The following is a 57916-nucleotide window of genomic DNA, read 5'->3' as shown; positions in this document are numbered from 1 at the left end:
GATGTTCCAAATCAAGATTAAGCCAGTTGTTAACACTCTTTTAACCCTCTAGCAATTGGGATACTCCTTGAACATCAGAAATTGCAGCATCTTGGAGATTGTAGAACCAATTAGAATTATAGATCTAGATCTGGCATTTGACTAAACATGATCATTTCCTGCTCGAGGCATGATCATGTCTCTTTTATCTATATAAAGAACAAGCGTCCAGATGGAAAAGGGGAGTCTCAGGGAGTTTTGAACCCATTGTTTAACTTCTAAACCTTGGTGATTTCCATCCAATTGTAAGCACTTTGAAGGATCCCAACATCAAGAGAAGCATAATCCATCATCTACATCATCTAGCTTGGATTCTTGGTTTGATTATTCTTGAATTTACCATGAATTTTGTTATCTTTTCAAGCTTGTATGTTGTTCTTGAGCTCATGATGAGCTAAACTCTTTGTTATCACTTTGATTTAGATGAAGTTTAGTAATAATTGATGGTATTTATGGATTATTGGCAAGGATTGTGTTAGTGCTATAGCCATTTCATTATTATTCTTCAATGGTTTTGTGTATTTAAAGGTTTGTTATGTCATGATATTCAAGACTTGTGGGTGTTTGGTTATGTAATGTTGGAAAACTCATGATTTAAGCATCCATTCATGGATTTGTATATTTTTATGCTAGTCTATGGCTTTTGAACTAGGAATGGTGAATGAAGTCTTGATTACTGATTATTCATGATAAGCTCTTGAATGTGCAGCCTTATGCTTATGTTTGGAAAGACAAAGTGTTTGTTATGATTTGTCATGTTAAGTGCTATGTCTATCTAGGGTTTTTTGACACGAACATCTAATTTATGTAATCTTAATATGAACATCATAAGTTTAAGAAGTGGATGATTATTGCTTAGTTTAATCAACTTTAGGTGGATTATGTGTTTTTCATGTTATCTTTCCAAAGAGTTGTTGGATTAGTCACCCGTGATAGGAAACTAGTCCATACCATCATGAAACATTGACATAATCGTATCACTCGTCCTACTTGAATGACTTTAGGTGGTTAGTTTGTATCTTTCATTCTAAATTTCGAAAATTCATATGATTAGATATCTTTAGCGAGGTTCTAGTTACTTGAGTTTTGTGGTCTTGCCGTGTATCCATAACTGTTGTCATTTGTGAGCTAAACGGATTCGAGATTAAAGTGATATTCTTCTTTGATCGTTTGCTTTTGTGTTCTTTAGCTTAGTTGTCATATTTTGCATGATAAATTAGTTAAAATCAACAAACTTGTTGTTTTAGTCGGTTAGACATTAACAAAGATTTAGTAACAAGAACTATCGTGTCCATGGATCGATACTTGGTTCTTATCGGTACTATACTACATATACGATAGGTACACTTGCGTAAGTGTGTGTGGTTTAGTTTTGAGGTGAAAATCATTTCTATAAATTTAAAACCCAATTGTGTGAAAAATCATTATTAAAAATATATACTTCACGCACATCATCTGTGCATTAGGATGAACAATTCAGACGAGTTTTACCACTCGAATACGCGATGCACAAAGAGAAGCTTTGAAACATCGGAACATAAAATTCGAGAGATTGCGAGGTCTTGAGTGTGAATTCATAGTAAATTTTGATGGTGCACTATACTTGATTGACCGAGTTTGGGTACCATGATTTGGGAATTTGCGAAACCTAGTAATGGATGAAGCACATAAATCCAATTACTCAATTCACCCAGGATCAACCAAAATGTAAAAAGGATCTCCAAGAATTCTATAGTGGCCAAATATGAAAGGAGATGTAACGGTTTATGTCAGCAAGTGTCTGACATGTTCGAAAGTGAAAGCTGAACATCAGAAGCCATCTAAACTGTTACAGCAGCCTAAGATTCCGCAATGGAAATGGGAAAATATTACCATGGATTTTGTGACCAAACTACCAACTACCCCCCAGTAACCACGATTACATTTGGGTTATTGTAGATCGATTAACAAAATCCGCTCATTTCATTCCCATCCATGAGAAGGATAGCTTAGAGGAACTAACTCAACTTTATCTGAAAGATATTGTAACCAAACATGGTGTACCTGTTTCAATTATCTATGACATAGACGATCGTTTCGTTTCTAGATTTTTGCAATCCCTGCACGAATCCTTAGGCACACGATTAGACATGATCACCGCTTATCACCCCTAAACCGATGGTCAGAGCAAAAGAACCATCCAAACATTTGGGATACCCATTTACCGTTAGCTGAATTTTTCTATAATAACAGCTACCACTCCAGTATTAAGGCTGCACCGTTTGAAGCTTTATACGGGAGGAAATGCCGATCTCCTCTTTCTTGGGCCGAGATTGAAGAAAAACAACTGAGAGCACCCGAAATTGTTCAGGAGACCACCGACAGGGTCTTCCAGATTAAAGAAAGGTTGAAGACTTGTAACATCCTAAATTTAATAATATTAAATAAAGAAAAGTTTTGTTGTGTAACGTGTGCTAATATTTACTTAATGTTAAATATAATAAGGAGTATGGAATTGGGTGGGGAAAGATGGAATAAGGGATGAGATGGGCCATAAGTCCATGGGCTTAAGAGAGTATAAATACTCCCTTAAACCTCCCTAAAACCCTAAATTCCTCATTTCTCTCCATCTTATTCTCTACACACTCAAAACACACACACATACTCCCCCCTATACGGTCGTGAGAAGAAGAATATCCATGATCGAACCTAGCTTAAATCTTGATAAATCTTAACCCTACAAGCAAGATACAAGATTTAAGTTCATCACCTAGCTAAACCATAACCTAAAAACGAGTAAAGGTATGTTCTTGATCTTTAAACTTTATGTTTTTATGAACAGTTAGCTATGAAACTAAACCCTAGAGTTGATCGGGTCTAGACAAGTCATAAAGTTGCAAAGTTGATGAATAAAATGGACTTAATGAACTTATGGTTATGAACGGCTCATTTAAAGAAACCCGAGATCTATCTTGAACGTTTTGGACCATAAAGGTCTAAGCTTTATGGTTTCACGAGGCAAGTCTTGTCCGAGAGCGGTTAAGGAAATGTTTATGGACGATATATGTCCTTAATGGAGGTTTAAAAGATAAGACATGCATGTAAAACGTGAATAAGGGACCAAGGTCGTAGCCCGCAGCCCGTTCATATACAATAAGTTACAGGTCACTCACATACAAGTTTATATTCGATTACATTCGAGAGACTTGAATACAATGACCGGGTTCGCTTACAACGATAAAATCGAATACAAAAATGGTGTTCGATTACCTTGTTAACATTCACATACAATCAAAACTCGGTTACAATTATATAGTCAATTATAAAGACCATAATCTATTACATTAATATATTCGCTTACAAGGGACTCGATTACACTTTAAAATCGATTACAACAAGGATTCGAATACATAAGGGCCTTTCGCTTACATTGAACACACTCGTTTACAATGTATAACTCGCTTACATTATGTCATTCGGTTACATGCTTAAACTCGATTACATAGTAGTAATTCGATTACATAGCCTAGTTCGGGTACTCCCTATACTCGATTACATTTGGAAACCCAAATACATCTAAAAGGCTCGCTTACAATACATAACTCTCTTATAATATGAATTTCGATTACATTGGATAGTCGCATACAATGCCCTTAACCGATTACAATGTTTAAGTCAAATAGAAGAATGGCCAATCGAATACACTGAGACGTTGCGAATACATGCCTTAGAGTCGATTACACCATATATTCGATTACATGCCCTAGATCGTTTACAATGTCCTGTTCAAGTGCAATGTATATTTCGCGTACATCATAAGGACCCGTTGGCATTATAAATTGAATGCGAATTAATTTCTAAGTAAGAGGTATTTAATACAAAAGAAAAAAAGAAAGAACCAATAAAGTAATTGAAAACCCCATATTTAAATACTTTAGGGTTTAAGAAATAAAATATTCTAAGTTAAATGTAATCTAAAACAAGGCCATTAGATTATACCTGACTTAGACATTTTGGCTGAAATACAATTAGGGCAAGTATTGATATGTGTAACTTATATACACTTAGCAGAGCTCAATTAAAGAAAGGGATAACGATTAACGGAGAGCGAAACAGGATCCAGGTGAGTTTCTACCCCCACTCCTTGTTATGTTTTCGGGGTTGTGTGGATACTCGATGTGATAAGTGTATGCCTTTTATGATTTATGTATGAATGAATGCTTGTCGGTGCGTGAATGATCTTCGGATATTGCATACTTCCAGGTGGTGGTTTTGTGATATGATTGTTTTATATGATGAATGAATGATGTATGAAACTTATAGTTATATATATAGAAAGGTATGGCATGGTAGTAGGGGCGGAAGGGAGACCGGACCCAAATAATATCCGAGGATGGAGAGTGCTAGATCCTAATAATATCCGAGTAAGAAGGGGGATCAGACCCTAATAATATCCGAGGAAGGTTATATAATATATTATGGTTGAAGTTTTATATTCCGCATAAAGTTTTAATTAATTATGATATTTAGAACTATGTTATGAGTAAATCCAACGTCCAAAGTGAGACACCAGTAACGGGGCCTTACATGTTGGTATCAGAGCAAAGTTTGAGAGATTTAAGTATCCTACATGCTTAGACACGTATAGAGAATGGGATTAAAGTAAGAAAAGAAAGAAGATGCCAGTTCAAGATAGCCATGTGTCACTCAAGCAAGACCAGTAAAGGTAAAGTGTATGATTAAATACTGAATGTTAACGTTTGCTTTATTTCTAAAGAAAGGATATGTGAATGTTAGGGATAGGATTAATCGATTGTTTGATTGATTAACTGTTTAAAAGTAGAACCAGACACAAATAGACTCATAAAGGGAAGTGTATATAACAAGGAAAGTAGCGTGATCAGCTAATCACCGTTGTCCAATGTTATTACCTGTTGTAACATCCCAATATTTCAAGTAATAATATTTTATATATTATTTATTATAATGGAAAAGTTTACTTGGGTTAGTAAATAAAATAATAATAAAGAGGGAAAGATAAGCAAGCTAAATTAGATGGATTGATCATGGACTAAAAAGGAAAGATGGGCCTTAGGTCCATGGGCTTAAGGGAGTATAAATACCCCTTAAACCCTAAATCTTTCCATTTCCATCCATCTTATCCATTTTACACCTTAAAACACACACTTAAGCCAAGTGTATCTCCTTAGCCGCCGGCCACCACCCAAACCCTTAAACCAATCATAGTAACGTTGGATCTTCGATCTTAAAAGCTAGATAGCAAGTCCAAGATCACGTATCAAGCTAGCCGTAGCCTAGAAACATCAAAAGGTATGTTCTTTATGATTAAAGGTTACATTTTTATGAACGTTTTGTGATGAAACTTGACCCTAGAGTGAATCGCGTCTAGATATTTCCTAAATATGCAAAGTTGATGATTAAAATGAACCTAATGGTCTTATGGTAGAATACGACTCACAGGTGAACCTCAGATCTAGCCTATAACGTTTTAACTCTAAAAAGGTTTAAGCTTTATGTCTAAAACGGGATAGATCTTGAAGCCGTTATAGTAATGGGTGTAAAACGGTTATGAACGATAATGAAAAAGGGTTAAAAGTTCATGATTTGAACCATAGAACAGTTAACTGAGCAAGGTAGAAATATAAGATAGAAAGATGAGCTGAACTGGGGTTCTCGGTCAGAACTGAGGGTTCTCGGCCAACCCATGCTTTCGGCCAGGAATGGGATTTCGGTCAACATGAGATTCCGGTCAAAATGAGTTCTCGGTCAACGAGAGTTCTCGGTGACCATGGGTTCTCGGTCAGTTAGAGATCTCGGTAACCACGAGTTTTCGGCCAGAACAGGTTCTCGGTCAACATAGTTCTCTGTTGACTTTGGGCCTGGTCAGTTGGGCCTGAGGCTATGATAAACAGTGGGCCTGATTTACCTGATTGGCCCATGTGTAACAATTAGGCAAACAATCCCAACTTAGAAAAGTGTTGGTTACAAAAATACCAACCAGGTTACGTATACATTTGATTAACTTATATATGTTTAACAGTTAGCCGAGCTCAATTAAAGAAGGGAATTATGATAAGCGGAGATAGAACCAGGATCCAGGTGAGTTTCTAGCCCCATTTCTGTGTTATGTTTTCGGGGCTGTGTGCATACTCGACGTTTTGTTAATACACTTATCCTAAGTGATAAGTGTATGCCTTATGTGATTATGTGAAAGTATGAATGATTGCTTGTCGGTGCGTGAACGATCTTCGGATATTGCTCGTACTGTCAGGTTGTAATGCTACGTATGATGTAAGTATGATATGTATGCTTATATGTATGAATGTTATAAAGTAAATAAAAGAAGGTTAACGTATGGCCACGAAGAGGGAACCAGGCCCTAATAATCTCGAGGTATGATGTATGGTTGTATGGTAACGAAGAGGGAACCGGGCCCTAATAATACTCAAGGCATGTTGTATGGTTGTATGGTTAAGAAGAGGGAATCGAACCCTACTAATATTCGAGAACTAGGGAACCGAACCCTACTAATATTCGAGGAAAGAGGGTACTGAGCCCTAATAATACTAGAGTAAGGAGGGTACCGAGCTCTAATAATACTCGAGGAAGGAGGGTACCGAGCCCCAATAATACTCGAGGAATGTAGGGCGTAATGCTCTTTATAACGTAAGATATGAATGAAAGTAAGTATGAATGAAAGTATGAAAGTATGAATGAAAGTATGTAAGAATGAATGTATTATACGACGTATGTTTAACAAGAACTTACTCAGCGTAGCTGACTTTTAGTATGCACGCAGGTGAGTAGGATGAGGCAGCTCGCTTGAGGGGAACACGTGGCATTGAATAAGAGTCTGGCATCAGAAGACCCAAGACGTTGACCAGTTTATGTTTTAAAGACAATATGTTTATTATGACAAGTTATGGATTATTATGTATGTTTTATTGAAAGTTTTTATATTTTGCGAATGCTTTTATCCACTCTGATTATTAGAACGATGTTAATGAGTAAATTCAACGCCCAAATGTGAGGCACCGGTAACGGGGTCTTACACCTTTTACCCTTACTATCCTTGTACTAAATAGTTCCTTGAGTGATGATGTTTGTGTTTTCCCCTTCCAGAATACGATGGCTGGAGCTAGGGCAGTTGTTGGGGCAGTTGTTGGTATCAGAGAAAAGTTCAAGAGATTTAAGCATCCTATATGCTTAGACTCGAGCAGAGAATGGGATTTAAGTAAGAAAATAAAAAAGATGACAGTCCAAGAATGCCATGTGTCGCTCAAGCAAGCCCAGTAAAGGTAAAGTATATGATTGAATAAAGTATGTTAATATTAGAGATAGGATTAATTGATTTCCTTGATTGATAAACTGTTTAAAGTAGAACCATCACAAATAGACTCATGAAGGGAAGTGTATAAGACACATAAAGTAACGTGATCAGCTAATCACAGCTGGTCACTGTTATTACCTGTTAGCCTTACTATCCTTGTACTAAATAGTTCCTTGAGTGATGACGTTTGTGTTTTACCTTTTAGAATACGATGGCTGAAACGGGAGAAAATGTGGGAGATGGAGGAATTGTGAAAGCTGGAGGTCGCACTGGACGTCGTGGCAGGCCTCGTCATGTTCAACGACCTTCGGTCGAAACAACTTCCAACACCGGAGATGAAGGAAGCATAGCTGCAGGAGATCCGAATAACAACAAAGGGGTTCAAATGGATCCCACAATTCAAGCAGCTATTGTCCAAGCTGTAGCCTTTGCTGTAAAGAATATTACTCTTGGAGGGTCTGCTGGAAGCCGTGAAAGAACTGCTGGAGGAGCAGGTGGTGATGGTAGGAGAGATGAGGAAGAAGAGAGGGAGGCCTCGAGTGGAGTTAGGTATGTGAAAGGCGGTGATAGGAAAAGAGGCTGAGGTGGGTGCAACTATAAGTCCTTCAAAGGATGTGACCCACCGAAGCTGACTGATTTGGTAGACGCAATCGCTACTCTTCAGTGGATAACTGCCATGGATAAGATTGTTCGCATTAGCGAGTGCCGTCCCGACCAAGCTGTGGGTTATGCTACTCAGTCATTCGGTGAAGAAGCAATGTACTAGTGGGAATCGGTTGAGCAGAGAAAGAGTTTGGAGGAAATCAAGGCTATGAAGTGGGAGGATCTAAAAGAACTGGTTATGAAGAAATTTTGTGCTGACGCCGAGGTTAAGAGGGCGGAGATGAAGTTCCTGAACTTGAAAGATGAAACGATGACACATCGTGAGTATACCACCGAGTTCAACCAAATGTATAGGTTAGTGCCCGATATGGTCAACACTGAGGCTAAAAGAATCAAGTGCTATGTGAGGGGATTGCCACAAAAAGTCCGATGCTAGTCAGGACGAGTAAACCTGCTACATTTGACTCTGCGGTCGAACTCGCAGAGATGGTTTATGCAGACCTGGCTGCGGATGACGTTGTGGTGGAAGAAGAAAAGAAGGATAAGAGGTGGGTTGCTCCTGTTAAACGACCCGGTATCAGATGTGGAACTCAAAAGATAAGAAACAGAAGGTATGGGAGAACAGGTCGTGCAAGACTTGTGGCAAAGCACACAATGGTGAGTCCAGGTGGGGTAAGGGTTCTGACGTTTGTTACAAGTGTGGCAAGATGCATGCGGTAGAGTGCAGAGTTGGGTCTAATACTTGCTATAAGTGTGGAAAGATGGGTCATTATGCTCAGGAGTGTAGTGCTAAGCCCGCATGTTACAAGTGCGGTAAGACAGATCATTTTGCTAAGGAATGCACCGATGGTGGATCCAGAGGAAGCGGGAAGAAAGATGCTAAACCAACAAGCACAAAGACCAGATCCTACATGCTGACTCAGGAACAAGCTAATCAGATTCCAGATGTCGTCACATGTACGTTTCTAGTAAACGGTATTTATGCTTCTGTATTGTTTGATTCGGGTGCGAACAAAAGTTTCGTAGCCACACCCTTTATAAAATTAGCAAAACTGAAATGTTGTCAAGTGTCCGAAACTTTTATAGTAGAAACCTCTAGTGACACTTCGGTTAAAATAATGAAAATGGTTAAGGACTGTAAGATAGAGTTAGAGGGACATGAGTTCCCTGTTACCTTGTATGTTATGACCTTAGGAGGGTTCGTTGTGGTTTTGGGAATGGATTGGTTGTATGAGTATGAGGCTCATATAGTGTGTAAGAGTAGGATAATAAGGTTAAAGTCCTTGGATGGTAGTGCGGTGACAGTTTATGGTGATAAGGAAAGTTCTGGGCTTAATGTCATTTCGATGATAAAAGCCGAAGGCTTATTACGATGTGGATGAGGTGCCTACCTGGCGTATGTTGTCAACGCTACGGCCGAGATGAAAGAAATGAAAGATGTTCCTATTATGCGTGACTACCCAGAAGTATTCTAAGAGGATCTTCTAGGGTTGCCACCGGAGCGAGAGATAGAATTCCAGATAGATTTAGTACCAGGAGCCCAACCCGTCGCGAAAGCGCCTTACCGACTAGCACCGTCCGAGATGAAAGAATTAATGTCCCAACTGCAAGAAATGCTCGACAAAGGTTTCATTAGACCAAGTGTTTCCCCGTGGGGCGCACCAGTGTTATTTGTAAAAAGAAAGATGGAAGCATGAGAATGTGCATAGATTATCGAGAGTTGAACAAATTTACGGTGAATAATAGATATCCTTTGCCAAGGATTGATGATCTGTTCGACCTTCTGCAAGGTTCAAGTTGGTTCTCACGAATAGATCTCAGATCAGGCTATCAGCAGTTAAAAGTGAAAGAGGCAGACATCCCTAAAACAACGTTTCGGACGTGGTATGGACACTACGAATTCCTCGTAATGTCATTCGGTCTAACGAATGCTCCTGCAACATTTATGGACTTGATGAATAGGGTGTGTCGGCCTATGTTGGATAAATCAGTAATCGTCTTTATTGATGACATATTGATTTATTCAAAGAACGAGATTGATCATGCTAAGCATTTGAGAGAGGTATTGGAGACTCTGAATGAAGAGAAGTTGTATGCTAAGTTTTCGAAATGCGCGTTTTGGTTGCGAGAAGTGCAATTTTTAGGTCACGTGATTAATCCTGAAGGGATTATGGTGGACCCCGCTAAGATTGAAGCAATAACGTACTGGAAGACTCCACAGAATCCGACTGACATACGAAGCATCTTAGGGTTAGCTGTCTACTATAGGAGATTCATCGAAGTTTCTCCAAGATAGCCGCATCATTGACCGGTATGACCCGAAAGACGGTAGTATTCAGTTGGGGAAAGTTCCAAGAAGAAGCCTTTTTTAGAATTAAAGAAGAGGCTCACGCAAGCTCCAATCCTTGCCCTACCCGATGGTGACGAGGATTTGGTTGTTTGTACTGATGCTTCGTATCGTGGGTTAGGTTGCGTGTTGATGCAACAAGGGAAAGTGATAGCATATGCGTCTAGGCAGTTGAAAGTTCACGAAAGTACTTATCCGACACATGATCTGGAGTTAGCAACATTTGTACATGCTCTCAAGATTTGGAGACACTACTTATATGGTACTAAGTGTACAATCTACACCGACCATAAGAGCTTAAAATATATCTTTGAGCAGAAAGAACTGAATATGAGACAGAGAAGGTGGTTAGAGCTGATAAAAGACTATGAATGTGATATAAAGTACTATCCCGGTAAAGCTAATGTGGTCGCTGATGCGCTAAGTCGTAAGAATGAGGAAGTCATTGCAACAGTGAAGTCATACCAGCTGATTATGAACTCAATCCTTTTTGAAGAAATCGTCAAGGTGCAGACAGAAGTACTAGCTGATGAAGGGTTAGTGAAAAAGTATAGGATTTACGTCCAGCAGAATGGGTTGATGGAAAACACTCATGGCGTTAAGACTAGATTTGAATGTATGTGGATTCCACGCCATGGAGATCTTAGAGGTCAAATCTTAGATGAAGCTCATAAGTCAAGATACTCGATTCATCCAGGATCCAACAAAATGTATCAAGATTTGAAAAGAGACTATTGGTGGCCAGGAATGAAAAATGATGTGGTGGATTCTGTTAGTAAGTGCTTAACTTGTTTACAAGTCAAAGCCGAACATCAGAAGCCTTATGGGAAAATGCAACCGCTTGAGATACCTGAGTGGAAATGGGAACACATTACCATGGATTTCATAACTAAGCTACCTCGTACAGCTAAGCATCATGATACCATCTGGGTGATTGTGGACCGTTTGACCAAGAGTGCTCACTTTCTTCCTATACGAGAGGCTATCTCGTCAGAAACGTTAGCAAGTTTTGTTCATCAGAGAGGTTGTATCTAAGCATGGTATACCGTTATCGATCGTGTCTGATAGAGATACACGGTTTATTTCGAGGTTTTGGAAGAAGTTCCATGAAGCCATGGGAACAAGATTAAACATTAGTACGGCGTATCATCCTCAAACCGATGGGCAGCCTGAAAGGACAATCCAAACCCTTGAGGATATGCAACGTGCTTGTGTTTTAGAATTTGGTGGAAGTTGGGATGATCATCTGCATCTGGCAGAATTCTCCAATAACAACAGTTATCATTCAAGTATTGGAATGCCACCATTCTAAATTCTTTATGGTAGACGATGTAGAACCCCGGTATGTTGGGGAGAGATTGGTTAGAAAGAGATGGGAAGTTTGGAAGTTGTCCAAGAGACGTCTTCAAAGTTCGATCAGATTAAAGCAAGAATGAAGGCTGCTCAAGACAGACAGAAGTCGTATGGTGATAAACGACGACGACCGATCGAGTTTAACGTTGGTGACAATGTGATGCTCAAGGTCTCGCCTTGGAAGGGGATCATTCGCTTTATAAAGAGGGGGAAGTTGAGTCCGAGGTACATTGGACCGTTTAAAATTTTAGATCGTGTGGGTGAAGTAGCTTATAAGCTGGAATTGCCCGATGAGCTAGAAGGAATTCACTTAACCTTCCATGTTTCTCATATGAGAAAGTGTCTGGCTGATGACACGTCGCACGTGCCATTGATAGACATTGAGGTTGATGAACAGTTGAACTACATTGAGCAACCGATAAAGATAGTTGACCGCAAGGAGAAGCAACTTCGTCATGAGATTATACCCTTAGTGAAAGTGATATGGAATCACCGTAAGGGATCGGATGCCACTTGGGTCGAGGAAGAGGCGCAAGATTGACCCTAATCTGTTCATGTAATAGTTAGGTTTCGGGGACGAAACCTCTTTAAGGGGGGAAGACTTGTAACATCCCAAAATTTCAAGTAATAATATTTTATATATTATTTATTATAATGGAAAAGTTTACTTGGGTTAGTAAATAAAATAATAATTAAGAGGGAAATATAAGTAAGCTAAATTAGATGGATTAATCATGGACTAAAAAGGAAAGATGAGCCTTAGGTCCATGGGCTTAAGGGAGTATAAATACACCTTAAACCCTAAATCTTTCCATTTCCATCCATCTTATCCATTTTACACCTTAAAACACACACTTAAGCCAAGTGTATCCCCTTAGCCGCCGGCCACCACCCAAACCCTTAAACCAATCATACGTTGGATCTTCGATCTTAAAAGCTAGATAGCAAGTCCAAGATCACGTATCAAGCTATCCGTAGCCTAGAAACATCAAAAGGTATGTTCTTTATGATTAAAGGTTACATTTTTATGAACGTTTTGTGATGAAACTTGACCCTAGAGTGAATCGCGTCTAGATATTTCCTAACTATGCAAAGTTGATGATTAAAATGAACCTAATGGTCTTATGGTAGAATACGGCTCATAGGTGAACCTTAGATCTAGCCTATAACGTTTTAACTCTATAAAGGTTTAAGATTTATGTCTAAAACGGGATAGATCTTGAAGCCATGATAGTAATGGGTGTAAAACAGTTATGAATGATGATGAAAAGGGGTTAAATGTTCATGAATTGAACCATAGAACAGTTAACTGAGCAAGGTAGAAACATAAGATAGAAAGATGAGCTGAACTGGGGGTTCTCGGTCAGGACTGAGGGTTCTCGGCCAACCCATGCTTTCGGCCAGGAATGGGATTTCGGTCAACACAAGATTCTGATCAAAATGAGTTCTCGGTCAACGAGAGTTCTCGGTGACCAAGGGTTCTCGTTCAGTTAGAGATCTTGGTATCCACGAGTTCTCGGCCAGAACAGGCTCTCGGTCAACATAGTTCTCTATTGACTTTGGACCTGGTCAGTTGGGCCTGAGGCTACGATAAACAGTGGGCCTGGTTTACCTGATTGGCCCATGTGTAACAATTAGGCAAACAAGCCCAACTTAGAAAAGTGTTGGTTACTAAAATACCAACCAGGTTACGTATACATTTGATTATCTTAGATATGTTTAACAGTTAGCCAAGCTTAATTAAAGAAGGAAATTACGATAAGCGGAGAGAGAAACATGATCCAGGTGAGTTTCTAGCCCCATTTCTGTGTTATGTTTTCGGGGCTGTGTGCATACTCGACGTGTTGTTAATACACTTATCCTAAGTGATAAGTGTATGCCTTATGTGATTATGTGAAAGTATGAATGATTGCTTGCCGGTGCGTGAACGATCTTCGGATATTGCACGTACTTTCAGGTTGTAATGCTACGTATGATGTAAGTTTGATATGTATGCTTATATGTATGAATGTTATAAAGTAAATAAAAGAAGGTTAACGTAAGGTCACGAAGAGGGAACCGGGCCCTAATAATTCTCGAGGTATGATGTATGGTTGTATGGTAACGAAGAGGGAGCCGGGCCCTAATAATACTTGAGGCTGGTTGTATGGTTGTATGGTTACGAAGTGGGAATCGAACCCTACTAATATTCGAGAACTAGGGACCGAACCCTACTAATATTCGAGGAAATAGGGTACCGAGCCCTAATAATACTAGAGTAAGGAGGGTACCATGCTCTAATAATACTCGAGGAAGGAGGGTACCGAGCCCTAATAATACTCGAGGAATGTAGGGCGTAATGCTCTTTATAACGTAAGATATGAATGAAAGTAAGTATGAATGAAAGTATGAAAGTATGAATGAAAGTATGTAAGAATGAATGTATTATACGACGTATGTTTAACAAGAACTCACTCAGCGTAGCTGACTTTTAGTATGCACGCAGGTGAGTAGGATGAGGTAGCTCGCTTGAGGGGAACACGTGGCATTGAATAAGAGTTTGGCATCAGAAGACCCAAGACGTTGACCAGTTTATGTTTTAAAGACAATATGTTTATTATGACAAGTTATGAATTATTATGTATGTTTTATTGAAAGTTTTTATATTCCGCGAATGCTTTTATTCACTCTGATTATTAGAACGATGTTAATGAGTAAATCCAACGCCCAAATGTGAGGCACCGGTAACCAGGCCTTACACCTTTTAGCCTTACTATCCTTGTACTAAATAGTTCCTTGAGTGATGATGTTTGTGTTTTCCCCTTCCAGAATACGATGGCTGGAGCTAGGGAAGTTGTTGGGGTAGGAAGTCGCACTGGACATCTTGGCAGGCCACGTACTATCCGACCACCTTCTGTAGAATCAACCTCTAACACAGGAGAAGAAGGAAGCCCAGCAGGGTGAAACCTGAGCAACAACGAAGGGTATCAGCTCTACCCTGCAGTCCAAGCAGCCATTGTTCAAGCTGTAGCCGCTACAGTAAAGAACTTGAGCCCTGAAGGGTCTGCTAGAAGTCATGGAAGAACTGAGAAGTCTGGGGAGCAGAATAAGAAAGAGAGAAAGGCGACTCGAGCGAAGTTCGATCCGTGAAGGTTGATGGCAGGAAGAGAGGCGAGGTGGGTGTAACTACAAGTCCTTCAAAGGTTGTGACCCGCCGAAGCTAACTGGTTTGGGAGACGCAATCACTACTCTCCAATGGATAACCGCAATGGACAAGGTTATCCGAATTAGCGAGTGCCGTCCTGACCATGCTGTGGGTTATGTTACTTAATCATTTGGTGATGAAGCTATGTACTGGTGGGAATCTGTTGAACAGAGGAAGACCTAGAAGGAGATTAAGGCCATGAGGTGGGATGATCTGAACGAAAATATTCTCATCTATTTCCAATTTAGTCTGAAGCTTGAAACTGATTTAAATGTGTTATGTGAAACTATGTGAAAAAATACAGAATTAAGGATGAATTATGTGTTATATTGTGCATATTTAGTTCATAGGATTATTGGTGTGAACTTACTTTACTCATTTTACTTATCGGTAACTTTAAAGGTCGAAAAATTGGCTTTTAAATGTGAACCGACACGACAATTAGGGACTATTTTAGAACATCCCCTAAAGTTGTAAAATACTCATATATAAAATAAGTAAGTATATGAGAAGAGGACAAGATAACAAAATTTAGTCCTAAACGATTCATGTCGCGAAAACCGATACGAAAACGTTAAACAGTTGCTATTTTAAGAAAATATTAACAAAAATGAAAATAACATATTTTTGTAAAAATAACTTCTAAATCTTAACTAATATATATGTAACAATTATTTTTCAGTATTTAAAAGTGATATTTTATACGAAAATTCGAAGGGTTCGTTTTTAAAACGCGAAACCGACAAAACTGACGAAACAGACAAGATTCAATAAAAACAATAATTTAATATTTTTTTAAAACTTTCCAGCAGCTGAAACTTTAATATTTTATTATATTTCTATATTTACATTATTTATTAATTAATTTAGTTATTAAGACAATAGTTAACTTAACCCGAACTATACGTACTCATTAGCTTAATAGGAACTTGCTTGATTATGTGCTTGTGTGGACATTAGACTAGGACTAACAATTTAAAGATTTTTATAAATTAAACTTAAACCAAATTTTATTAACAAAACGTGTACTAATATAAGACACCCGATTTTTGGAATGAAAAGCTTCAACAGTGAGTTTCTCTATCGACTCCTCGTTTTTGAAATGATTTTTATTGTGTTTTGGGGGAAGCATATTCTTTCTACTGATTTTATTTAAATTTTTTATAAAGCATTTTATTTTACAAACTGTGTAAAAAGTGGGATGAGTCAACAGTTGGTTAAATAACTGTTAACCGAATTAATAAGGGCACACATATATTGGTAGATCTATCGGGGGTGACGCCCCCCATTTTCAATCGCGTTGGGTTAAAAATGAGAATATTTTGAGTATGGTAGGTATCGAGTTATCAATTTTTATAGTCTATTCGTTGCTAATTTACAACAATACAATTTGTATAAAAGATAAAATGCTTCATTTTTATGACAAGTTTGATTATTAAAGATTTTGAAGATATAATTACCATGTTAAAAGAACAGTAGGAAAAGATTACCACCGTTGCTTATGGTAATAGATGATAAAAGAATGGTCGTTGAACCATTGTATGGAAGGAATTTATAAGTATTCGTTTACTTTATTTCTCGATAAATTGATATAATAATTTTTATGATGACTTGAGTTGGAATTTCGATTGCCTTATTTTAATATATATATATATATATATATATATATATATATATATATATATATATATGGGCTTAAGTTCAAGAAAGAAATCAAATTATTGCAAGAAATGAGAGAAGTGGCTTCAACCAATAAGAAATTTGCTATTCTTTTTTCTTTTTATTTAAATGGAGGGGTATGAATGTAAAATCCCATAACTTTTTTATATGGAAAGTTAACTTCAAATTATTATATATAGTAACTATTAAGTTTTGTGAAGTTTCATTTATATTTCTCCTCAATTAGTTATTTATCTATTAATTAACTGTACATTTATAATTCTTGTTATTCGTATCATTTTTGTCTGAGTTCTTTCACTATTTTTTACCTTTTTAATTCTTTATTTTTATTTTGATTAGAAAACCTTAAATGATTAACAAAATATTGTCTTTCAACACTATGCACCAATAACGTATACTACACTAACAAATATTGTCTTTCATTCCTACACAATGATGTTTGGATCCTACACAAACTATTTTATCATGAACAGCATACATGTATGTAGCCTACTTTCATTTTTGTAACGACGTGTAGCCTACATACATAGTAATAACCCTACACATAAGTATAAAATGTGTAGGCTTTATTCAAACTGTATAAGTTTAAATAGCTAATCCCATTCTTTATATTTCAAAACCTACACCGCGGCATCATATACCTACACTATATTATTTGATTAAAGTTATTCATACACAATGTCAAAATAAGTCCTACACTTGAATCACAACTATATGTACAATAAATTAAACTAAATTAAACTAAATTAATCAGGCTACACATACCCCGCCAATATATCCTTACACAATCAAATGTCTTCCACTACACTTTTAAAGCAACACAAGATAAAAAAAGTCATCTAAGAGAAACAAGCACTACACAAAATCACACAAGAACTTACACAAACCTACACTATTTATAGTTTAACTACACACTTTAGTCTATAAACTTACACAGTCCTACACAAAATATGTACCAACCTACTATAACATCCTAAAATTTTCATATTTAATAAAAGAAAGTCGCGTTTAGTTGATGAACATACATAATTAATTAGTATTAGCAAAGAAAGGATCATGGACTTGGATAAATTAAGATGGATTAAAGGGTAATGGGCCTTAGGTCCATGGGCTTTAAATGATATAAATACCCTCTTAAACCATCCTAAAGCCCTAACTCTCATTTCCATCTTCCATAATCTCTACTCACACTAAAAAACACACACACATATAATCATAAATACGGCCAAGAGAGAAAGGTGGGATCTGAACCAAACGAACGTGATTCTTGTTAGATTCTTCAATACACAAGATAGATACAAGACCTAAGCTCATAACCAAGCTAAATCGTAACCTTAAAACGCGTAAAGGTATGTCTTTTACCTTAAAGTTTACGTTCTTATAAACGTTTAGTCTTGAAACTTAGAACGAGAATAGATTGGGTGTAAATGAAACGTAAAGTTGTAAACTTGATGCTAAAACGAACTTAATGGATCTGCAAGTGCGGCTCGTCTAAAACGAACCCTAGATCTAGTATTAAACGTTTAGCCTTAAAGGTTCATGCTTTATGTTACAAACGGGTCAAGTTTGGGCCACAATCGGTCTAGGGAACGGTTGGGACTAAGGCCGAACCATAATAAGCGAATTAGGGTCGCGAAACGCGTGTTTTGGTTGATAAAACGAACCATGGCAGCAGCAGCTCGCTACAGCAAGCTTGCTGTATAAGTTCGCCGCTGTATAAGTTCGCTACTGGTTAAGTTCGCTGTAGTATAAGTTCGCCACTGGTTAAGTTCGCTGCTATATAAGTTCGCTACTGGTTAAGTTCGCCGCTGTATAAGTTCGCTACTGGTTAAGTTCGCTTAAGTTAAGTTTGCTTAATTTAAGTACGTTTAAGTTAAGTTCGCTTACATGTATGTTAGCTTACATTTATGACAACTTGCAAATACAGGAGAGTTAAAAGAATAATTTAAAATCCTAATGGAAAATACGTTAAGACAGTTAATGAAAATAAAATTTTTCCAAGCTGACCTGCCAGCTTAAACCCAGCCAGAGGCTCCGCCCCTTGGACCCTGCTAGGGGGTGCCGCTCCTAGAACCCCGCTGCCAGGGGCGCTGCCCCCGGACCCCCGTTCGTTGAGGGTATAAACTAAACTAGAAATACAATATAGCTAGGGTTTATATATTGATACGAATAATTAATGTACAGTCAGCCGAGCTCAGTTAAGGAAAGGAATAACAATAAACGGAGAACGAAACAGAATTCAGGTGAGTTTGTAGCCTCATTTCCTTATTATGTTTTCGGGGCTGTGTGCATACTCGATGTGATAGTTAATAAACTTACCTTAAATGGTAAGTTTATGCCATGTATGATGGATATGATACATACGAATGATTGCTTGACGGTACGTGAACGATCCTTGGATATTGCACGTACTGTCAGTATATAAATAAATATATGAATATTGTGTGTAATGTAAGGATGATGTATGAACGTTACGAATGAAAGCTTGACTATACGTGAGCGATCTTCGGATATTGCACGTATTGCCAAGGGAAGTGATCCTTACATAGATATTAAATGATAACTTATATACAGTGTTCCTTATATGGATAACATATAGAGTTCCTTATATGTATAATGTACAATGTTCTTTCTATGGATAGCATAATGTTCCTTCTATGGATAGTGTAGTGTTCCTTCTATGGATAGTATAGCGTTCCTTATATGGATAATATATAGAGTGTTCCTTCTATGGAACGTATATAGGGTGTTCCTTCGATGAAAAGTATATAGAGTGTTTCCTTCTATGGAGAATATATAGAATGGGTATTAGTAATGGTCCTTTTATTAGATATTATGTGACGTTCCTCTTATGAATATTTATAGGTTAAGGTATTAATACGTGTCTTCGGATACGGAAATAAATGTATGCGATTGAATTGTATGACGCCTGATTAACTAGAACTCACTCAGCGTATTTGACTTTTAGTATGCACGTAGGTGAATGTGTTTAATGAGCTAGCATGAGGAGGGCACATGACATGGATTGAAAGGCTGGCATCTGAAGACAGAAGAGAATTGATGTTTTAAATATGATGTTGTATATTATGTTGTAAAGAAAATATGTTATGTTTTTGTATTAAATGATCAAAGTTAACGTTTCCGCGAAAGTTTTAATAAACTCTGATTTGTAGAACTGTGTCTATGAGTAAATCCAACGTCCAATGTAGGGCACCGGTAACGGGGCCTTACACCTACACATGGACTCACATAGTCCCATACATAATCAGACCACATGAACTTATGCAGGCCTACACATAATACATATTACTTAACACATTTTATATTATGAACTTACACTATCATACACAGAATACAGATTACCTACACATTTTACTCTATGAAAATCGTGAAAATTGTGGGCATTATAGTGTAGGACTTGTAATATGCCTTATTCTTTGCAATTATGTTACTTTTCCTTGCAGGCTAAATTACAAAAATATATATAACACTTGTTTCATATAATAAAACCAATTTGTGAAATACAATAACCTTACAGTTTGAATAATAAGAAAACATAATATTTGAAAACATATTTAACTACGATCTAGTATATGTTTTCCTTAAGTTGTGTATGTGTATGCAATTAATAAGAGATCACAACTAAATATATTAAAAATAAAAAGATTAGAAATAGTTGTAAAAGATGTAAAATATTTACAAATACCAAACACCTACACATACAATCTACCGAAATCCAACTTTTTTTTTTGTTATGAAATTAAATTCAAAAAAGTCAACCGTAAATTCATCAAAATTGTGTTGGGTGTTTTAATTAATAGAATATAGGTATATGAGAAGATGAAGGTGTGAACATGAGATTCTTAATGACAAATTATATGTTTCCATGTTTGTTATAAGAAGAAAATTACATGACTACCCTTTTCTACTAAAAGACATTAAATATAGATACCTATATTTACAAAAATACCATACTTAATGTAGGCCATTGATCTAACTTAATCAATGGCTATAAATTACTTAATGTAGACATTAAATATAGATACCTATAGACAAGGAAAAGAAATCGTTGGCTGTGTGTTTGAATAATGTAGGGAATCAGGATTTTAATAAGCCGTGCAGGTATAACTCTAATGATGTAATAGATCTTGTATTAAATAAAAGTTAAAACTTTTATTATTAAATATTCTTGCTCTATTTTAGTTGACTATCGGCAACTGTCACGTCCCGAACGACTTAATTCTCCCGCTTTCTTAATTAAGATTTTCGAGGTGTGACATAAGGCGCCATCTGATGGAAAACTCCTTTGGACTGGGCTTCTTAATTTGATGTCGAGCTTTGTCGGTTGGTGGGTTTTCATGGGTGATTTTAATTAAACAAGTGTGAAGGAAGATAGACTACCGGTCTCAGGTTGTAATTCGGATTTGGAGGCTTATAATAACTTCATACTGGCTGTCGGGCTTTATGAATATAATATGGGAGTTCATGGGTGATTTCAATGAAACGAGGGTGAAGGGAGATAGATTACCGGTCTTGGGTTGTGATTCAGATATGGAGGCTTTTAATAACTTCATACTGGCTGTCGAGCTTTCTGAATATAATATGGGAGGTCGTAGGTTCACATGGATGAGTGATGATGGTTGTCATATAAGCAAGATAGATCGGTTCCTGGTGTGTGGTAATTTTTAAGATAAGTTACGGCTTTGACAAGAGAGCTTCGGATCATTGTTCTTTAGTATTTGAGACAAATATGTGGAGGTTCGGTCCTGTTCTCTTTAAAGTCTTCAATTCTTGATTGTCTTGTGGGGATTTGGCTGAGGTAGTTGTTAAATCTTGGTCGAGAGGTGGCCTTAGTAGTTCCAAAGAATTGAATCTGACATGGAAGCTAAAAACTTAAGATTGACATAAAAGCTTGGAGATCTAGGTGCTATGCGATCGAGGAAGTATAGCGGAAGATTTGGTTGACATATAGAAAGTAAAGCAGAGGTTGTTGGAAATTCTGATGTGGAAAGGGCGATTCGTGCTTATTCAAAAAAGAAGATCCGGGAGATAAATCATAAAAATAACTTAGACCTTCGTTAAAAAACAAAAGTTAGACAGGGAGCGGAAGGTGGTGAGAATAGCAAATTTTTTCACGATATTGTTAATGGCAATCTAAAAAGGTCTAACATAAATGGTATCTATCTTAATGAAATTTTGGAGACTGACGTAGACTTGGTTAAAAACAGTTTCTTTAATTTCTTTGCATCGAAGTTTAATGAGTAGAATTTTGATAGGCCTTGTCTTTTTAAATTCTAACTTTAAGAGGCTATCGGGCTCAGATAGCTCCTGGTTGGAAAGGTCATTTACCATGGCGGAATTGAAAGGTGCGGTGTGCTCGTGCGGTAATGACAAATCTTTTGGTCCATACGGCTTTACGTTCAAATTTACAAAAGTGTTTTTGGGATGTATTGTCTACAGATTTCTTCGACTTCGTGAAAGAATTTGAACAATTTGGTTTCCGTGAGGAAGGTTGTAACGCCGTGTTTATTTCTCTTATTCCAAAAAATAAAGATCCAATGGCGTTCGGCGATTATCGTCCAATTAATTTGATTGGGTGTATGTCCAAGGTTATCTCTAAAATTCTTGCATTAAGTCTAAAGGAAGTAATCTCTTTGCTAGTTAGAGATGAGCAAACTGCTTATATAGAATGCAAAAATATTCTTGATGGTCATTTACTCGTTAATGAAACAATTTCATGGGTTAATAATTGCAAGAAAAAATGTATTTTGTTCAAAGTTGACTTTGATAAAGCCTTTGATTCTGTTAACTGGTGTTATCTAGACTCGGTCTTGGAAAATATGGGTTTTGGTTCTAGATGGAGAACGTGGATTCAATCCAGTCTATCTTCGGGTCGTGCCTCGGTGTTGGTAAATGGTTCACCGACCTTGGAGTTTAACTTCAAAAGAGGTGCCAAACAAGGGGATCCTCTTGCTCCGTTTCTCTTTATACTAGCCATGTATGGTCTTAATTTTGTCCTAAAGTCGGCATTTCATCATCATTTGTTTGAAGGGATTTGGTTACCAAAAAATGGTCCCGTCATCTCTCACGTAATGCATGCAGACGACGTCATGTTTATTGGCGATTGGAATGCTGGTGCCATGGTTAATCTTGAAAGGCTTCTAAGGTGCTTTTATTTATCGTCAGGTCTTAAGGTTAATTATTATAAAAGCAAGGTCTTTGAAGCTGGGGTCTCTGACTCCGAAATTTCCTCGATGTCTTTTATTATACATTATGAGGCTGGGTCTCTTCCTATCAACTTTCTTGGCATGCCGGTAGGTGCTAATATGGGGTTATTAAAGCATTGGGATCCAGTTATGTTGGGTCAAGAGTTTGACCCAAATGAGGAGATTTGACCTAAATGAAGATTATGGAAGATTGGAATCTTCTCAACCTCCTCAGAAACTGCTAAGTATTGAATCCGAGCACACATTGGGATCCGAGCAAGCTTTTACTTAGCCGGGTACGATATTTTGCCTACCGGGCAAGGTTTACTTCAAATAGTCTTCTTAAGTGGTTATCCGAGCAGGGTTTGCAAATTAGTATGTTTCCGAGTAAGGTACACTAGTTTATGTAAATCCAGGTAAGGTTCACTTTATCAAGCAAGTCTGTTCTTCAGAACCAAGTATATTACTCTTCCGAGTAAGGTTTGGTTAACCACGTCCATGAAGCCAAGTTATTGGAAGACCGGGCAAGGTATTCTTTAATAATTATGGTCCGAGCAAGCTTGATGTATAAATGGAATATATTTCTAAGTAACATCAGGCAAGGTTCAACTCAAGCAAGGAACTGTGCTCCCGAGTACACTTTGCTAATAAGTTATTTATGGCAAAGAGTTGAATTGGACCATCGAAGAACAAGGTTGCTCGTAAGGAGTTGTCGGGCAAAGTCTGGCAAAGTCAAGAAGACTGAAGTCTACTCGGTGAATATTTTACTTGGTAAAATATTCTTTAAGTAAAGTCTACCCGGAAACTGATCCCGAGCACACTTCTATGTTACCAAGTTATGAAGGATGGCCGAGCATACTCGGAAAGACAAGATTGATGCAAAGCCTACCCGGAAGACTTGTTTTACACTTAGTTTATTTTGAATATGTAATTTGAATATGTATTATCGGATAGGGTTTCTAGAAGGAATGACAGCTGTCCTAGGTTGGCAGGCCTATAAATAGAATGTTTAGGGCACGCCGCCAGCAGGCAGAACACACAATACGGATAAGACAGACTCATTTATTGAGAGAATATTGTGTGACGGCTGTCTTAGGATTCCTAGAAAACCCTAAATCGATTATCCTTTTGTATGATTAACATTATATAAATGGAAATCTTTTGAGTGAATCTTGAATGTGCTTTCTACCTTTGATTATTCATTGCAACCGTATGTTTGTTATTGATTCCGCCTTTAACAAACGGATATCTTTCTAAATATAGCAACTCGTCATTAACTCTCTTGTCAACACGATTAATCCGTGTGAGTTATGACATGATTGATTAAGATCCAGCTGAAATCGAGGGGATCGACAAGTGGTATCAGAGCTTGTTTACTGCTATTTTAGAAAGATTGTTGCTGATTGAAGATTTGAAGAAGAATGACGTAAGCAGACCACTGTTCGATTGATTTGTGACGTCAGCAGCTCTGTTTTTCATTTTTTCAGATCTACAATCTACAATTGTGAGGTCCGAGCCCCGGTGCGGAAGCGTGAATAATAGTCAATACCAATCAACGGTGTGGAGCTCGGATCTTGGGTTAGGATCGAATCTAACTCGTATTCACTCTTGAATGATGTCTGGACGGATGAGGTGTATTAGGAGAGAGCCTGATTTGATTAACAATCAACAATAAAGTAGGATGAACAATTGTAATCAAAACACAAACAAGATAGAAAAGGTAGTATGAAATATTAGTCGAATGATTCTCATTAAGATGAAACACTCATACATACATTCATACATACAATCAATTAAGAAATATCTCAGCCGCCACCAGGAGAGCTCATCCTGGAGGCGGAGACTCTCTCAAAGGGATAAAACCCTAAATCTCACACATACACAATACAGTTACTCATACTAGACAAATGAATAAAAACATCTATTTATACTAGCCTAGCATAACTTGGTCTTCAAGCCATCCACCCTTGGTTGAGACCAAAATAATATATTTTTCACCCAAAGATTAATTCGATGCGTCGGTCTAAAATATAAGTCCCAACAATCTCCCCCTTAGACCGATGCCATCGAATTTCTTCCATGATCACCTCATAACTCGTTGTCTTTCATTGAAATTCTCCCCCTCACGTTAAGCTTCTCCCATTTTTCATTTCGAATCATCACTCTTATATCACTTCTGGATATAGTTGTATGGGCATATGAACGAGGCTTTGAACTTCAAAGATCAACTTCAAGTAACAAGGTTATCACAAAAAGAAATAAACTCATTGTGATCATCAAATAATCTTCAATTCTTCAAAACCGTTTCTTCCCCTGTAAATTATCTTCAAACCATTCCCAGAATTAAGATAGAATTCAAGTTAACCATAACCCGTTCTTGACTGTTCAAGTGACCATTTCATAGGAGGTTAGACTCTACTGATCATCCTTTCAACATTGTTGCTCGTGATGACTCCATCTTCTCATCCGCACTAGGAAATCTGAAAACTTACAAATGACGAAACGTCTTTGAAAAAACCTTGGATTATTGATCTTGATCAACTTTTCCTTAACTTGAGTCTTTTACTTGATTTGAAGCTAGCCATTTGCAATGAAATTCAAAGATTTTTTACTACCCCAATTTCGTTGCAATTGTCTTTAATAAATGTGTCTTCAAATCAAGTGTGGGTGAAACAATCTTGATCATCCTCATCAAGATTGTAAAAATCTCAGATAAACATATTCAAAAGTTGGTTGACACTAAAAATGATTAAATCCTTAATCTTGGTCAACACTTGTTCTTGTAAAGCTTTTGATGAAGTCGTGAAATTGGATGAGGTTTGAATTCCATAAGCTTGTTGATGATTGGAGAAAAATTACCAAAATACCCCTGGTATATATCTTCCGTAGAGAACAGCTTGGTCAAATGGTCAACGGTACTAAAAATCTCAAAAGTTTCTTCAAAACTTTGAAATGTTTCACAAACTCTGTTTCTTAAACTCTGTTTCCTAGCACAAAGTATACTCCGAGTACTTTCCTAGCACAAAGTGTACCCGGAAGCAAAGTGTGCTCGGAAAGCAAAGTGTACTCGGAAATCAAAGTGTACTCGGAAAGCAAAACACTTGTGATTTTTCAAATTTTTCACCGAGTACAGAGTGTGCTCGGGAGCAAAAGTGTGCTCGGGAGTACTTGTGAATTTTTCAATTTTAGCACTAGCACAAAGTATACCCGGAAGCACTTTCCTAGCACAAAGTGTACCCGGAAATCAAAACACTTGTGATTTTTCAATTTTCAACTTGCACAAAGTGTGCTCGGATTACTTAGTGCTCGGAAACAAAAGTGTGCTCAGATTACTTAGTGCTTTTTCATTTTCCACCAAACATGCTCGGGAGCAAAAGTGTGCTCGGGAGCAAGGGTGTGCTTGACACAAACTTGAGTTTTCTCTTCACAAGCATAATTGTTCAAGACAAAACAAAGTATGCTCGAAAAAGAGTCTGCTCGAATAAATAACAAAGTGTGCTCGAGACTTAAAGATAGTTTTCTTGAGAAGACAAAGCATATGCTCTGGGTTTCACAAAGTGTGCTCTAATTTGATGTGCTCGATATAAGATGTGCTCGAAATAACCTGTGCTCGAGCAAAACAAAGATGTGCTTGGGAAAAACACCTCCTGTGCTCGAAGCAACACTTAGTCATTTTCACTACTCGAGTCCAATGTTAATTTTTTCATAGTGTGCTCGAGACATCAAAACTTCATTTCTGCGTTATCTGTCACTGATTTTCCCTTGCAGAACCTGCTCGAATATTCACTTTGCATCTGCTGCAACAAACAATGATGAAATTGCCTTTAGTACCTGTTCATTCTTGACTTGTACATTCTCCTTATCAGTTTGTACCATCGGCAATATTTTTCAACAAACATCTACTGTTTTTGCGGCACGAGCACACAAAACCCTAATTTTTCAAATCCAGAAACAAGTTTTGTAATCTGAAATTAATCACTATAGCCCTATCCAAGTCATCTCGAAATCAAAGAAACCTATCTTCATATCATAATCAACCTTTTCAGATCTAGAAATAATCAGATGAACAGTGTTGCCCCAAAACGAGCCAAATAACACTGTTACATCAGATCTGGACCGTTTTGACTAAATAAACATAAAATTGATGTTGGATCTCCAAACGAGTCATCAACCCAAACATCAATCCATATACTTTTCTCCGAATCATCAAATAATTTCAAAACCCCTAAAAATAATTTCAACGAACTTCATCGTTTAATGTCCATGGTGGATTCAAGAGCGAAATGAATCTGTTCAGCGGTTAGTCTGAACGATTCGGTAACCCAGGCTCTGATACCAATTGTGAGGTCCGAGCCCGGTGCGGAAGCGTGAATAATAGTCAATACCAATCAACGGTGTAGTGCTCGGATCTTGGGTTAGGATCGAATCTAACTCGTATTCACTCTTGAATGTTGTCTGGATGGATGAGGTGTATTGGGAGAGAGCCTGATTTGATTAACAATCAACAATAAAGTAGGATGAACAATTGTAATCAAAACACAAACAAGATAGAAAAGGTAGTATGAAATATTAGTCGAATGATTCTCATTAAGATGAAACACTCATACATACATTCATACATACAATTAATTAAGAAATATCTCAGCCGCCACCAGGAGAGCTCATCCTGGAGGCGGAGACTCTCTCAAAGGGATAAAACCCTAAATCTCACACATACACAATACAGTTACTCATACTAGACAAATGAATAAAAACATCTATTTATACTAGCCTAGCATGACTTGGTCTTCAAGCCATCCACCCTTGGTTGAGACCAAAATAATATATTTTTCACCCAAAGATTAACTCGATGCGTCGGTCTAAAATATAAGTCCCAACAATTTATCGATTGGATCAAGAATAGACTCAACGGATGGAAGGCAGGTACATTATCATTTGGTGGTAGACAAACTTTAGTTAAGGCGGTGTTAGGTACTCTCTCTCTCTCTACTATTTTTCTATGTATCATGCTCCGTCAAAAGTGGTGGTTGAGATTGAGAAAATAAGGAGGATCTTTTTGTGAGGTGCTACTCTTGTCAAAAAGAACATCAATTGGGTGGCATGGGATACGATATTTAAGCCTAAGAAATAAGGAGGTTTAGGAGTCGGGTGTCTTAAACTGATGAACTTAGCGTTTCTAGCCAAATGGTGCTGGAGATGGCGTCTTGAAAAAGATTTTTTTTTGGTGAAAGGAGTTAACTCAATTCATTCCACTCGACTATATGTGGATGGTAAGATGGCGAGATCTTCCATATGTGGGTCGTGGCAGAAAATTGCTAGTATCGGGAATTATTTCTCTTCCTTGGGCATTGATTTGACTAGTTTGTTTGTTAGAAAAGTTGGGCTGGGGAATAACACGAAATTCTGGCTAGGTGTGTGGATGGGCAGATTTAAAAGATATTTTTCCAGATTTATTTAAGTTAGAGCGTTTCAAAAGCTGCCTTGTTTGTGATGGAGTGGTTTTAAATGGGTCGGGGATGGTAGAAACAATTTGGGCATGGTCGAATTCTAGACTTACCGCTGAGGTTCTCTTGGAGGTAGTTGATCTAGAGGAAATGGTGGTCCTTTATACATATCATTCGGGTAAGGTTGATAGTTGGAGTTGGTTTGGCGGGGAGTCAAATATTTTCTCGGTTTAGAGTTTGAGAAGTGTTATGGCTGACAAGATTAATGGCAGTGTTTCTATGGGCATGTGCGAGTGGGAAAATTGGATTCCTATTAAATTGAACTGTTTTGTTTGGAGACTCCTTTTAAATAGAATCCCGGTTGCGGTTAACTCAATTGTTAGAGGTATGACCTCGATTTTCGAGTTTGTCCTTGGTGTTCTTTGATGGCTGAAACAACCATACATGTCTTCCTTAACTGTGCTCGGGCTAAAGAGGTTAGTAGGGATGTCTCTTCGTGGTGTGGTTGGGACTTGACCGGGTTCGAGTCGTTTGACGAGCTTCTTCAGGTGCGGACACATTCCAAAGGAGGTCATTTTGGAAGATATCAATATCAATCTGTTCGGGTGGATCAAATCAGGATCTATGCACAAACAGATTAACTGGGAAAACTGGAGTGTTAATCATTTTTATTTTATTATGGTTTAGATCGAGTGTGTTCATTTGTTTTTTTTTGTTTTTCTCTTTGTTTGTGGACTGTTTGTTCTCTCTTGAAACTAGTTAGTTGCTTTTATTTTTTTCTATCTATATATGCTTTATAGTACAAAATAGACACATTCCGAATCCATTTTGGCAGGGCCGGCCTCAAGATGTGGCGAAGGCCCGACACCCCCACTAAGCCCGAAATTATTTTTTTAAAAAAAGTATATGTATTTTTATGAAAAGTTTGTATAATCAATGTTTCAACACTATTACATAACCACTAGCTTGGTCTAGTGACAAAGAGGTATAACATCTATCCAATAGGTTGTGGGTTCAAGTCTTATTTGAGACATTTTTAAGTTTATTTTTATACAAAAGTTTTTTACACAACTCAAATCATAACCAAATAAGCCTACTTAAAATTAAATTGTTTAAACCAAACAAAATATTCATTTTACTTAAGGCCCAAAAAAATTTTCGCCTTTGGCTAAAAAAAAATTCCGTCTTCTCGGAGCCGACACTGCATTTTGGGTAAGAAGATTCTTTCTGCAATTATATATACCTCCATATGGTATATGTGGAAGTGGAGGAATGCGAAGATCTTTAATAACAGGTGTCTCCCGAATGAGGTCGTTTTGGAAGATATCAAGATCAATATGTTCGGGTGGATCAAATCAAGATCTATGCACAAACAGATTACTTGGGAGAACTGGAGTTTTATCGTTTTTATTTTATTATGGTTTAGCTTGAGTGTGTTCTTTTGTTTCGTTTTGTTTTTCTCTTTGTTTGTGGACTGTTTGTTCTCTCCAGCAACTAGCTAGTTACTTTTATTTTTGTTCTATCTATATATGCTTTGCTGTTAAAAAAACAATACCAACTAGAATACCAATCTACATAAGAAATTTTATAATAACAAAGAAAAAAAACTTAATAATAACAACAAAAGAACCAAATTCAACAACAAAATCATAACAATAGATACTTATAATAATAGCAAAAGAAAGTAGCCTAATAATAAGAACAAAATTTATTTCAACAAATACTTAAACCATGTGTAGTCATAATGCCTCATCCCTTGGCATTATGCGTCATGTGACGCCCAGTTAGAGTTATGATTTCTTTGCTAAAAGAGGGTGCAGTTATAATGCCCCACCCCTAGGCAATATGCGCCACGTGACACCTAGTCACTTTTACATTTTTTGTTTTTTTAATAATTATTATTTACATATTTAAATATAATATTTATAAAAACTACATTAAAATAAAAAAAAATACATCAAACTCATAAATAAAAACTACATTAAAATTTTAAAAAAAACATAAATTAGAAAAATACGATAATAATAAGACTAAATATTGTATTTATCAAAAATTTTATTTTGCCGAATTACTTTTAGACATTTGACTCTCAAGTGGTCTTTGGATAGCTCGCTTGTTAAAACCTCGATCTCGTGGTCCAATTCATTCCTTTTAAGTACTTCGGCGGCGTCCAAATTTACTTGAAGACGTTGAGCTCCAAATTCTTGTATACCTTTTAGTCGAATGTTCATTTATGTGAAATGACTTTCCATTTCGGCATTCCAACCCGTTGACGACAACGTGACCCATTTCCCTCTTCCCCTGCTTCTTCTACCACCCGGTCGAAGGATCTCGGAAATATCCGCATAGGGATCCCGTCTTCATTATCGATTAAGTTGAAGTTTCGAGCGTCAGAATGGGGTGTTTCTGGATCAACCGAAGACGATGTTTTAGAACTTTTGCTAGGCCTAACACTTTCGGTGTCTGTCACACCCCGACCAAAGGCGGCAGAACATGCCGGCGCGTAACGTATTGATTGAACAGAATCTCAAAAGACACTAATTAAAGTGGCAATCATTTTTTAATTTCATTGACATTAAATCAAGTACACAATTACAATAATTAAATCAAATAAATCGTTCTTTTGTGTAATATGAATAGATATCCTAAGGTCAAACTATTGTCTTCAATCTTGAATCATATCAACTACTTGTACATGTAACGTGTATGAAAATAGAGTTTGGCAACACGAATGTTGACGATGATACATAAGTTTTAGTTATATATATATATATATATAGACAAATCACAATTCATATGTAAAAGATGAGTATTACAAATCTTATGAAAATGTAAACAACTAAATAGATGTGGACCCGTTCTTATTAATACGAAATCAAAGTACTTGGGTAAGTGTATGATCATACTAGATGAGGATGAGATACCAAAATTTATCCTGCTCATACATACGAATTAAGATAATCAACTAATTAAGATGTTTAATCAACAAAAAAAAAGTTGAGAGAACCGCTTCGCACATGTTTAGCATTTGATTCATAAGGATGCTTTGGGCATCATCAACAAGGTGCTTCAGTAGTTGGGTGGCTTGGCAACACCGCTGCTGACACTTTGGTTTCAGTTATCGACTTGCAATTTGTTCAGGTAGTTTATTAAGTGAAAGCAAAGGGCATGAACTTGTCCGCGCTCTTGGTATACGCACTAGCACTAGCAATATACAACAAGTTCATGCAAATATACAACTCAAAATTGCAAAACCTTCAAGAAATGCCAATTAGCCTTACCTTAATAAATGATGCAATTGTTCTAAATTAACTTAAAACAAGGTTTATGTGCTTCAGCTTACTACATCTCTATAGATTATCCAGTTTAGCAAACCTACAAAAAAGAAAGCCATGATTTGGCAAAATAAAAATAAAAATAAAAATAAAAATAATAATAATAATAATAATAATAATAATAATATCAAGATCGAAATTCATTCATAGAATACATGTTGATTCAACAATCAATAATCATATAAAAATCTATCGCATTCAAATCATGAAAACAAATTGATAATAGGTGATATCATTGATTAACCAATTTTAGCTTCATGCTAGCAATCACATTATTGCCACCTCTATCAAATAAAATTGTCATTATTATTAATTTACCAACTAAAAAATGTTGAAAAAATATCAATTTAACAAAAAGAAAAGGATCATACCAGCATCACTCAAAAGATGTATGATGTGATCTTAGATTGCTCTCATATTGCAGCAAACCTGCATTTAAGTATGACAACAACAATGTACATACAAAAAAGTACCCTAATCACCATTTCAAACTCACACCAAGTCATTTTTCCTAGTGTTTAGAAAATCTACAAGTCAAATTTAACCACTTTATATTTTATCTATGTTTGTAAAATGTTGAAAAATGATCTATTATAAGCAAAATAAATAAGTTATGGAAACTCACTTATACATTTTATCAAACACTTGGTATGCATGATGGAACAAAGCATAAAATATAGAACTAAGCCCAAAAATCAAGACCATAGATGTTAATTAGATATACCTCAAAAATCAGGGCCAGCTCCGAAAAGACGAAAAAATTTTTGGGCCAAAGGCGAACTTTTTTTTGGGCCTTAAGTAAAAGAAACATTTTGTTGGGTTGGCTTATTTGATTATGATTTAAGTTGTGTAAAAAACTTTTTTATAAAAATAAGCTTAAAATTGTCTCAAATAAAACTAGATACCACAATATTTTGGTTAGTGTAAGGCCCCATTATCGGTGCCCTACTTTGGACGTTAGATTTAATCATAAACACAGTTCTAATCATCAGAGTTAATTAAAACATTCGCTGAATATTAAAACTTCAACCAAAATATATTATATAGCTTTCAAATCTCATCATAATAAACATTCAAGGTAGTTTAAACATAAAATATTGTCTTTAAAATAACATAACACTCCCTTGAGATGCCAGTATCTTCAATTTCATGCCATGTGTTCCCCTCAAGCGAGCTGCGTCATCCTACTCACCTACGTGCATACTAAAAGTCAGCTACACTGAGTGAGGTCTAGTTAATCAGGTAACGTACAATACATCCACATATTCTTACATACGCATCTAAAGACACATATTATAATTTGCTTACCTTTCATTCATACATACATACATTATCATATACTTTCTTTCTTTCTTACATTCATTTCTTTCATACTTTATATTAAACCCTACTTTACATTATTCTATTCTGCCTCGAGAATTATAAGGGCTCGGTTCCCTTTCTGCCTCGAGTATTTTTAGGGCTCGGTTCCCTTTTCTGCCTCGAGAATTATTAGGGCTCGGTTCCCTTTTCTGCCTCGAGAACTATTAGGGATCGGTTCCCTTTCTGCCTCGAGAATTATTAGGGCTCGGTTCCCTTTCTTCTATACAACCATACCATACTTTCCTATGCATTCATAATCATAACTTTCATACATGCATTTATATATCGTTCATACTTTATATACATATCATTCGTATCATCAACTACCACCCGACGGTACATGCAATATCCAAAGATCATTCATGCACCGTCAAGCATCATCCATACATAATCATATAAGGCATACACTTACCACTTAAGGTAAGTGTATTAACTAATCACATAGAGTATGCACACAGCCCCGAAAACATAACAAGGAATAGGGCTAGAAACTCACCTGAATGCGGTTACGTTCACTGTTAATTGTAATCCCTTTCTTTAGTTGTGCGCGACTAACTGTATAAAAATTACGCGTATTAATTACTATCACTTTCCATAGCGTATATCTAGTTTAATTATAACACGGATTGTGTAAGGAATATGTGTAAATGAATTGATCAAGGGTTAATTATTGTTTATATATAATGGGTCATGGGCTTAAGCCCATGATCTTTATCTCTTTCCTTTTTAATCCAAGTCCATAACTCACATCTATTACTCAACACAAGGCCAACTCGTAATAACCAATATTTTATTTATTAACTGAAACATGAAAACGGGATGTTACAAGTCTCCCCTCCTTAAAGAGGTTTCGTCCCCGAAACCTAACCTTATGACGAAGTTGCTTCTCCTAGCGGTCAACTATCTCGATCGGTTGTTCAATATAGTTCAACTGTTCGTCGACCTCAATTTCCATTAATGGCACATGAGACGCGTCATCCGCCAGACATTTCCCCAGATGAGAAACATGGAAGGTTGAATGAATTCCTTCTAACTCTTCGGGCAAATCTAGCATATAAGCCACTTCACCTACACGATCTACAATCTTAAACGGTCCAATGTACCTCGGACTCAACTTCCCTCTCTTTCTAAAACGGATAATTCCTTTCCAAGGTGAGACCTTGAGCATCACGTTGTCACCAACGTTAAACTCAATCGGTCGTCGCCGCTTATCAGCGTACGACTTCTTCTGTCTTGAGCAGCTTTCATTCTTGCTTTAATCTTATCGAACTTTGAAGAGGTTTCTTGCATAACTTCTAAACTTCCCATCTCTTTCTGACCAATCTCTCCCCAACATACGAGAGTTCTACAACGTCTACCGTAAAGCATCTCAAACGGTGGCATACCAATACTTGAATGGTAGCTGTTGTTATAGGAGAACTCTGCCAGATGCAGGTGATCATCCCAACTTCCTTCATAGTCTAAAACACAAGCACGTAGCATGTCCTCAAGTGTTTGGATCGTCCTTTCAGACTGTCCATCTGTTTGAGGATGATACGCCGTACTGATGTTCAATCTCGTTCCCATAGCTTCATGGAACTTCTTCCAAAACCTCGAAGTAAACCGAGTATCTCTATCTGATACGATCGATGACGGTACTCCACGCTTAGATACAACCTCTTTAATGAACAATCTTGCTAACGTTTCTAACGAGATAGCCTCTCGTATAGGCAAAAAGTGAGCACTATTGGTCAATCGATCCACAATCACCCAGATGGTATCATGATGCTTAGCTGTATGAGGTAGCTTAGTTATGAAATCCATGGTGATGTGTTCCCATTTCCATTCAGGTATCTCCAAAGGTTGCATCTTTCCATAAGGCTTCTGATGCTCTGCCTTGACTTGTAAACAAGTTAAGCACTTAGTGACGTAATCTATTACATCATTCTTCATCCATGGCCACCAATAGTCTATTTTCAAATCCTGGTACATCTTCGTAGTTCCCGGATGAATTGAGTATCTTGACTTATGAGCTTCATCTAAGATTCAACCTCTAAGATCTCCATCAACTTGTTTTGCTGACCGAAAATCCTTTCTTTCTTTATTAGCCCTTCTTCTACCAGCACCTCTGACTGCCCTTTGATAATTTCTTCAAAAAGACTTGACTTCATAATCAACTGGTATGACTTCACTGTTGCAAGGACTTCCTCATTCTTCCGACTTAGCGCGTCGGCGACCCAGACTTGCTTTAGCGGGATAGTATTTAATGTCGCAGTCGTAATCCTTTATCAACTCTAACCATCTTCTCTGCGTCATGTTTAGCTCTTTCTGCTCGAAGAAGTATTTTAAACTTTTATGATCCGTGTAAATAGTATACTTAGTACCATACAGATAGTGTCTCCATATCTTAAGAGCGTGCACTACTGCTTCTAGCTCCAAATCATGTGTCAGGTAAGTACTCTAATGGACTTTCAACTGTTTAGACGCATACACTATCACTTTTCCTCGTTGCATCAACACACAACCTAACCCACGATGCGAAGCATCAGTACAAACAACCAAATCCTCATCACCATCGGGTAGAGCAAGGATTGGAGCTTGTGTGAGTCTTCTCTTTAATTCCTCAAAAGCTTCCTCTTGAAACTTACCCCAACTGAATACTATCGACTTTCGGGTCATACCGGTCAACGGTGCGGCTATCTTGGAGAAACCTTCGATGAATCTCCTATAGTAGCCAGCTAACCCTAAGAAGCTTCGTATATCAGTCGGATTCTATGGAGTCCTCCAGTTCATTATTGCTTCAATCTTAGATGGGTCCACGGTAATCCCTTCAGGATTCATCACGTGACCTAAGAATTGCACTTCTCGTAACCAGAACGTGCATTTTAAAAATTTAGCGTACAACTTCTCTTTCTTCAGAGTCTCCAATACCTCTCTTAAATGCTCAGCATGATCAGACTCATTCCTTGAATAAATTAATATATCATCGATAAAGACGATAACCGACTTATCCAACATCGGCTGACACACCCTATTCATCATGTCCATAAATGTTGCGGGAGCATTCGTTAGATCGAAGGACATCACGAGAAACTCGTAGTGTCCATATCGCGTTCGAAATGTTGTTTTAGGGATGTCTGCCTCCTTCACCTTTAGTTGGAGATAACCTGACCTGAGGTCTACCCGTGAGAACCAACTTGAACCTTGCAGTTGGTCAAACAGATCATTAATCCTTGGCAAAGGATATCTATTCTTTACCGTAAGCTTATTCAGCTCGCGATAATCTATGCACATTCTCATACTTCCATCCTTCTTTTTCACAAACAACACCGGCGCGCCCCACGGAGAAACACTCGGCCTTATAAAACCTTTGTCGAGGAGTTCTTACAGTTGGGACATCAGTTCTTTCATCTCGGATGGTGCTAGACGGTAAGGCCCTTTCGCAACGGGCTGGGCTCCTGGTACTAATTCTATCTGATTTTCTATATCTCGCTCCGGTGGCAACCCCGGAAGATCCTCAGGGAATACTTCTGGGTAGTCGCGCAATATAAGAACATCGTCCATTTCTTTCGTCTCGGTCGTAGCGTTGACAACATATGCCAGGTAGGCACCGCACCCTCGCCTTAACAAACCCTCGGCTTTTATCATTGAAATGACATTAAGCCTAGAACTTTCCTTATCACCATAAACTGTCACCGCACTACCATCCGAGGACTTTAGCCTTATTATTCTACTCTTACACACTATATGAGCTTCATACTCAGAAAACCAGTCCATTCCCAAAACTACATCGAACCCTCCTAAGGTCATAACATACAAAGTAAAAGGGAACACATGTCTCTCTAACTCTGTCTTACAGTCCTTAACCATTTTCAAAATTATTAACCGAGGTATCACTAGCGGTTTCCACTATAAAAGTTTCAGACACTCGGCAACATTTCATTTTATCTAATTTGCTAAATGGTGTATTCACGAAACTCTTGTTCGCACCTGAATCAAATAATACAGAAGCGGCAATACCGTTTACTAGAAACGTACCTGTCACGACATCTGGAATCTGTTTGGCTTGTTCTTGAGTCAGCATGTATGCCCTAGTCCTTTGCCTAACTTGATCAACATCCTTCTTCCCACTTCCCGCAGCTTCACTCTCGGTGGATTCCCTTGAAAAATGACCCGTCTTACCGCATTTATAACATGCGGACTTTGCGGTACAATCTGGAGCATAATGCCCCACCTTCCCGCACTTATAACTGGCGTTCGTACCAAACTTGCACTCACCAGCATGACTCTTCCCTCACTTATTACAAACGTTTGAACCCTTACCCCATCGGCACTCACCACCGTGCATCTTGCCACAAGTCTTACACGTCTTTCTTTCCCACACCTTATGTTTCTTGTCTTTTGGGTTCCACAACTGAGTACCTGGGCGTTTGACAGGAGCGACCCACTTCTTATCTTTCTTCTCCTCTCCCACCACAACATCATCCACAGCCAGGTCCTTAGACCATCTCTACCAGTTCGACAGCAGAGTCAAAAGTAGCAGGTTTATTCGCCCGGACTAGCATGCGGACTTTCTGTGGAAATCCCATCACATAGCACTTGATTCTTTTAGCCTTAGTGTTAACCATATCGGGTACCAACCTAGACATTCGGTTGAACTCTGTGGTATACTCACGATGCGTCATCGTTCCAGCCTTCAAGTTTAGAAACTTCATCTCCGCCCTCTCAACTTCGGCGTCAACACAAAACCTCTTCATCACCAACTCTTTCAGATCCTCCCACTTCATAGCATTAATCTCCTCTTGACTTTTTCTCTGCTCAATCGATTCCCACCAATACATCGCCTCATCACCAAACGATTGGGTGGCATAACCAACAGCTTGGTCGGGACGACACTCACCAATGCGAATAACCTTGTCCATAGTGGTTATCCATTGGAGAGTAGCGATTGCGTCACCCAAGCCAGTTAGTTTCAGCGGGTCACAACCCTTAAACGACTATTAGTTGCACCCACCTCGGGCCCTCTTCATGTTATCAACCTTCACAGATCGAACTTCGCTCGAGTCACCCTTCTCTCCTTCATCATATTTCTTACTCTTTACCCCAGACTTCTCAGCAGACTTTCCAGGATTCAGGTTCTTCACAGCAGCTGCTACCGCTTGAGCAATGGCAGCTCGAACAGCAGGGTCAAGTTGATACCCTTCGTTGTTACTCGGGTTTCGTCCAGCTGCGCTTCCTTCATCTCCCTTGTTGGAAGCTGTTTCTACCGAAGGTTGTCGGAAAAGACGAGGCCTGCCACGACGTCTAGTGCGATCTCTAGTGCCAACAATCTCTCTTGCTCCAGCCTTTGTATTCTAAAAGGGAAAACACAAACGTCGTCACTCAAGGAACTATTTAGTACAAGGATAGTAAGGCTACCAGGTAATAACATTGGCCAGCTGTGATTAGCCGATCACGTTACTTTCCGTGTCCTATACACTTCCTCTTATGAGTCTATTTGTGCCAATTCTACTCTTATACAGTTAATCAATCAAACAATCATGAATTCCTATCCCTACATACACATATCCTTTCTTTAGCAGTTAAGCTAACATTAGCATTCATTATTTAACCATAAACTCGACCGTTACTGAGCTTGCTTGAGTGACACATGGCTATCTTGAACTGGCATCTTCTTTCTCTTCTTATTTAAATCCAAATCTCTGTTCGAGTCTAAGCATGTAGGATTCTTAAATCTCTCAAACTTTGCTCTGATACCAACTTGTAAGACCCCATTACCGGTGCCCTACTTTGGACGTTGGATTTACTCATAAACACAGTTCTAATCATCAGAGTTAATTAAAACATTCGTGGAATATTAAAACTTCAACCAGAATATATTACATATCTTTCAAATCTCATCATAACAAACATTCAAGGTGGTTTAAACAAAAAACATTGTATTTAAAATAAGATAACACTTCCTTGAGATGCCAGTATCTTCAATTCCATGCCATGTGTTCCCCTCAAGTGAGCTGCCTCATCCTACTCACCTACGTGCATACTAAAAGTCAGCTACACTGAGTGAGGTCTAGTTAATCAGGTAACGTACAATACATCCACATATTCTTACATACGCATCTAAAGACACATATTATAATTTGCTTACCTTTCATTCATACATACATACATTATCATATACTTTCTTTCTTTCTTACATTCATTTCTTTCATACTTTATATTAAACCCTACTTTACATTATTCTATTCTGCCTCGAGAATTATAAGGGCTCGGTTCCCTTTCTGCCTCGAGTATTTTTAGGGCTCGGTTCCCTTTTCTGCCTCGAGAATTATTAGGGCTCGGTTCCCTTTTCTGCCTCGAGAATTATTGGGGCTCGGTTCCCTTTTCTGCCTCGAGAATTATTAGGGCTCGGTTCCCTTTCTTCTATACAACCATACCATACCTGCCTATGCATTCATAATCATAACTTTCATACATGCATTTATATATTGTTCATACTTTATATACATATCATTCGTATCATCAAGTACCACCCGACAGTACATGCAATATCCGAAGATCGTTCACGCACCGTCAAGCATCATCCATACATAATCATATAAGGCATACACTTACCACTTAAGGTAAGTGTATTAACTAATCACATAGATTATGCACACAACCCCGAAAACATAACAAGGAATGGGGCTAGAAACTCACCTGAATGCGGTTACGTTCACCGTTAATGGTAATCCCTTTCTTTAGTTGTGCGCGACTAACTGTATAACAATTACAAGTATTAATTACTATCACTTTCCACAACGTATATCTAGTTTAATTATAACCCGGATGGTGTAAGGAATATGTGTAAATGAATGGATTAAGGGTTAATTATTGTTTATATATGATGGGTCATGGGCTTAAGCCCATGATCTTTATCTCTTTCCTTTTTAACCCAAGTCCATAACTCACATCTATTTACTCAACACAAGCCCAACTCATAATAACTCATATTTTATTTATTAAACGAAAGAGAAAACGGGATGTTACAGTTAGATGTCATGCCCCTTTACCATTAGACCAAGCTAGTGGTTAGGCAATTGTGTTGAAACATTGATTATATGCATGTTTTTGATAAAAATACATATAATTTTTTTGAATTTTTTTTTGGCCTAGTGGGGGTGTCGGGCCTGTGGCTGTCGTCTACCCTGCCATGCCTCAAAGACGGCCCTGTCAAAACTACAAGCCTTAGTCACCTAGATTTAATGAAAGAAATTGGTTGACGAATTACCTTTGAAGCAATGAGAGAGGCCAGAGGTTTACAGAAAATGAGGGGTTAACTGGGTTTGTGTTGGAGGGAAATCAAATTATTTTTGTGTTAAAGTGGGGGAAAACTCAATTAAGGAAGTTCTTATAAACTAACCGTTATAATAATTCATATGTATATATATATATATATATATCTAAGAAAAACAAATAAAAATCTCTAACAAGGCGAGCCGCATGCGAGCTAGTTGAAATTGGATTGATAAAAAACTCAAAACGAGCATAGCCGCTTGAGAGTTACTTGAGCTCAAATCGATAAAAAAAAGTTGAGCCACTCGCGAGCTACTTGAGCTCTGATTGATGAAAACTCAAAACGAGTTGAGCTTTTCGAGCTCAAGCTTCAAATAACGCTCGCTTAGTTATTGAGCCCAAGCTTGAGCCTTGTATGGGAGGCTTTTTAGTCTTGTTGAGTCTTACCAAGCCTTGTGTATTTAGTCTACATCCTTTGCATTTATATGTATTATAATCTCACAATTGAAGATGCTAACGATTGTTTGTGTTGGGAATCTAATGGGGTGGTGGGGTTCTCGGTTAAGGAAACGAGAAAGTCGATATACAAGTATGTTTTATCGGTGGCCACTATTTCGACTAACTGGTACAATCATATTCCAAGAAAGATAACATTTGTGCTAGGAGGGTTTTACTAAATCGTCTTCCTACCCGTTCCAACGTTGATAGAAATTATGATGTCCCTATGTTCTTCATTCAGATTGCAATCTTTGATATGAGTCGAGAGTAATCACATTTTTGCTAGTTTCCCTTTTATCCTTGGGAAATTGAGTAAAATTGTTGTTTGGTTTGGAATCGTGTTACTGATGGATCGAGCTCCTTCCACTTTTATAGATTGGCTCAGTTCAATTCGTCCAATTCCTTTCTAAAAACGATTTAGCGATATCAATTATTTATCACTTGGCGAATTAATTGGAGAACGAGAAATGCCACTTTCTTATAATCAAAAGGAATCAAGAAGGAGGGTCTTTATGACGATATTCTTCAACTTATTTCTTTTTGTATTATAGTCGTTCTACTTAAGGGTGTTCTTCGAGTTATTTTTGTGTTTCGGGTTGTTTGAGTTTGAGCTCAAAGCAAATTGACCCAAGAATCGACCCATGAGTACGAGTTTTTCGGGTTTCGAGTTGAATGGTCGGGTAAATTCGGGTCGGGTTTAACAAGTTAAAGTAAAAATTATTCACCTTTAATAAGATCATAAATAGATAAATAAAACTATATTATAAACTTTCTTACAACCATTATCAAATAAAATTCAACATACAACCATATGTTTTTCAATTACAATTTATTGAAGAACGATACTGATACTCAATTACAATTTACACATACTGCTTCTAGTTGATATGTTTTGTAATTTGAATCTAAGTCGACAATATTAAGGATGGAATCCATAAGTCTTGGATTGTTTATAAATATGTTTGAATTGAAGTCTTCTCAGATAACCCAATGGCCGGCCTACATAAGCGTGTTATAAACATATTAATGTATTATTATTTAATACATCAGATACATGCATCATTCCTACTTCCGGTTGTTTGAGTCTAACCGATTTTGGGTATTTCAACCCAAATACCGACTGGACCTTTTGATCTCCGGTTCGGCATATGATTTTAATCGGTAGGGTAAATTTGGGTCAGGTTACTAGGGAATTAGGTTGAATCTGGTCGGGTTCGTATTCAGGTATAGTTATAAAGCACACACCTAGATCTAGTCAATGTTGTGTTACTTAGAGCGATCATTCCTTTTGTGGCCCATCTAGTTTCTTGCTAGTCGTGGTCTTTTGTTTTTCTCTTTTTACATATATTTGTGCCGTCTTTAAGAAAATAATTATTAACATATAATAATTGTTTTTTTTTCAAGTTTCCAACGCATTTTCAACAAGAACATATTATTAATTTATCGCACAACAGGCCGGTATTCTGAGTCCGGTATTTTTGGCCGGTTTGCTAGAACATCGTACCGGCGGTTTAGTCTAAAATACTGGTTTTTACCTGCAAACCGGTTTTATGTCCGAGAAATTACTTATATTTCTGGCCTATATTTTTTCAAAATTACTTTTAACCAATATTTAACATTTAAACGCGTAAACTATAGGACTATTTTTAAAAAAATGGAGTGTGTCTGCATTATTTTTTAATATGGGTTAACTTTTTGATTATATGTTGTTATGGATATATTTACTTTTGGGTTATTTTTGAATTGAAGTACACTTTTGTATTTCTGATAAAAAAAATATTACAAAATTTAAAAAAAAAATACAGAAACCAACAAAATCAAGATTTTTTTTTAAGAAATTGCAAAATAATCGAAACTTTCTTTAGAAATTCAAACATGAATAATGTATGCACGAGCTTGTGCCGATGTTAGGCTCATTTAAAAATTTTCTTCAAATATATAAAAGTAATTCAAATTTTATATAAATCAATTAATAAATAATAAATTAGCCAAGCATAAGATTGAGAAAAAATTTAGACTATTACTATTATTACTAACAATAAAAATAACCTAATTATAAATAAAGTTTAACATCAATAAGATTAATGGTGTTAGAATACTTCCTACGCATTTCCAATGAAATTTATTATTTAGTTCGTGTTTCTTTGTTACGCATTTCTCACGAATAAGTTAAATAAAATAGTGCAACTATTTTTTTTTTGTAAATACGTTGGAATATTTGCTACGCATTTGCAACACAATTGCTTTTTGTCACTATATTGTCACAATTATGTTGCAAATTATGGGTTTCTTTTTTCGTAAGAATTTCGTTAGAAATGTGTTAGAAATAGCGTTCGTAGGAAATGTGTTGGAAATTTTCGTACGAAACATTACTCTTTTCTAGTAGTGTATATTGGGTCACGTGTAGGTTCGCCCATGTTGGTCGCAATACACAAATTAATTATTTCAATTTAGCGATCTCATGTTCAATCCAATAGACAGTTTACTGTTTACACAACAGTTATTCAACTTTAAGCACCAGCATTATAAATTTGTTAAATTTAGGATCACTCAATATACAATAAATATACGATTTCATGCAACAATATAAACTAAAAACGAACTTCTTTTATTCAATATAATCCCAATAAAATATTTTAAAAAAAAAACTTGGATGTTACATGAATATCACCCAACCAACAAATAAAAGAATGTTTCTTATTTACTGCAAATACTAAAATCAAATGCCAATTGTATTAATCCATAACACTATATATATAAGTCGCCATAACCATGCAAATTGGTCTTCTGATCACCTTTAGTAGGAATTGTATCTCAATATAAACTATACCTATCGAAGCACGAAATGAATCTAACCTGATCCATGACGATGTTTCCACGGATTTTCGAGATGAACGAACCACGTCTTGATCTTCTTCTTCTGCGGCGGCGCCTGTGACCTGAAATGTTGAAACCTGCAATGGTTTCGGGGGTGTGGAGGTGACTGCTAAGATATCCTGAGGATTTCTTGTTCACAGACACAAAAAGGTGGTGGCTCTTATTGAGCATGACCCCTAATAAGGAGGTGGAGATCTCCTTATATAGAGAGTCTCATGGCCACCATCATGGTACCCTAATGGGCCTAGCCCAATTAGGGTTACCTCCACAAAACCCCCTCAGCCCAATAACATTGTATTAGTCCATGTAATAAAATAAGCCAAACATAATAGATTTAGGGTCGTAGAACCGGGTTTTAGTACCATACCCCTACAAGCCCCCCAAGTCCAGTGTTGCTCCTGGGCGCGCAAGCGTCTAGGTGGAGCGCTGGACTTTATAAGGTGTGAGGCGGTTTTTTCCCTTTTCTTTGGCCTTGTCTTTATTGTCTGAGTTTTTGGAGGTTTTCCCCATGATGGTGACAAGCTGTAAAAATAATGAAGCCTGCGCGTGAGGCGGCTTACGAGCTATAATAATAGAGCCTGCGCGAGAGGCGACTTGCGAGCTATGAGAATAATAAAGCCTGCGCGCGAGAGGCGTCTTACGAGCTGTAGCATAATAAAGCCTGCGCGTGAGGCGTCTTACGAGCTAAGAATAATAAAGCCTGCGCGCGAGAGGCGTCTTATGAGCTTTGAGAATAATAATGCCTTGCGCGCGAGAGGCGACTTACGAGCTAAGAATAATAAAGCCTGCGCGCGAGGGGCGTCTTACGAGCTGAGCATAATAAAGCCTGCGCGTGAGGCGTCTTACGAGCTAAGAATAATAAAGCCTGCGCGCGAGAGGCGTCTTACGAGCTGAGAATAATAAAGCCTGCGCGCGAGAGGCGTCTTACGAGCTTTGAGAATAATAATGCCTGCGCGCGAGAGGCGACTTACGAGCTAAGAATAATAAAGCCTGCGCGCGAGAGGCGTCTTACGAGCTGAGCATAATAAAGCCTGCGCGTGAGGCATCTTATGAGCTAAGAATAATAAAGCCTGCGCGCGAGAGGCGTCTTACGAGCTAAGAATAATAAAGCCTGCGCGCGAGAGGCGTCTTATGAGCTTTGAGAATAATAATGCCTGCGCGCGAGAGGCGACTTACGAGCTAAGAATAATAAAGCCTGCGCGCGAGAGGCGTCTTACGAGCTGAGCATAATAAAGCCTGCGCGTGAGGCGTCTTACGAGCTAAGAATAATAAAGCCTGCGCGCGAGAGGCGTCTTACGAGCTAAGAATAATAAAGCCTGCGCGCGAGAGGCGTCTTACGAGCTGTAGCATAATAAAGCCTGCGCGTGAGACGTCTTACGAGCTAAGAATAATAAAGCCTGCGCGCGAGAGGCGTCTTATGAGCTTTGAGAATAATAATGCCTGCGCGTGAGGCGACTTACGGGCTGTAAGAATAATAACAGCTTGCGCGCGAGGCGTCTTATGAGCTGTGTGAATAATAAAAGCCTGCGCGTGAGGCGACTTACGGGCTGTAAGAATAATAACAGCTTGCGCGCGAGGCGTCTTATGAGCTGTGTGAATAATAAAGCCTGCGCGTGAGTCGACTTACGGGCTGTAAGAATAATAACAGCTGGCGCGCGAGGCGTCTTATGAGCTGTGTGAATAATAAAGCCTGCGCGTGAGGCGACTTACGGGCTGTAAGAATAATAACAGCTTGCGCGCGAGGCGTCTTATGAGCTGTGTGAATAATAAAGCCTGCGCGTGAGGCGACTTACGGGCTGTAAGAATAATAACAGCTTGCGTGCGAGGCGTCTTATGAGCTGTGTGAATAATAAAGCCTGCGCGTGAGGCGACTTACGGGCTGTAAGAATAATAACAGCTTGCGCGCGAGGCGTCTTATGAGCTGTGTGAATAATAAAGCCTGCGCGTGAGGCGACTTACGGGCTGTATTATGCTACAGCTCGTAAGCCGCCCCTCGCGCGCAGGCTTTATTATTCTCAGCTCGTAAGACGCCTCTCGCCCGCAGGCTTTATTATTCTTAGCTCGTAAGACGCCTCACGCGCAGGCTTTATTATGGTCAGCTAGTAAGACGCCTCTCGCGCGCAGGCTTTATTATTCTTAGCTCGTAAGTCGCCTCTCGCGGGCAGGCATTATTATTCTCAAAACTCATAAGACGCCTCTCACGCGCAGTCTTAATTATTCTTAGCTCGTAAGACGCCTCACGCGCAGGCTTTATTATGCTACAGCTCGTAAGACGCCCCTCGCGCGCAGGCTTTATTATTCTCAGCTCGTAAGACGCCTATCGCGCGCAGGCTTTATTATTCTTAGCTCGTAAGACGCCTCACGCGCAGGCTTTATTATGCTCAGCTCGTAAGACGCCTCGCGCGCAAGCTGTTATTATTCTTACAGCCCGTAAGTCGCCTCACGCGCAGGCTTTATTATTCACACAGCTCATAAGACGCCTCGCGCGCAAGCTGTTATTATTCTTACAGCCCGTAAGTCGCCTGACGCGCAGGCTTTTATTATTCACACAGCTCATAAGACGCCTCGCGCGCAAGCTGTTATTATTCTTACAGCCCGTAAGTCGCCTCACGCGCAGGCTTTATTATTCACACAGCTCATAAGACGCCTCGCGCGCAAGCTGTTATTATTCTTACAGCCCGTAAGTCGCCTCACGCGCAGGCTTTATTATTCACACAGCTCATAAGACGCCTCGCGCGCAAGCTGTTATTATTCTTACAGCCCGTAAGTCGCCTCACGCGCAGGCATTATTATTCTCAAAGCTCATAAGACGCCTCTCGCGCGCAGGCTTTATTATTCTTAGCTCGTAAGACGCCTCACGCGCAGGCTTTATTATGCTACAGCTCGTAAGACGCCTCTCGCGCGCAGGCTTTATTATTCTTAGCTCGTAAGACGCCTCTCGCGCGCAGGCTTTATTATTCTTAGCTCGTAAGACGCCTCACGCGCAGGCTTTATTATGCTCAGCTCGTAAGACGCCTCTCGCGCGCAGGCTTTATTATTCTTAGCTCGTAGGTCGCCTCTCGCGCGCAGGCATTATTATTCTCAAAGCTCGTAAGACGCCTCTCGCGCGCAGGCTTTATTATTCTCAGCTCTTAAGACGCCTCTCGCGCGCAGGCTTTATTATTCTTAGCTCGTAAGACGCCTCACGCGCAGGCTTTATTATGCTCAGCTCGTAAGACGCCTCTCGCGCGCAGGCTTTATTATTCTTAGCTCGTCAGTCGCCTCTCGCGCGCAGGCATTATTATTCTCAAAGCTCATAAGACGCCTCTCGCGCGCAGGCTTTATTATTCTTAGCTCGTAAGACGCCTCTCGCGCGCAGGCTTTATTATTCTTAGCTCGTAAGACGCCTCACGCGCAGGCTTTATTATGCTCAGCTCGTAAGACGCCTCTCGCGCGCAGGCTTTATTATTCTTAGCTCGTAAGTCGCCTCTCGCGCGCAGGCATTATTATTCTCAAAGCTCGTAAGACGCCTCTCGCGCGCAGGCTTTATTATTCTCAGCTCGTAAGACGCCTCTCGCGCGCAGGCTTTATTATTCTTAGCTCGTAAGACGCCTCACGCGCAGGCTTTATTATGCTCAGCTCGTAAGACGCCTCTCGCGCGCAGGCTTTATTATTCTTAGCTCGTAAGTCGCCTCTCGCGCGCAGGCATTATTATTCTCAAAGCTCATAAGACGCCTCTCGCGTGCAGGCTTTATTATTCTTAGCTCGTAAGACGCCTCACGCGCAGGCTTTATTATGCTACAGCTCGTAAGACGCCTCTCGCGCGCAGGCTTTATTATTCTCATAGCTCGCAAGTCGCCTCTCGCGCAGGCTCTATTATTATAGCTCGTAAGCCGCCTCACGCGCAGGCTTCATTATTTTTACAGCTTGTCACCATCATGGGGAAAACCTCCAAAAACTCAGACAATAAAGACAAGGCCAAAGAAAAGGGAAAAAACCGCCTCACACCTTATAAAGTCCAGCGCTCCACCTAGACGCTTGCGCGCCCAGGAGCAACAGTGGACTTGGGGGGCTTGTAGGGGTATGGTACTAAAACCCGGTTCTACGACCATAAATCTATTATGTTTGGCTTATTTTATTACATGGACTAATACAATGTTATTGGGCTGAGGGGGTTTTGTGGAGGTAACCCTAATTGGGCTAGGCCCATTAGGGTACCATGATGGTGGCCATGAGACTCTCTATATAAGGAGGTCTCCACCTCCTTATTAGGGGTCATGCTCAATAAGAGCCACCACCAAACTTTATTATGCTACAGCTCGTAAGACGCCCCTCGCGCGCAGGCTTTATTATTCTCAGCTCGTAAGACGCCTCTCGCGCGCAGGCTTTATTATTCTTACGAGCGAGAGGCGTCTTACGAGCTAAGAATAATAACGCCTTTATTACGCGCGCAGGCTTTATTATTCTCAGCTCGTAAGACGCTTCTTACGCGCAGGCTTTATTATTCTTACGAGCGCGCGCGAGAGGCGTCTTACGAGTTAAGAATAATAAAGCCTGCGCGCGAGAGGCGTCTTACGAGCTGTAGCATAATAAAGCCTGCGCGTGAGGCGTCTTACGAGCTAAGAATAATAAAGCCTGCGCGCGAGAGGCGTCTTATGAGCTTTGAGAATAATAATGCCTGCGCGTGAGGCGACTTACGGGCTGTAAGAATAATAACAGCTTGCGCGCGAGGCGTCTTATGAGCTGTGTGAATAATAAAAGCCTGCGCGTGAGGCGACTTACGGGCTGTAAGAATAATAACAGCTTGCGCGCGAGGCGTCTTATGAGCTGTGTGAATAATAAAGCCTGCGCGTGAGGCGACTTACGGGCTGTAAGAATAATAACAGCTTGCGCGCGAGGCGTCTTATGAGCTTTGAGAATAATAATGCCTGCGCGTGAGGCGACTTACGGGCTGTAAGAATAATAACAGCTTGCGCGCGAGGCGTCTTATGAGCTGTGTGAATAATAAAAGCCTGCGCGTGAGGCGACTTACGGGCTGTAAGAATAATAACAGCTTGCGCGCGAGGCGTCTTATGAGCTGTGTGAATAATAAAGCCTGCGCGTGAGGCGACTTACGGGCTGTAAGAATAATAACAGCTTGCGCGCGAGCCGTCTTATGAGCTGTGTGAATAATAAAGCCTGCGCGTGAGGCGACTTACGGGCTGTAAGAATAATAACTGCTTGCTCGCGAGGCGTCTTATGAGCTGTGTGAATAATAAAGCCTGCGCGTGAGGCGACTTACGGGCTGTAAGAATAATAACAGCCTGCGCGCGAGGCGTCTTATGAGCTGTGTGAATAATAAAAGCCTGCGCGTGAGGCGACTTACGGGCTGTAAGAATAATAACAGCTTGCGCGCGAGGCATCTTATGAGCTGTGTGAATAATAAAGCCTGCGCGTGAGGCGACTTACGGGCTGTAAGAATAATAACAGCTTGCGCGCGAGGCGTCTTACGAGCTGAGCATAATAAAGCCTGCGCGTGAGGCGTCTTACGAGCTAAGAATAATAAAGCCTGCGCGCGAGAGGCGTCTTACGAGCTGAGAAAAATAAAGCCTGCGCGCGAGGGGCGTCTGACGAGCTGTAGCATAATAAAGCCTGCGCGTGAGGCGTCTTACGAGCTAAGAATAATTAAGCCTGCGCGCGAGAGGCGTCTTATGAGCTTTGAGAATAATAATGCCTGCGCGCGAGAGGCGACTTACGAGCTAAGAATAATAAAGCCTGCGCGCGAGAGGCGTCTTACGAGCTGAGCATAATAAAGCCTGCGCGTGAGGCGTCTTACGAGCTAAGAATAATAAAGCCTGCGCGCGAGAGGCGTCTTATGAGCTTTGAGAATAATAATGCCTGCGCGTGAGGCGACTTACGGGCTGTAAGAATAATAACAGATTGCGCGCGAGGCGTCTTATGAGCTGTGTGAATAATAAAGCCTGCGCACGAGAGGCGTCTTACGAGCTGAGAATAATAAAGCCTGCGCGTGAGGCGTCTTACGAGCTAAGAATAATAAAGCCTGCGCGCGAGAGGCGTCTTACGAGTTAAGTATAATAAAGCCTACGCGCGAGAGGCGTCTTACGAGCTGTAGCATAATAATGCCTGCGCGCGAGAGGCGACTTACGAGCTAAGAATAATAAAGCCTGCGCGCGAGAGGCGTCTTACGAGCTGAGCATAATAAAGCCTGCGCGTGAGGCGTCTTACGAGCTAAGGATAATAAAGCCTGCGCGCGAGAGGCGTCTTACGAGCTGAGAATAATAAAGCCTGCGCGTGAGGCGTCTTACGAGCTAAGAATAATAAAGCCTGCGCGCGAGAGGCGTCTTACGAGCTAAGAATAATAAAGCCTGCGCGCGAGAGGCGTCTTACGAGCTGTAGCATAATAAAGCCTGCGCGTGAGGCGTCTTACGAGCTAAGAATAATAAAGCCTGCGCGCGAGAGGCGTCTTATGAGCTTTGAGAATAATAATGCCTGCGCGTGAGGCGACTTACGGGCTGTAAGAATAATAACAGCTTGCGCGCGAGGCGTCTTATGAGCTGTGTGAATAATAAAAGCCTGCGCGTGAGGCGACTTACGGGCTGTAAGAATAATAACAGCTTGCGCGCGAGGCGTCTTATGAGCTGTGTGAATAATAAAGCCTGCGCGTGAGGCGACTTACGGGCTGTAAGAATAATAACAGCTTGCGCGCGAGGCGTCTTATGAGCTGTGTGAATAATAAAAGCCTGCGCGTGAGGCGACTTACGGGCTGTAAGAATAATAACAGCTTGCGCGCGAGGCGTCTTATGAGCTGTGTGAATAATAAAGCCTGCGCGTGAGGCGACTTACGGGCTGTAAGAATAATAACAGCTTGCGCGCGAGCCGTCTTATGAGCTGTGTGAATAATAAAGCCTGCGCGTGAGGCGACTTACGGGCTGTAAGAATAATAACTGCTTGCTCGCGAGGCGTCTTATGAGCTGTGTGAATAATAAAGCCTGCGCGTGAGGCGACTTACGGGCTGTAAGAATAATAACAGCCTGCGCGCGAGGCGTCTTATGAGCTGTGTGAATAATAAAAGCCTGCGCGTGAGGCGACTTACGGGCTGTAAGAATAATAACAGCTTGCGCGCGAGGCATCTTATGAGCTGTGTGAATAATAAAGCCTGCGCGTGAGGCGACTTACGGGCTGTAAGAATAATAACAGCTTGTGCGCGAGGCGTCTTACGAGCTGAGCATAATAAAGCCTGCGCGTGAGGCGTCTTACGAGCTAAGAATAATAAAGCCTGCGCGCGAGAGGCGTCTTACGAGCTGAGAAAAATAAAGCCTGCGCGCGAGGGGCGTCTGACGAGCTGTAGCATAATAAAGCCTGCGCGTGAGGCGTCTTACGAGCTAAGAATAATTAAGCCTGCGCGCGAGAGGCGTCTTATGAGCTTTGAGAATAATAATGCCTGCGCGCGAGAGGCGACTTACGAGCTAAGAATAATAAAGCCTGCGCGCGAGAGGCGTCTTACGAGCTGAGCATAATAAAGCCTGCGCGTGAGGCGTCTTACGAGCTAAGAATAATAAAGCCTGCGCGCGAGAGGCGTCTTATGAGCTTTGAGAATAATAATGCCTGCGCGTGAGGCGACTTACGGGCTGTAAGAATAATAACAGATTGCGCGCGAGGCGTCTTATGAGCTGTGTGAATAATAAAGCCTGCGCACGAGAGGCGTCTTACGAGCTGAGAATAATAAAGCCTGCGCGTGAGGCGTCTTACGAGCTAAGAATAATAAAGCCTGCGCGCGAGAGGCGTCTTACGAGTTAAGAATAATAAAGCCTACGCGCGAGAGGCGTCTTACGAGCTGTAGCATAATAATGCCTGCGCGCGAGAGGCGACTTACGAGCTAAGAATAATAAAGCCTGCGCGCGAGAGGCGTCTTACGAGCTGAGCATAATAAAGCCTGCGCGTGAGGCGTCTTACGAGCTAAGGATAATAAAGCCTGCGCGCGAGAGGCGTCTTACGAGCTGAGAATAATAAAGCCTGCGCGTGAGGCGTCTTACGAGCTAAGAATAATAAAGCCTGCGCGCGAGAGGCGTCTTACGAGCTAAGAATAATAAAGCCTGCGCGCGAGAGGCGTCTTACGAGCTGTAGCATAATAAAGCCTGCGCGTGAGGCGTCTTACGAGCTAAGAATAATAAAGCCTGCGCGCGAGAGGCGTCTTACGAGCTGAGAATAATAAAGCCTGCGCGCGAGGGGCGTCTGACGAGCTGTAGCATAATAAAGCCTGCGCGTGAGGCGTCTTACGAGCTAAGAATAATTAAGCCTGCGCGCGAGAGGCGTCTTATGAGCTTTGAGAATAATAATGCCTGCGCGCGAGAGGCGACTTACGAGCTAAGAATAATAAAGCCTGCGCGCGAGAGGCGTCTTACGAGCTGAGCATAATTAAGCCTGCGCGCGAGAGGTGTCTTATGAGCTTTGAGAATAATAATGCCTGCGCGCGAGAGGCGACTTACGAGCTAAGAATAATAAAGCCTGCGCGCGAGAGGCGTCTTACGAGCTGAGCATAATAAAGCCTGCGCGTGAGGCGTCTTACGAGCTAAGAATAATAAAGCCTGCGCGCGAGAGGCGTCTTACGAGCTGAGAATAATAAAGCATGCGCGCGAGGGGCGTCTTACGAGCTGTAGCATAATAAAGCCTGCGCGTGAGGCGTCTTACGAGCTAAGAATAATTAAGCCTGCGCGCGAGAGGCGTCTTATGAGCTTTGAGAATAATAATGCCTGCGCGCGAGAGGCGACTTACGAGCTAAGAATAATAAAGCCTGCGCGCGAGAGGCGTCTTACGAGCTGAGCATAATAAAGCCTGCGCGTGAGGCGTCTTACGAGCTAAGAATAATAAAGCCTGCGTGCGAGAGGCGTCTTACGAGCTGAGAATAATAGAGCCTGCGTGCGAGGGGCGTCTTACGAGCTACTTTATGTCACGCGCCACGTGCAGATGTTGCATGCGCGTGCGCGTAGACTCTGGTTTTGTGTTATGCGCCACGCGCAGATGTTGCGTGCGCGTGCGTGTAGACTGTGACATGTGTGAGCATGTGATGCGTAGGCATGTGTAATATGCGTGAGCATATGTGATGCGTGAGCATATGGTATGAGGATTCCCAACCCTTAAGTTTGGCGCGTAGCCATATGGGATATTATGAGGATTCCCAACCTTGAAGTTTGGCGCGTAGCCATATGGGATATTATGAGGATTCCCATCCTTGGCGCGTAGCCATATGGGATATTATGAGGATTCCCAACCTTGGCTCGTAGCCATAAGGGATATTATGAGGATTCATAACCTTGAAGTTTGGCGCGAAGCCATATGGGATATTATGAGGATTCCCAACCTTGAAGTTTGGCGCGAAGCCATATGGGATATTATGAGGATTCCCAACCTTGAAGTTTGGCGCGAAGCCATATGGGATATTATGAGGATTCCCAACCTTGAAGTTTGGCGTGTAGCCATGTGGGATATTATGAGGATTCCCAACCTTTGAAGTTTGGCGTGTAGCCATGTGGGATATTATGAGGATTCCCAACCTTTGAAGTTTGGCGCGTGGCCTGATGCGCGCATGCACGGCGATGGAGTGGTGACTCGTGAGTGCGCGTGCATGGCTGAGGTCTCTTGCGCCAAACCCAGATGCTGGTTTCCACGGCGGCATATGCACGGCTGCGGAGTGAGAATCCGCGGGGGCGCGTACATGGCGGCGGAAATCTGGTAATTTCTGGATCTGCAATTTTAGAGTCAGACCTGCAACTTTGGACCTAAAATCCAGGTCTGTAATCTAGACCTAGATCTGTAAATCAGATCTGGACAGATCTGAAGCTCGGAGCAGATTTAAAACCATCACAGATCCGGAGACCTGATCATTTGAATCAGGCCGTTTCTTCTTGCCCAGATCTGGAAGCCTCTTTTTAGATCTATGGATCTTTTTGAGCTTTAATAGAACAAGCCTTGAAGCTTTTTTCTGTAAACTTCCAGATCTGGGTTCTTCCTGGGAGAGATCCGACAGCCGAGATGAAGATCGAAGGGCAGTTCGTTGCCGTCCCACGGATGGCGCCAATGTCGAAGCACGAAATGAATCTAACCTGATCCATGACGATGTTTCCACGGATTTTCGAGATGAACGAACCACGTCTTGATCTTCTTCTTCTGCGGCGGCGCCTGTGACCTGAAATGTTGAAACCTGCAATGGTTTCGGGGGTGTGGAGGTGACTGCTAAGATATCCTGAGGATTTCTTGTTCACAGACACAAAAAGGTGGTGGTGGCTCTTATTGAGCATGACCCCTAATAAGGAGGTGGAGACCTCCTTATATAGAGAGTCTCATGGCCACCATCATGGTACCCTAATGGGCCTAGCCCAATTAGGGTTACCTTCACAAAACCCCCTCAGCCCAATAACATTGTATTAGTCCATGTAATAAAATAAGCCAAACATAATAGATTTAGGGTCGTAGAACCGGGTTTTAGTACCATACCCCTACAATACCCTCCTGGATATGGAGAACCTAAATAAAGACATCAAAAGTTTAGTACAAACAAAAACAATTTAAGATAATTAAATCTGGTATAGTATATATTATATCGTATAAACAAACCAATATATATGATGGAAATATAACACACATATATATATATATATATATATATATATATATATATATATGGATGAAGATGAGGAGATACCATGAGAGTGAGAGTGAGAGTGAGAGTAATGGGAGCCATATGGTTGAGGAGGGTATGGCTGAGGTGGATAAGTGGGTAGCTGGTATGTGGACGACGGCATAGGATAAGCTCCAGCGGTGGCTGGTGGATAAAACATGGAGGAAGGTGGCTGGGGCGGTGCAGGGTACACAGACAGTACTTGGGGTGTAACATGATAATTAGTGTTTGCGTTGGCACCGGAATAGTGCATTATCAATCGTATCTCGCCACCATGCCTGTATATATATATATAGTTTATAAAACGAGCTATATATCTTATTAGAATTTAAAAACACTCTGTATATATAAAAATGATGATCATTAATTTACAAAGTGATGAATTTAATTAGTTACCTGCCGTGTTTAGTGTGCAGTGGCCATGAACTATCATCATATCCTTGAGAAAGAACCTTCCCTAAATGTACCCTGAAAATCATCAATGGAAAAAAATGTATCAATAACTAAGAATCAAACGGTGGATGTGATCGAAGAGAAGACCGAAGAAGTAATGTACTTACTTTCCACTGCCAATAAAGTCATCGCGTGAGATGGTGTTGCTGTTCCAAACATTAATGTTTAACTCTCTTAAACCTTCAACCACGTTGTACACGAATTTCTCTTGGAATGTAGGATTCTTGCCTCCATCTGTCACACACGTATCCGTATGTATATATATCCCAATAATTAATTCACATGCAACCTTGCATTTACGCAATGTTGTACAACTCGCTAGGCGCTAATTAATCGGCGACTAGCAATGTACACGAATTAATCGAATTTGAATGCCGTACATAAGTTTTCAAAATTTTATCATTAATTTTTCAAACTTATTAATCGGATTGAATCAACAGTGATCAAAGACTTAGACCGAAATTTGAACAATTTGGAGGACTACTAATTATTGGGTCCGATTAGCTTAAACTCTGACTAATTAATTAATATCGATTTTTACAACACTGCACGTAAATCTATTTTGAGAGATAGCGTGAAAGAGAGGACCTGTACAAACACGAGTGTGATTTCTGCAGATGCCGTATTCAAGGCAAACATAAGGATCTTGTCTTGCAATCCATTCTGTGTCTTTCAGTTTATGGCAGCCAACCACTAAATGAAAATTAAAAACGACATTAATTAAATTACAATTTTTAGTGTTTTCTTCATGTCTTTCAGGAAAAGAGATTGTACGTACCAGTGATTTCAAGAAGGTGATTTGCCATGGGATGATGATTTGGTGTTGCAGATGGAATGGAAGGCTGATGATGATGATGATACATGGAGGATATAAAAATATTTGACAATTATAATAATGTTATTGATGATAGAACGAACATATAATTGTGTTGTATTTATAGCATCAGAATCTCGTGGTAAAGTCTAACGCGTTTAGAATAAATATTGGTATTTGTAGAGAAGATTCGATGAAGACGACTAGGATGGTTCTACGTTACACAAGTCGCCGCGTTTTATATAAAAAGTCTTATATTTGATGTTGAAAGCTAGCTTCATTGTTCATTCTATATATGTCATTCAGTGAAATTTTCTTGGTAAATCACAAATATTACCGTCTTGTTTTTTTTTTAAAGAATTACATAAATTATCCTTTATATATGTATCAGATTTCAGTGAGTGTCATTTATCTTCAAAATTAACATAAATTGTACTTTACGTTTTCGAATGTTACACCGTTTGTCTTTTAACACTAACCTATTAGTTTTTTTCGTTAAATCACTGATCATGTGATTCCTTTAATTCCTAAAAGTGTGAACACATGATTTGCCCTGATTGTATCTGATCGGCGATTTAGGTTTGTGAGTTTGGAATTTTTATCTGAATTTGATGACGATTCTTGTTTGAATACGATTGTATTTGATGACGATGTTAACTTTAATGGATATGTAGAATGTAGATTTGGATTTTGGTTTGATTTGTGATCCAGGGCTTCATTTGAACTGAATTTGAGGGAATGTGTGGATTTGATTAAATTGGGTTTTGTAAGGGAGTAACTGACATAGCCATGGATTAAACTGGGGATTTGTTGATTTTATCCGTGGTGAAGGTGGATGGATGGTAAGGAGTGGTATAATGAGAGAGGTTGAGTTGGGGTGAGAGAGAGAGAGATTATTATTTTTTTAATTTTTTTTTTATTTATTAAATTATTTTTAATTTATTAGGTGAAATGATCAATTTGCCCGCATGTGCAACACACATGACTTGATTTAACTTGAAAACTAACTAGGTTAGTGCTAAATAACAAACGTTGCTACATTTGTATATATAAAGGATAAAACATATCAATTTAGAAGATAAAGGACCATGAGTGAAATTTGGTACAAACATAAAGGATAATATTTGTAATTATGTCTTTTTCTTTTTCTACCACAATGTTTATCCAGTGACATGATATGTCGACATAGTCAAATTAACACAACAATACGTTAATCTATCATCTATTAATTTGTTTAAAAATAGTTTTAAGTTTTTATGAAGTTGAAAATTTTTAAATCGATGTTAGATATGCAAATACAAGAGCCCAACTGTTTTTAATAAACTGGCAACCGAATTGTTTACGTGTATGGGTACTTCAAGCTCGGATGATAATTTTAAAGCATTTGATGTTGAAAATATATTAAGGTTGGCCTAGTTGTATCCACGTGATTTTAGTTATGAAAAAGTAAATCTTATGAATGAGCTTGGCACCTATATTATTATTATTATTATGAGAAGTGATGAAATGTTTGCCAACATGAGTGGTGTATCCGTTGATGGTTGAAACAAAAAAAACATTTTGGATATCCGTTGATCTATTGTTTATATAAGTTAACATTCTACCGGTTGCAATGGCATGTGGATGTGACATGATATGTGAAAAATTCTATCTCAATAGAGGATTATGAGTAAAATAAAGGATTATAAAATATACACGTTAGTAACAAAACCTAGTAAATAAATAACAACAATAATAATATAAGTAATAATATTAAACTTTATAAGAATCCCACCCTATTTAGTTAAACAGGTGTTGTGTATGTTAAAATCATTTAATAATCTATGACTCACTTTTATAAACACGATAAAATAAAAATATAATACAACATAAAAATTATACAACAAAATACAATATTAGTGGGTGACCAAAATGTAACCTTAAAAAACCACGTAAATTATTTTGAAATTTTTTACTTAAATTTTTCATGACAAGTGATATATTATAGTGTCACATTTACTTCTAAGTCAAAATTTTAAGTTCATAGGGTGTTTAAGGCAACATATTGGCCACTCGCTAATACTATATTTTGTTGTATTATATTGTATTGTATTATTTTGTATAATTTTGTATTATAGAATAAATTTATTGCCTTGTTATTTATTAAAATCTATAATATATTTAAACGAAAACCCAAAAATCCTATGTGTCGCGATGTGGTCGCTCCCCCCTTTTTTGGAGTCACCAAATTTGCTTGATTTTTAAATTGAGGCTTCTCATGCATTTGACTTAAATTCACGGGTTTGGATCTTATCAAACCCAACTATTTCTTAAACGTGTTATAACATCTCATTAAATTAAAAACTAATCTCACCAAATATTTGATTTAAAAATCCTATAAAGTAGGGATATACCCAAAATTAATATCTGATTTATTTAAATATATATATATTATTTATAATTAAAGAACCAATTTTATAGTAAAAAAAAATAAACGGGTCTTG

The 57916-nt window shown here is 39.1% G+C and overlaps 1 protein-coding gene across 1 annotated transcript; it reads right to left on the bottom strand.

Moving 5' to 3' along the window:
- Positions 1-31934: 31934 nt before the first annotated feature.
- On the bottom strand, positions 31935-55482 carry LOC143556229 (elicitor-responsive protein 3-like). The gene is made up of 6 exons (XM_077045609.1): positions 55398-55482; positions 55208-55312; positions 54727-54853; positions 54563-54634; positions 54271-54444; positions 31935-31950 (listed from the first exon to the last, which is right to left on the bottom strand). Exons 1-6 carry the CDS (start codon positions 55480-55482, stop codon positions 31935-31937), a joined length of 579 nt encoding a protein of 192 aa, XP_076901724.1.
- Between the last annotated feature and the right edge of the window lie 2434 nt (positions 55483-57916).

Source organism: Bidens hawaiensis, unplaced genomic scaffold (genome assembly GCF_021521415.1).
Source record: "Bidens hawaiensis isolate Kalapana, Puna unplaced genomic scaffold, B.hawaiensis_p1.1 tig00018485_1, whole genome shotgun sequence".
Taxonomy (NCBI): Eukaryota; Viridiplantae; Streptophyta; class Magnoliopsida; order Asterales; family Asteraceae; genus Bidens; species Bidens hawaiensis.
This window is presented reverse-complemented; position numbering and strand designations above follow the sequence as displayed.

Coding starts and splice junctions, on each gene's coding strand:
- LOC143556229 (XM_077045609.1), bottom strand. CDS start 55,482: ATGTATCATCATCATCATCAGCCTTCCATTCCATCTGCAACACCAAAT. Junction 55,313..55,397: donor TCACCTTCTTGAAATCACTG/GTACGTACAATC, acceptor ATTTTCATTTAG/TGGTTGGCTGCCATAAACTG. Junction 54,854..55,207: donor TCACACTCGTGTTTGTACAG/GTCCTCTCTTTC, acceptor CGTGTGTGACAG/ATGGAGGCAAGAATCCTACA.